Source organism: Armigeres subalbatus, chromosome 1 (genome assembly GCF_024139115.2).
Source record: "Armigeres subalbatus isolate Guangzhou_Male chromosome 1, GZ_Asu_2, whole genome shotgun sequence".
In the NCBI taxonomy this organism is placed as follows: domain Eukaryota; kingdom Metazoa; phylum Arthropoda; class Insecta; order Diptera; family Culicidae; genus Armigeres; species Armigeres subalbatus.
In genome coordinates this window covers 294,259-366,347 of record NC_085139.1, presented here as the reverse complement: position 1 = coordinate 366,347, position 72,089 = coordinate 294,259, and the positions used below count along the sequence as shown (strand labels likewise).

Here is a 72,089-nt window from a genome sequence, read left to right as displayed (position 1 = left end):
ACACGTTCGTCCGTCAAGATGCTCCCATCCTTATCCCTGCATATTTCGGCTCGCGGCACGAAGCCGTTGCGTAGGATGCGTTGAGCTTCTGATAGAACTTGCGTGTTTCTTGAGAATGGCACAGCTGTTCCATCTCCTCGCACTCCGCTTCTTCCAGGCGGCGTTTCTTCTCCTGAAAAAGGCGGGTCTGTTGTCTCCGCTTCCGTCTATAACGTTCCACGTTCTGCCGGGTACCTTTCTGCAGCGCGACCACCCGTGCTGCGTCCTTCTCCTTCAGAATAAGTCTGCACTCTTCGTCGAACTAATCGTTCCGTCGACTTCGTCCCATATACCCGACGTTGTTCTCCGCTGCGTCGTTAATGGCTGCTTTGACTGTATTCCAGCAGTCCTCAAGAGGGGCCCCATCGAGCTCACCCCCTTCCGGTAACGCTGCCTCGAGATACTGCGCGTATGCAGTGGCGACATCAGGTTGTTTCAGTCGCTCAACATTGTTGATGACGGATAGTTTTGGGCACAGTTTAACCATCACCAGATAAAGTGCTTGGTGGCCTTGTACCACTGATTCTGCCTCATAAGCAGGAGATTAAGGGTTTGATCCATGGCCCTTTCCAATTTCATATTAGATAATTTCGTTAATCATATAACTCAATCTCTTTGCAAATCAAATTCTCATTGCTAGTAAGTATGATTCTAAATATAGAATTGTTATAAAAAGCTGCCTGTTACTTAGTAGCAGTAAATAAAATGTAAAAATAGATTGGTATTCATTTGTACCCGCAAACGAATGCTATATACGGTCGCTATGCTCGTGCAGGCCTCATACAAGTAAGAATGTGTGAGGTTGATGTGCGGGTAGCGATGGTGTGGTAGACGTGTGCGTGGTATTAGAATCCAATAGCATTAAAATTCTAATTGTAAAAAAAATGAATCCCATTAGAATTCACTTTAATACTTTCTCATTACTCTAGTATTTCTAAATCTCATTCATATATTCCTATCGCATAGATCGCATCACTTACCAAAGTGAATCTAGATAATATATCCCTTCATACTAACACAATATCCTATCCTAAGACTATCGTGGAGATGCAGAGGTATACTCGGTCTCTAGTAGCAACGAGAGATGAACTAATAATCCTCCGGTAAGAGGTTAAGGACCGCGAGATGGGGTCTATTTTATTCCTTCAGGTACGCGAAGTACCAATTGTACGCTTTACCCAGCATTTGCCGTGCCAATCGGATCGTTGTCGAGATTCATTTACACCGGGTTACTGTCCGAAATTCTAGCTACGTGCCCAATGACTGCCAGGTTATTCGATTTCCAAGATGTGAACTATGGGTAGCTCTCCCAACAGCCAAAGTACACGAATCCTTCAACTACCTTGATTTCGTTAACACCAATACAAACTATTGGTAGGTGGCTAATATTGTCTTTTCTTGAGCCTCTTCCTATCACGTCCTTCGTCTTTGACAAATTGATGACTAGTCCGATCCGCTATCCTCTTCAGTTTTTTATCTTTCATTATCTGTTTCAGTTTCCTCACTTATCTGATATAAGTTTCTTACATCTTGTCAAAATTACGTGTCATAATATCAATGTCGTCGTCGAAACCAAATAGCTGAACCGACTTCTTGAAAATCGTACCACTTGTGTCAATCTCTTATTATTCGTAGTACCATGTTGAACAGCTGGTTCGAAAGGCCGTCACCGTGCCGTAACCCTCTTTGCGTGTTTCGAAGGGACTTGAGGATGCCCCTGAAACTCGTACTACGCACATCATCCGATCCATCGTCGCCTTGACCAAAAGTATCTGTTTATCCGGAAATCGGTGTTCGTGCATTAGTTGCCATAATTGGTTCCGATCGATTTTATGCGGCTTTGAAAATGGTAAATAGATAACCCGCGGAAACGTAGTCTTCGCGGCATTAATGCGACATCCGGCGCATGGCTAACACCTAGTTCGTGGAAGGCCATTTTCCCCTGGATCCCGGCTGGTACTACCCCATGAACTTTCTTGCATTTGGTGCTAGTTAATTGCAGTTCCTTGTAGTTCAGCACCCTTTTTGTAGATGTTACACACAACACCTTTTATCAACTCCTGCTGCAGAACCTTATTCTTAGCCAGTGCCTCACACTTACTTACTTACTTCGATGAACCTACGCCGAATGGAGTATCCTTCTCCACTGGACTCGATCCTGGACGCCAAACGCTTCCAGTCGCCCTGAACATTGAGCGCCCTCAGGTCCTCTTCAACTGCAAAAGGCCATCGTGTACGCGGCCTTCCACGAAGCCTACGGCCTCTTCCGGGCTCTCTACTAAATATTATCTTCGCTTGACGTTCTTCCGGCATACGAACAACGTGTCCAGCCCACCGTAGTCTGCCGTGTTGCATAAGCTTAACAATATTCAGTCCTTTATACACCTGGTGCAACTCGTGATTCATGCGACGCCACTAGATACCGCTCTCTTGTTTACCACCGAGTATTGTTCGCATCACCTTATGCTCAAACACTTCTAAAACTCCCCAATTAGTCCCTCACAACCTTGTTTAAATAGCTCTCCTGGTAGTTGGTCAACCCCAGGAGATTTACTCATTTTCAGCTGGCCAACACATAACATATAGGCATCTTCGCCGTGGAATGTGGTCCTTCAATGATTTTGAAACGCTAGTGAACCTAGCGATGGTAGTTAAGCTTTACTAAACAACGCTCATTAGACAGAGCAGCAGCGCATGCTTTGCTGTCTTTTTTATTCGCTTTGGGTATACGGGAGTGCCGTTCATCGATTGTTGTTACAGAAAAAGCTTACTTTGAAATTTGCAGTTTGTTCTATGATGCCTATCTGTTTTGTGTGGCCAATCAGTTGACTTGGGCTAGGTGGGGCACTTAACAGACTGGACACGACGACCCTCCGACGAGACAGGAGGTTTGAACAGGCCCAATAAGCCGTTTGACCAATTATTACGAACTACATAAGAGATAATACGATCTACTCGAAGTTACGTGTAATAATATCATTATCGTCGATGAAACCAAGCACAAGTAAAAATCAAATAGCTGAACGGACTCCGTGATAATCGTACCATTCGGATCGATCCCAGCTCTTCGTATTACTGCACTAATGTGCTGTTGAATAGCAGGCATGGAAGATATTGCCGTAGACTTCTACACGTTGCTAAGGGATTCGAGAACGTCCGAGAAACTTAACAGAGCACATCTCCCAATGCAAATTGGGTATAAAGTGTAAGAAATGAGCAATTCAATAGGGTAGAAGCAATATATTCCGTCACCCAAAACGAACATATATCTCGAAATTTTCTCCAAAGTGCAGGACATTATAAGGTTTCGGGATTATAAGATACAAGTAATCCTTTGCTAATAGTTCTGATTCAATTATGACGAAAAAATATTGCTATTTCATAAAAACATGCCGTTTTGGTATTTTGATTCAAATTTCGCCAAACGTTTTGAATTATGGCCACTCTCGTGATTTAATATCCGTCATCTCTTTGTTCAAGGGCACAACAAAGAAGGTAACAAACGGATTCAATCATTAACGCCCGGAAATGTTGTGCTTAAATATTTTGCGTTCTTGTTTTTTTTTGTATCTTTATTAAAGAGATTTTTAGCCCACGGCTGGCTCATCTCTTACCGTTCTTCTTTCGATATTCCAGCGTTGGCAAAAATTAATACAGGTTTAATACGCGCAACCTAAGTTTTAAAGTTTGATCAGTTTTTGGCATCGAGCCAACTATTTTCAGTAGCCCTTTTTCAGAAATAAAAGTTTTATAATCAGAATATTTTCAGTTATGTATGATTATCTACGTATGTATGATTCTTCTTTTTCTTCTTATTGGCATTTCATTCTCTACTGGGTCATTGCTGTCTCAAAGCTTAGTGTTTATTCAGCCCTCCCACAATTATTTACTGCGGGATTTCTATGCTACACACTTAAAATAAATTTCACTGTTCGGTAACTTTTTTGACGAAAAACTTCGGTAAACATTAAAAATTACAGTAAGTTCGGTTGAAAAGATTCATTCTACCGTATTTCGGTAAAATTTTACCGATCAAAAATTATTTGACAGAGTTCGGTATTTAAGCTTACAGTTCGTACTGTAAAATCTGGTTATTGCCGTACACGCTCGTTTCAAATCACTCAGAGACTGAGTGAAATTGTATTGCCGTCTCTTTTTTCGCACGGGAATCTTACTCATTTTTCGTAAAAAGTAAAACTACCCAAATTTTGACTTTTTACGAAAATTGAGTAAGATTTCCATGAGGAAAAAAGAGACGGTAATACAGTTTCTCTCAGTCTCTGAGTGAATTAAAACGGGTGTGTACATAGTAAAATAAATGCCGAACAAACTGTAAAACAAATTCTGCATTACAGTACTTCGGTAAACTAGATTGAGCTGTCAAACTATAAAGCTATACTTGCCTATAGACATTGTTTGAAGCTAACTGTTGAAGCAAGCCTTTTTTTCACGCAACGGTCACCATTTTTCATCGGATTCATCCAGGGGCGCATCCACGATCCAAGTCGTGGGTAGGACAAATAGAAAGAATTAGCATTAAGCGTTTCGAACAAATTCATGCGTGTTAGAAGCCTAGACTGTTGCATGAGAATAGCATTCCTACCAAAGAGGCACTATCCAACGCCACGGTAGGTTTTTCAACTGTTAGTGTGGCAGGTAAACAGTACACGGAAGAAATAAACTACCCAATAGTGAGTTTAATTCACCCAACCTCGAACATCCGTACGGGAAGCCAAAATTGAGTAAGTAGGGTCGAAGTAGTTTGCCTTTACTCCCATGTTAAAAAAGTACCCAACGGAAAATTTATTGACCCAAATTTAAGTTTAATTCACTCAATTTCGACCTCAGGTAATAAAACTCAACATTGGCTTCCCGTATTGAACTGGCGTCGTTGGATTGTTTGGCTCTTTTGTTTTTGACAACAAAAGAAAGAGTGGATGAAAGCGAAGAGAAAAAATAACTCAAAAGTAAGTTTAAAAGTACTCAATTTTGGTACTTTTTTTCTTCCGTGTAGGAATCGTTTTGGGAGAACAAGAAACACATGAAAAACTAAGACATACATAATTAGATAATTAATAAGGGATGAACCTGCGGCAGAACCCACGACTTCCTGCTTATAGGCAGAAGCGGTATAGCCACTAGAACACCGAGCTTGTCTCCGACAATTCTGGTGTTGAGAAATCGATGCGCGTTTAACCCATACTGCCGCTGAAAGGCTTAACCGTTCCAAATGTTAAATTGTTTTCAAAAATATTTAATCAGGACTTGAAAAGTTATCGCAGACAGAATACTCACATACCTTGAGAAATTTTCAACGATTTCCATTTTAAATATTGCTTTTCCGAAATTCGGTGGGAAGGCATGACATACATCTTGGAATTCTTATGATTATCGAATATTTTCACAAGCTTTCAGCACATGTCACGGATCACAGAAATTTGTATAAATCATCAATGGGTTGTTACGTTCATCAATTATTGGATTTTAAAAATAACTTTTTAACATGATTATTGACCTAGCGATTCAAAGCAAATTAATCAAGAAATCGCTTGATTGTCAAAAAAGCTTTTCGGGAGCTCAGAATCTTTTATGGTACAGATTTTAAGCAGATTTCGATTAATCTTTTGAGGTGTGTTTAAAAAAAATCGTGACCTTCTAATAATTCGTAAACACGTTCTTTATTTATCATAACTTTTGATAATTCTAATCAATCGTATTTACCGATTTCAACAATTTCTATTATACCTTTAGACCAAGGATGTTTTTGATCATTTATAAAATTTGGCTCGATATTTTAGCAGTTCATTCCGGAAGCTGAATTCTAAAATGTATTTATGGTGGACTTCTTGTGCGAAGGTTTTGTAACAACTTTGCCTAATAGATCTTTGTTTGAATGCCATTTATAACAAAGTTGCAGTAAGTTAGACTAGATAATTGAAATTTTTATTGTTTAATTGTAGTTGCAACAACTAGCGCTTTAACTTTTTTAGTGAAATTCAAACAACAATTTGTTTAGAAGAGTTGTAGAAAAAACGTCACACTAGCAGCTCACCACACAAACCAAAATTTAGTCTCTGAAGTGACTTATTGACATACTATATCAAGCCCAAATTACTAAATAAACAAAAACATCCTTGATCGCAGAAATCTCTATAATTCGACACCAACATTTCAAAAGGGCGAAACTGCTTTTGTAAACAAAAGCTTCTCACGTCGCTGGTGGCCTAATTTGAGCCCACCCACAACATCCAGCCACATTGATTGAAAGAAGAGGATTCGCTGATTCCATCAGTGGCGTTGGATTGCGTGGGTGGGCTCAAATTAGCCCGCCAGCTACGTGAGAAGCTCTTGTTTACCAAAGCAGTTTCGCCCTTTTGAAATGTTGATGCCGAATTATTGTTAGCGCTCTGAAATAACCATTCGCTAACACGCAGATTCTTGCCAGCCTTGACTTCATCCTACTCTAATCATGGGTAGGACAATGCTTTGGCTGTCCCACCCAAGAAAATCCATGCGTAGGATATATCCTACTTGTCCCACCCACTCCCGGCGCCACTGGATTCATCATAAAAAATATACCCAAGTGTTGACAGCAGAAATAATAACCGGTATTTTACGTACTTTATAAAAGTCAAAAAGCCGCTTGGTGCGGTTTGGTCGAACCCCGACCATATAATATCATTATCCCAGTCAACGCTATACCTATATTAGCCATGCCCATATATGATGCTCAAGTGGAGACGTAACGTTAACGTAATTTTTTATTCTTACATTTGTTTGGCAATATGTCCGGTATTTCTAAATTAGTACGATTCCATATTTACGAATTAATGTTGGTTAATTTCAAAGAATCCACTGTTTTATTTCATAACAACATAACAAAAATAGAGTTTTCATTATTATTATTATCTTTATTAACGAGATTTTCGACCCTAGGTCGGCGTATTTTTATTTGACTACGCTTAATCAAACATATCCGAAATAGCTTTTCTTCAAGGTATAAGTATGAAGTGTCTCATAAGATTTAAATATTAAGAATGAAAAACAATTCTTCGAGTCGAACTGCTTCTTAACTCTGCAATCAATACAAAGTTTTGCCACAAGCCCCTCCCATTACCATTGAGAGTGAAGCGAGAAACGCATTTTTTCTCTTCGCAACACACACTGATGCTAACACGAGGAGAGTTCGTCCTTTTTATCAATCCACGTAAAGTAATCATTGCTTTATAAAACCATTAATAATACCATAAATGTTTTCAATAAAGAGGAATAAAGAATAAGATAATTCCCATCTTCTATATAATAAAAATAAAATGGTCTGTGTTCGTATCCGCATAACTCGAAAACGGTAGATTTTCTTCATTCTTTCAGCAGATATTTTCGTTATCGTTTCCGATGGGTTTATATGATATTTCCTTATGCGGAAATCACGGGTTAGATGGAGTAATTCGTGAAAAACTAAAATTAAGAATCGGATGGAAATTTCGCATGGGACACAACACGCGTTTTCGCCTACTATGCAGAACAACGTCTGCCGGGTCGACTAGTTGAAAATACAAATAAGTAGGAAATCTTTCAACATTTTCAATGGGCAATTGAGGCTGCTAAGGGAGTGTCATCTATGGAAAAAAAATACTAAGTTTAATTACTTTGTAATGTTAGAAATATAGAATTTTATATGGAAAACAATATTTATTTGTGAAAAATTTGACACTATGCCCAGGGAGTCGAGAATGTTTTCCATCCGAAAACATTTTTGACCAGACCGAGAATCGAACGCGCCTTTTGAATCCCTACCTCTAAGAATGAACGAAGAAGATACAGAACGATGTTTTTGAAAACGAAATAAAGACTATGATCGGAACCTCGGTGCCAATAACAACAAGACCTTGAGTAAGACTCATCATAAGCTGTGGAATGTTACAGTTTTACAACTGTCGTCAAAACCATAATGTGTTCTTCATGACTTCCACAAAACCATCATATAACCAAAATCTTACTGGGAAAGGTCATGTCATGTTAATAGATCTATAATTCATGAATTTGGTAGCTGTCATTTTTGATTCAAGGGCGTAATATCAAAGTGGAAAATCAAAATAAACTTTATGTTTGATGAATAAATGAAAATACAATTGTTATAATCTGTGGAAGTGAGGGCAACAATTACCTACTGGAGTCGAAAAGATCGATGTTTATAGTGGATACATTAATCACTACCACTAGAAAATTTGTTGGGGGCCCTCCTTAGTCTAGCGATAAGATGCGCGTCTATGAAGCAAGACCACGCTGAGAGTGGCTGGGTTCGATTCCCGGTGTCGGTCTAGGCAATTTCCATCGCATGATAGTATTATCGTGTTAGCCTCATGATATATGAATGCAAAAATGGTAACTTGGCTTAGAAACCTCGCGGTTAATAACTGTGGAAATGCTGAATGAACACTAAGCAGCGAGGCGGCAATGTCCCAGTTGGGATGTAATGCCAATAAGAAGAATAAGAAGAACAAGAAACTATGTTGCAGTTTTGTTTTTTCGACGTCATTTGTACATCTAAGGTCCGAAGATCCAGCAGATCGAAGGTATTCTGATTCACTTTCATCGTTCATACTCACGCTGAAACTTCTGGTATAATTCAATTCTCTAATGTCGTTTTTTTTTTAGGGAAATAACGGTGCTACATGATTTACGATATCCAGACTAGAAAGAAAATAACAGATCGCTGTATGTTAAGTACTCATTCAGTTGTTTAGAGAGTACTGATTCAAAAAAAAAATAGTGTTAGCCTTCGCGTTGTTACGGTATACTTCGTAGATTGGACACTAGTGATACTCATGTTTCTTATGGAATCCTTATTCAGATGGCCATCGGACATCAAGGTGGGAAGTTACCCTTGATTCCAATCTAAGATAAAAATGGCATAATTCATTTTGATTTAATTAGTCTACATCTAAACAGGTAACACTGAATCAACAATTTGACGCCACAATACACGGTTCGAGGCCGCATCTCTCCATCCTCGGATACGCCCCACGCTCGCCAAGTCGTTTTGCACCTGGTCTGCCCATCTCGCTCGCTGCGCTCCATGCCGTCTCGTACCTGACGGATCGGAAGCGAACACCATATTTGCAGGGTTGCTGTCTGGCATTCTTGCAACATGCCCAGCCCATCGTACCCTTCCGGCTTTAGCTACCTTCTGGATACTGGGTTCGCCGTAGAGTTGGGCGAGCTCATGGTTCATTCTTCGCCGCCACACACCGTCTTCTTGCACACTGCCAAAGATGGTCCTAAGCACCCGTCTTTCGAATACTCCGAGTGCTTGCAAGTCCTCGTGCAGCATTGTCCGTGTTTCATGTCCGTAGAGGACAAGCGGTCTTATTAGCGTCTTGTACATGACACATTTGGTGAGGTGGCGAATCTTTTTTGATCGCAGTTTCTTCTGGAGCCCGTAGTAGGCCCGACTTCCACGAATGATGTACCTTCGTATTTCACGACTAACATGGTTATCAGCCGTTAGCAAGGATCCGAGGTAGACGAATTCCACACTGCTTCCCAGGCGGGCCTTGTCGCGCTCGGTTCCGCCCACAAGCATGTACTTTGTCTTTGACGCAATCACCACCAGTCCAACTTTTGTTGCTTCACGTTTCAGGCGGGTGTACAGTTCTGCCACCATTGTTCGGCCGACAATGTCCATGTCATTCGCGAAACAAATAAATTGACTGGATCTGTTACACCCGGCTCTCCGCATGACACCTTCTAGCGCAATGCTGAACAACAGGCACGAAAGTCCATCAACTTGTCTTAGTCCCCGGCGCGATTCGAACGAACTGGAGTGTTCGCCCGAAATCTTCACACAGTTTTGCACACCATCCATCGTTGCTTTGATCAGTCTGGTAAGCTTACCAGGGAAGCTGTTCTCATCCATAATTTTCCATAGCTCTACGCGGTCTATACTGTCGTATGCCGCCTTGAAATCAACGAACAGATGGTGTGTTGGTGCGTTACATAAGCATGAGGATTACTACTTCCAGCAACGCCCATCTTTACCGTAACTAGGGATAAGAAAGGAAATGTTGATGTAGAACTACCTTAACGAGAGGCCCCCAACTTGGCGACGCCCTCATATGTTCTACGGAGTTAGTGGTTGGGTAGGGTAAGGTTGGTCATGGAGGTTTGCCTCAAGCTGGCATTCGACCCATAGACTATTTTGTTTAACTGTTTCTATTTAAACTCTTGCCAGCCGGCTGTCGATGTAATGATTCAAATATTTTTTGAAAACGCACAAATAATATCTACCTATTGGACGATAATCTCTTTCAGCAACAGGGTGGTAAGTCTTGCGGTTTATGCCAGGGTGGTCAGTCTTGCAGTACTGCTGTTTCTCATTTTCAATTAGAGATATCATGGGATGTTTATCAATCTATATAGAAACACTTTCAACTCGCTTGGTGGGTTAAAGGAATATGAGTATTTTATCGACGAGTCATTATTTTTTTTGCATAGGGTGGATGTACCAATTGTCGCCATACATAAGAACAAATATTTTTTTTAAAAATAGGTAAAAGACATGTGGGTGGTCTTTATGTATCAAGCGCAAGGTTTTATTTCCTGCTCCTTAGAACAGCTGTGAAAAACGACAAAAAAAATTGTTATAATCCTCAAAATTGATTAATCCATAATAGGAACGAATGCACCAGTTGTGGCACTATTCTTAATATTGGTTCTTTATTTGACAAATCCCATTGTTTTCTTATGGGATTGATCAAATTGGGGCCACTAGTGCGACAACTGGTGCAAAGGACGTCAAAAATTAAGCAAAATCATTTTTTACAATTATGCTTTACTAGGTTTTCGAGGGGATCAAAGGTGTTATCGTATCATATAAACATGCAGTATCGATATGAACTTGGTTTGCGGTGATTTAATTGGACATTTGACATATTAAGCACTAGTGCGGCAACTGGTGCTATAGCCACAACTCCACAACTGGTACATCTATATATATTATATATATATCTAATAATTTATAGATTATAATTTGAAAACAAAGCACAACATCCTTTCATGACTGCTTTTCATGCGAATTAAATCAAAGGACCCACAATATTTTCATTTGGTCGCCTGAGATAGAGAATGCGCTTTGTTCTCTGTCTTATTATATTTTTTAACTTTATTTAAGTGTTTTTTTTAATCTACAGATTAAGATCAACACCGGTCTCTCTGTCTTATGACGATTACGACCTTTTGCAGTACTGGTCTTACCTATTGGAATTACTTTTTAAATGTTTCTATAGAGAATAAAATTCGAGGAAATAATAAATAGTTAAAGATGTTTGCAATGTATTTGAGAGTAACACTTAAAGACATTTTTAAAACGTTGAGCGGAATTAAATCGTAACCAGCAGCATCACAAGAAGCAGAAACAAACTCATTGAGTATTTCCTCATTTGTAACACACCTGAATGAGAAATTTGGTGTTGTTTCAACATCATCATTTTGATTAAAGGTAAGTGGCGTTTAGTGAGCCCAATCGTTCAATGTTCTTTCGAAGATGCTTAGCAGGAAGGTCAGCACTTAACTGGCAGGAGAAATATTCTTTACTCTATAATTAATGAGACAAGTGTTTTACTTCTATGTGAAGTTGAAGGATTTAAAATGATTTTGAAATGCTAATATCATCTTCCAAACTTAGAAGTACATGTTCATGATACAATTAGATTAGATAGATTTGATAGTTCCGTTAGGATACGGCAGGCATGAAGAATGTTCTTTATGCCTGCCGTATCCTAACGGAACTACGAAATTTCGACTTTCGCTTCTGATTCTCTCATGAACATGTACGTCTGAGTTTAGAAGATGATATTAGCATTTCCATATCATTAGAAATATTCTTGTTTCGTACGATTGACTTCTCGATTTGGTAAGTTAAGAAAGGTGAAGTTTCTCCATTTTATCGTGTTTCCAGCATTCATAACCCTCGGTCGGACGGCTTATCGAGAATGATGAAAAATAAATCATTGAAGCATTTTAGTTTTACTTTAATCTCTACTCAATTGAATACACCAACAAAATCTACGCATCGTTAATCTGACAAAAAAGAAGATTGATATTCACGTGTCCAGTAAACATCAGTACTAGGTTTCGGAAGTTAAAATTTGTAAGCAATGTAAATGAAATCGTGATTACTGATTCCACCTTACATGTAAATAAATCAATGATTGATGCAGAACCTGTGGCAAGTTGGATGAGTAAAGATTAGCATGAATGATAATGTGCTTAAATGGTCGATCAGTTTAAATGTTCAATTAAAATTTGGCATTATAAAATTTATGCTAAAATCGGCAATTTCGTAAATACACAGGATTTTGTTTTTACACGATTTTTTTTCGCTCGTATTTTTAATCGTGTGACTTCAATTTGCCACCGAACTCTTCGCAACATGTTTCAAAAAATCCAGAACAAATCAAAGAAAAATCACATGGTAATTAATATACGTTAAACATTTAGGATGAGTGGAAAATTGAGAAAATGTAAATGGTGTAAAAACAAAATCCAGTGTAATGCTAAAAATTGCAACTAGTTTCGCTACTGCGACGTCTGAGGGTTTAAATACGACTTCACAGACTAAGTTTGTCTATTTTTATTTTTACAAGTTGTCAATTTCATTTTCATTTTCATATTTAGTGATAACAGAGATTTGGGACAGGTTTCAACAACAGATTATTATTTAATCAGACTAAGGCCGAAGTGGCCTGTGCGGTATATAAGAGTCTTCTCCATTCGGCTCGGTCCATGGCTACACGTCGCCAACCACGCAGTCTACGGAGGGTCCGCAAGTCATCTTCCACCTGATCGATCCACCTTGCCCGCTGCGCACCTCGCCTTCTTGTGCCCGTCGGATCGTTGTCGAGAACCATTTTCACCGGGTTACTGTCCGACATTCTGGCTACGTGCCCGGCCCATCGCAGTCGTCCGATTTTCGCGGTGTGAACGATGGATGGTTCTCCCAACAGCTGATGCAATTCGTGGTTCATTCGCCTCCTCCACGTACCGTCCGCCATCTGCACCCCACCATAGATGGTACGCAGCACTTTCCTTTCGAAAACTCCAAGTGCGCGTTGGTCCTCCACGAGCATCGTCCAGGTCTCGTGTCCGTAGAGGACTACCGGTCTAATTAGCGTTTTGTAGATTGTCAGTTTGGTACGGCGGCGAACTCTGTTCGATCGGAGCGTCTTGCGGAGTCCAAAGTACGTACGATTTCCAGCCACTATGCGTCTCCGAATTTCTCTGCTGGTGTCATTTTCGGCATTTTTATTTTTACAAGTTGTCAATTTCATTTTCATTTTCATATTTAGTGATAACAGAGATTTGGGACAGGTTTCAACAACAGATTATTATTTAATCAGACTAAGGCCGAAGTGGCCTGTGCGGTATATAAGAGTATTCTCCATTCGGCTCGGTCCATGGCTACACGTCGCCAACCACGCAGTCTACGGAGGGTCCGCAAGTCATCTTCCACCTGATCGATCCACCTTGCCCGCTGCGCACCTCGCCTTCTTGTGCCCGTCGGATCGTTGTCGAGAACCATTTTCACCGGGTTACTGTCCGACATTCTGGCTACGTGCCCGGCCCATCGCAGTCGTCCGATTTTCGCGGTGTGAACGATGGATGGTTCTCCCAACAGCTGATGCAATTCGTGGTTCATTCGCCTCCTCCACGTACCGTCCGCCATCTGCACCCCACCATAGATGGTACGCAGCACTTTCCTTTCGAAAACTCCAAGTGCGCGTTGGTCCTCCACGAGCATCGTCCAGGTCTCGTGTCCGTAGAGGACTACCGGTCTAATTAGCGTTTTGTAGATTGTCAGTTTGGTACGGCGGCGAACTCTGTTCGATCGGAGCGTCTTGCGGAGTCCAAAGTACGTACGATTTCCAGCCACTATGCGTCTCCGAATTTCTCTGCTGGTGTCATTTTCGGCAGTCACCAGTGAGCCCAAGTACAAATTCTTCTACCACCTCGATTTCGTCACCACCGATGCAAACTCGCGGTGGGTGGCTCAAATTGTCTTCTCTTGAACCTCTTCCTATCATGTACTTCGTCTTCGACGTGTTGATGACTAGTCCGATCCGCTTAGCTTCCCTCTTCAGTCTGATGTAGGCTTCCTCCATCTTCTCAAAGTTACGTGCCATAATATCTATGTCGTCGGCGAAACCAAATAGCTGGACGGACTTATTGAAAATTGTACCACTCGTGTTAATCCCTGCTCTTCGTATTACCCTTCCAAAGCGATGTTGAATAGCAGACACGAAAGACCATCACCTTGCCGTAACCCTCTGCGGGTTTCGAAGGGACTCGAGAATGCCCCTGAAACTCTAACTACGCACATCACCCGATCCATCGTCGCTTTGATCAACCGTGTCAGTTTATCCGGAAATCCGTGTTCGTGCATTAGCTGCCGTAGCTGGTCCCGATCGATTGTATCATATCCGGCTTTGAAGTCGATGAATAGATGATGTGTGGGCACGTTGTATTCGCGACATTTCTGTTGTACTTGGCGAATGGCGAACAACTGGTCCGTGGTGGAGCGTTCGCCCATAAAACTTGCCTGGTACTGCCCCACGAACTCCCTTGAAATTGGTGCTAGTCGGCGGCATAAAATTTGGGAGAGTACCTTGTTGGCGGCGTTCAGCAATGTGATTGCGCGGTAGTTGCTGCAATCCAGCTTATCGCCCTTTTTGTAGATGGGACACACGACACCTTCCATCCACTCCTGCGGCAAAACTTCCTCCTCCCAAATCTTGGTAATGACCCAGTGCAGCGCTCTAGCCAGTGCCTCACCACCGTGTTTAAATAGCTCTCCTGGTAGTTGGTCAACCCCAGGGCTTTGTTGTTCTTCAGCCGGCCAATCTCCTCCTGGATTTCCTGGAGATCCGGAGCCGGTGAAATTATGTCCTGCGCGCGTTCTCCCAGGTCCATCACCATACCGCCATCTTCGTCTGCCACATCGCCATTCAGGTGTTCTTCATAGTACTGCCGCCTCCTTTGAATCATCTCACGCTTGTTCGTAAGAAGGTTCCCGTTTATGTCCTTACACATATCAGGCTGTGACACGTGGCCCTAACGTGAACGGTTTAACTTCTTATAGAACTTTCGTGTGTTATTAGCGCGGTACAGTTGCTCCGTCTCTTCACGGTCTCGATCTTCCTGCTGGCGCTTTTTCCTCCGGAAAATCGGAGTTTCGTCTGTTCCGCGCCTGTTTACATCGTGCCTCGTTCGCCCTCGTGCGGTGTTGCAGTAATCTCGCCCATGCTGCATTCTTCTCTTCCACTAACTGCTCACATTCGCCGTCATACTAGTCGTTTATCTGATCCGGGGCACCGTGCCGCGCAGCGGTTGCGGTGCTACCAATGGCGGATCGAATATCTCTCCAGCCATCTTCAAGAGACGCTGCGCCTAGCTGCTCTTCCGTTGGAAGTGCCACTTCCAGCTGCTGCGCGTATTCTTGGGCTAGTCTACCATCTTGTAGCCGCCCAATGTTAAGCCGCGGCGTCCGACTTCGACGCGTGTTGTACACCGTCGAGAGTTTTGAGCGCAGGCATACTGCAACGAGGTAGTGGTCGGATTCAATATTCGCACTGCGGTAAGTGCGGACGTTCGTGATGTCGGAGAAGAATTTACCGTCGATTAGAACGTGGTCGATTTGGTTTTCCGTTTCTTGGTTAGGTGATCTCCATGTGGCCTTGTGGATATTTTTGCGGGGAAAGAAGGTGCTTCGGACTACCATTCCGCGGGAGGCTGCGAAGTTTATGCATCGTTGGCCGTTGTCATTCGATACGGTGTGCAGACTATCCGGTCCGATGACCGGTCTATACATTTCCTCCCTTCCTACCTGTGCGTTCATGTCACCGATGACGATTTTGACGTCCCGCAGTGGGCATCCATCGTATGTCTGCTCCAGCTGTGCGTAGAACGCTTCTTTCTCGTCGTCGGGTCTCCCTTCGTGTGGGCAGTGCACGTTGATGATGCTATAGTTGAAGAAACGGCCTTTAATCCTCAGCTTGCACATCCTTGCGTTGATTGGCTGCCACCCAATCACGCGTTGGCGCATCTTACCCAGCACTATGAAGCCGGTTCCCAGCTCGTTGGTGGTGCCACAGCTTTGGTAGAAGGTAGCCGCTCGATGCCCGCTTTTCCACACTTTCTGTCCTGTCCAGCAAATCTCCTGCAGCGCCACGACGTCGAAGTTGCGGGGATGTAATTCATCGTAGATCATCCTGTCGCAACCTGCGAAACCTAGCGACTTGCAATTCCATGTTCCAAGCTTCCAATCGTGATCCTGTATTCGTCGCCTAGGTCTTTGCCGATTATATCGAGTCGTATTATCTCTTATATTGTTCGTAATGATAACAGATAAAATTTCTAATTTGGAATTTACTACGAAGAAGCGATAGTTTTCAATGTTGCTAGTTAAACTCCTTGCATTGTAGTGTGCTATTTTCATAAAGTTATAAGATCGTTTCTCGAGAATAGTTCTCATCTTCGAATAATCGAGTGAACAACGAGTTCAGTAATTTATATATTAATAATACTAAAAAAAATACATGTTTTTTGGTATAGTTTGATAATATTTTTATGAATTATTAAAATCAGCAGAATAAATATAATATACCAAAATAACCGAAAATTTATTTGTATTACACAACACTTATTGGAAATAGCATTTTGTTTTGTAACTATAAAAATAGGCATACGAATGACATTCTTTCCTATGAAAAACAATTATAAAACATTTCTTCTTTTCACGTACAGTACTACACAATTAGAATTTTTGTGTAAATTTACATTTATTTTGATGCACATATTTGGAGCATCGAACTACATCTAAAATTAAGTTCGATGTTAAATTTACATCACTTTAAAATTCAATTGAGATCGTTGAATTTTACACGTTTGGCTTGGAGGGCGCATTTAAAATTACATGAATGTAAAATCCAACGTCCGCTCCCACTGCCCACTTCCAAATACAATTAATCTTAAAAATGAATAAAGTTTCATTTCTCACTGTTTTATTTTACGCCTAAATGAAAACATAAATATTTACAATTACATCAAATATATCAATTAGTTCAATATGACCCGGTAAACTCAGGCAGGAATATCCAATTATCTATCCACGAAATGGTGTCAGACCGAAATTCAGAGCCGAAAGGTCAAACGAATAGACTGCAAAATAAATATTCAATTAGAAATTTTTAAAATAAATAATTGAGGGGGTTAGAAGCCGAGGGGTGTAAGTGCAATTTTGGTCAAATCTGAGTTGACTACAGCAATAGAAGCTTTGGTTCTCGAGCTTTGCGGCAATATGTTGATGTAGTTTGTACGATATATATAAAAAATGTGAAAATTCACAGAAAATCTATAATTTTTTGAACTTTCATACAATTTGTATGAAGCGAAAAAATATTGAAAAACTTTGCACTCATTTTTCTCAAAACTAACTTTTTGTCACTTACATCTCTTTGCGTTTGACCCCCTCAATTATTCTGAAATAAAATAATATTCAACAAAACTATTCTTACCATTCACGTAGTTACAATAAATTTGTTCACTAATTACCCGTTTTCTTGACGAGCTCTGCAACCATCTTGTTTTCACATTCATTTTGGCATTGTTTCAACCCGTTTAAATTTACACGATCTTGTAAAGTTAAAGTTTTATTGGTGGACAATTAAATGCATATCGATGTATTTATATATCAATTGAATAATGAATGATTATTCGTTTAATTTTATATCTGTTTCAATGCTCTTAATATGTGCATTGATTTCGATGTTAATTTCAATCAAACAACAAATTCAATTACTGTGTTTTTACGACTGGCCCTGTTTACATGTCGTTGAAATGTAAATATTTTTTGCTGTGTAATAACAAATAAAATTAGAAACTTTCAGCAAGAAATATCTCTCGAACAACATTCGAAAGCAATAAAGGTGGCCAATGGAAAACGCTCTATTCAACCTAAGCCGTTCTCGAGTGTTATATCGAGTATTCATAAGAGTGATGAACTTCAATCAAATGAAAAAAAAATACCCTAAAAACATAAAAAAAGAATATCCATAATGCCAAAACATCTCGATATTCTCAAAAGTGCTCAAAAATTGGTAACATGAAAGACAATTTGTCTTCGAATTCGAGATCCAATCGAAAGCCGTTATACCGAACATGCTCGATTCGATAGAATTATGTTTGAATCTAGATGCGCAATGTCACCCTTGTTTTGCTTTCAAATATTTATTTGAAATTGTTTTCTTATGTTTGAAATTGATGGAATTTAAAGCAATGCGCAAACATGCATATTGAATTTAAACGGAAGTTCGGATTGCAAAATAGTAGTTTGTGCAACTAAATTCTGCAGAGAACTATCAGATTCCATGGAATCTGTTATGCATGTTATCGTACCACATTGTATAGCTTTCCAAACCATTAGGTAATAGTTGAACTTGCATTTGAAAAATTGTGATGTCATGTTCATCAAACTATTTAATTTATGACGCGACGCAGAGAATACACTATTTGAATACTTACACAAGCTAATTCACCAAAATGTAGTCATGAAACTACTGTTCTGATATTGTTTGTGCTGTAATAGATTTTTTGCAATTCCTGATCATAATACCTGGTTTACAGTTCGCCTTTGAGTGATAAAACGGCTTACTTTTCCATACCAACAAAATGGGTGCTTTAATGAACATTATGCTCGTTGCAAAACTCGATTTTTCAGCACTCGTAGTATTTATCCAACTCGGGAAGCCTCGTTGGATAAACGTACAACTCGTGCTGAAAAAATCATCTTTTTGCAACTAGTTGCACAAACTACTATTATGCAACCCATTTCAGTTGCATAATGGTCATAAAAGCAAGTAGGCCGTTTTATCACTCAAAGACGATCTGTAAACCAGGTATTATGATCAGGAATTGCAAAAAAAAACTTTTTGCAGCGAAGTGTCAGCAACAGGTCCGCATGCGTCGATTGCTTTGATTGTACCTTTCATTTGTTTGCAATTATATATTTGAAATAATAAATGGTAATGAAGCGAATATGCATTATTATAAGCCTTATCATGAAAATATACAACTTTAAATTGCAGCAATCGCGTTTATAGGAAACAATTTCTTAGGAAAACTATTGGCATACGCTCAATGCTGTGACAAATAATGGTCATATTGTAGATGATAGATGATTACCAATCTAAACTAATAATGCACTATACAATAGTGTTATTACATTAACGATCCGTGAAATCGGTTCAGTCACTCTATGAAGACACCGATCTACTGTAGTCAGATTGTAGATGAATTTAAAAAAAAAAACAAAACAAAACAGACCTGGTTTATACCACCAGCAACATTTATGATTTGATCACTCTTGAAAGATAACTACCTCAAGACCAGGTTTCACTCAAATCGATGAGGTTCGGTTCTGGTTTCGTGTTTTCCAGCACATTCTAGCTTGAATCCGTCTGGGGTAGCAACTATTGTGAAAATATAAAAAAATGAAAATATTGATCTGACTAGCTCAACAACATTCAAATTTTTCTGTATGAAATATGATATTAAAAGTAATACCAGTACCTTTCTTCAAAACAGCAATACGTTTATCAAGTTCTGGCACCACTGCCCGAAAGCACCATTGAGAGCGTATTCATGCCGATGATATTTCTAGTCATACTCTACTGCTCCTACATACACCGATAAGTGAAAAAGAGATGGCGCAGCATGGGGGCGTGGCTTATGCAGGCATGGTTCTCCTTATGACTGTTTCACAGTATCTTCCAGACTCTCTCTCATAATCAATGAAATATGGGTGAGACAAGAATAAGTATAAATCATTTTCTTAAGAAAGACAAAATCAACACAATTCTCGTTTACCGTATTTTCTCAACTGCATAACAAAAGAGTTCGTCGATCGGTGTAGACGTGTGCGCGAAATCGGGGAATAGATGTGAAGCTTTGTCGGAGATCGGTTGAGGAATCAATATTTTACATCAAAAGTGGTCCATGAATATATATTTTGGAATGATGCAGCAAATTGGTGAAACAAGTGCTTGGAATATCACACAATGAAAATATCGGTGACAAGTGTTAATTGATTAGAAGATATTTGAGTGGTATAGTGCTGATGAAATATATGAAGCTTTATTTATGATATATGGAAAATGAGTTCTTTTCTGATGGGTTATCCACACCACTTTCAATCAATGGGTATCAATATTGAGCCAAAGTTTCCGCCAAGTGACGAATATAGTTTCCACAATGGATATAATAATGTTAATGGCATAACGCAGAACGGAAATGAATACTTACACCATCCGGCAAGTGAACTTACTCAACATAATTCTGGATCCAACAATGGTAATAACTACAATAGTTATTCGCATGGTATGAGTGGACATTATTACCACCATCACCATCATCACCACCATCACAATGGATACGCGTCTCCTGTGCAAATGCATCCGTCAGCCTCCATACCCACGACAGCAGCAGTTGTACAGCCTTCGACACCAACCAGCAGCTCAACACCAAATGAAAGTAATGGATACGTGTCAAATGCATACTATCCTTCATACTACAACGGTAGTGGACATCAACCTCTAATGGATGTTCCGCTGCAGTGCCCTGGAAGTGAAGTTAGCAATACAGCTTTAGGTTTACAAGAATTAGGTAATGTATTTACTAGATATCTAGCAAGTTAAGTTTGGTCTGGAAAATATAGTAAAATAATGTATTGGCTTTTTTATATACGTGTATCTGTCGAACGTATTTCGAAATTAGAGAACAATTGAATTTCATTTACCTATATTTTGAGATAAGATTTAAATTATTAAAGGGACCAATGGAACAGTATTCTATGACGAATAAAACCTGCGAGCGTCTTATGTCAATCATAGCATTTCCAGAGATAGGGCCGCGGCAGGTATTTTCGTCTGTTCGTCATAGTCTCGAAAACCGATAAAAGAGACGCTTTTTTGTAAAACTCATACGTACCAAATCGTAAGCTCAGTAGAAACGTTCTGTTATAGTGGAGTTCTAGCAAATGTACGTTGCTTTCGTTGGTTTTAGCCCCTACGACGATGGACGGAAATACCTGCCGTGTCCCTATTTACAAATCATGGTTTGGGCAACTGATAATGACCTTTTTGCTTACAATAATCCGATTTTGATAAAACTCTTCTAGTTTTCTGTCCTGGTTAAAACAATTCACTGCAACTAGGGCTTCCAATCCGGGAAACGTTTTCCCGGGAAATCAAATTTCTCGGGATCCCTGATTCCCGGGATGTATATATTAGTTTTCCGAATTTCCCGGAAAATTAACATATACCAAAATGTATCGTAATAATTTCCTTATTTTTCATATTTGATGAGAAGGTATGAATTACATGTTTGATTAACATCTCCTCACTATCGGCGTTGAACTTAATTGATAGATTAAAAACATTTAAATAACGAAGAAAAAACCCTGATTAATCCACCTAGCGGTGTTGATGCCTTTCTCGTGCAGAAAATACTAAAAAAAATATAGACATGAGTATTTTTTAGCGTGTTTTGATCATAAAAATAGTGGCCATAACTTCTGGTCCCATAGTTCGTTCTGGCCAAGTTTTAACAGCATACAATGAGACAGGATTCCTCGTCGAATGGAACCTGTTGCGAGTAATTTGGATAATGATGAGTTCCAAAAAGTGTGTCTACAAATTGTGTACACACACACATACATACACACATATAAACATCACCGCAGTTCGTCGAGCTAAGTCAATTGATATATCACACTATGGGTATGAGAAAGGCAAAAATCTCACTATTCCCCTTATAAAACTACTATTCAAAAACATATTTCGCTCTCAACCCATATTAATACGAAAACTTCATAACTGACCATGCTATAGAATTGTCTGTAATCCAAATTCGAATTAAAAGGAGGTGAAACAAAGAATAAATTTTCATTTATCATGCTTATGTTTAGTAGGTCTAAGCGGCGGTGGGCGTTGCGATAAATTATTATTAGTATCTGTGATTAAACTTCCCAACAGATTGAACAAAGTTATTTATTTGTGCAGCGCTACCAGTTTTCTAAAGGAAGGGAAGTGATGGCTTGGTAGATTTGTCATATTATTGTCAGATTATTCATTTATGACCTTTAATCCGTTTTGCTTCAAATACGAAATAGCCTCATATTCCGAAAACCGTTTTAACTTTGAGATATGTCTGAATGGTTTTATTTGAATATTTCATATTTTTTTCTAAATCATGATATGCTGATATTTTTTCTGGACATGCAATTGTATGCGTTTTTGATGCTGTTCGAAATTTCAAACAGCTTTTTTAATGTTTTAATATTTCTGCTTTAATTGATGGCTCTTAAGCCTTATTTAGGTTTTTAAACTTTTTTGGTGTTTTTTAATCTTAAAACTTACTTCTCCACCGAAGCCTACCGGCAATAATAGACCTTCCAAAACCATTTTCACTTGCACATAAAAGATGAATACGGAGCTTATGTATTTTGAATCAAACAGAAAACTTTCTCAGACTTTTCAACAGCTCTTTGAGAACCATGTAGCAATGTAATATAAATCCCCTGAAGTCGAATGTAACGCTATTGTTTTAGCCATATTTCACGACAACATGTAAGTTACGATTTTGATTTCATTTCGTATAATTGTTTTATGTCGAAATTAATATTTCTTTTTACGTTTCATGGAAAAAAATGGAAGCCCTACCCACGCCCGATTTCAACCAAATTGTGTACACATAAAACGGACAATTCAGCGTAACTTCTGAATTCCTGGTCCGATTCCAACCAAATTTGGTACACACATTCTCAATTCTGGTGAGAAGATTATATGGGGTAGCGGGAAGTTTGTTAGCTTCATTTAAAAAAGGATGTGGATGTGGATGTGGAGGGAGGGGTGCTGTTTAGAAATCGGACAATTCAGTGTAGCTTCCCCCTGGAACGATTTCAACCAAATTTGGGACACATGTTTTATGTTCTACGAAGAAAATTATATGGAATAGGAGTGTTGATTAAAGGGGAAAAAGTGCTCTTTAGCAACCGAGTAGTAGTTTAATAAGTGTTGGTAGAATCGAACTCAAATCTCTATCATCGAGGCTTCATAAACGAGATAGCTCGCTTGCGATTCTGTAGGGAGATCATCGTGCTTGAGTTTCTCGGACAGAATTGCATCGCTTCGCTCACACGCTGAAAACTTATTTCGCACTAAAAACTATGAAAACGTAATCGAGGCATATGTTTTGTGTACATATGGATTCATCAGCCATTGTTAGATGAGCTCGTTGGTCTAATGGCTACCGCGTCTGCCTTATAAGCAGGAGGTCGTGGGTTCAATTACACGTCCCTTTCCTATTTTGTGTTTCTATCTTAGTTCTTTCTGTGTTTCACGTTCTACCAAAACGATTCCTACTGTTATAACCTCCCACACATTCCAAAACCTCCCGCGACACCTATGAGAGGTCGTAGAGTTCTCTGCATCTTTCTTAAGTCCAACAAACCATCCTTCCCCTTCCTTAGCAATCGCGAGGACGTGGCCAGGACAGATCTCGATTATTGGAGAGGGCATTGCTTCCATCTAAGAGATAGTGATTAGTCCCAAATCAATATCTGTGGTAACGGATGAAAGTTATGCTACTCTCGTACAAAAGCCTTGGTTTGTACCACCTACGCATTTGTGCGAAATGCTCAATGCCAATGCTAATGATATGGATTCATCAGCCATTGCATTAACAAAAATTAATCAAACCATTCAACAACGAAGAACACGCAAAAATCATGCAATGATACAAGTCCCGATTTGAATCATGAGCGATTCTCTGGCCCATGAGTGTGATGCAATTTGACTCGCGCTTGATTTGAATTGCTCATGAGATTTGAGAATTTGAGATTTTACCTACACTGACACAAAGTGATTTAAAGGAATGGAGAAGGCTGAAGGCAGAAGACAGGTGAAAGAAGAAAAAGAAAATCGAATATATAAAGTAAGAAGAAATAAGGGAGATCAAAGATGTAGGAAGAAAGAAGAAAGATGGGCAGGAAGAAGGAGAGAAGTAGGAACAAAATAAAAAAGGCATAAGGAAGAAAGAAGAAAAAACGGAAAAAAGTAGGAGAAAGGAGAAAGATAGAAAACAGAAGAAAGAAGGAAAACAGCGGAGAAGAAAAAATGGGAGATAAAAACAGATGGGAGAAGAAGAAGGCCCGAGAGTTGCGTTTTTTAACCTAATGGTGTAGTATCAAGCCAAATGGCTAACACCAAGTTCTTCACATTGCTTTTGAAGAGTCATGAACCTTACTGGATAGACCAAACTTGATACACTACATTGAAAAAAAAAAACGAGAGAGAAGACATACTTTTTAAAATTCCATTCTCAGAGTGCTTTCCCTGCGCCGAACAAAGAAAACTTTAATAAAGCAAGATAAAAACTCTAATTAATTCACAGGATCAGGGCGAGGCCGAGTGTCCGAACCGTTGTAGATACTGTCTGAAGCAACCATGGCCTGTAAAAACCTGGGTCAGGTGGAAAGTGATTTCCCCATGGCGCCTCTTAACCCACGTACCTATCTCCGGTATCAACTTATGTGTCCATCTACCCTTAGTGGAACTGTCACACGCACGCTGCCATTTGACCATTGAGGCCAACCTGACAGTCCTACGGATGCCTCTCGTGCCGCGCATTTCGAAACACTCTATGTCTTCACCGATAACGATATCAATAGGCATCATACCGGTGATGACGCAAAGTGCATCGTACGACACGATACTATACGCGCTCGTAACTCTTAGGCACATGAGCCTATACGTACTTTCTAACTTCGTTCTGTTGCAGTTAATATGCAGGGCCAACCTGACAGTCCTACGGATGCCTCTCAAGCCGCGCATTTCGAAGCACTCTATGTCTTCACCGATAACGATGTCAATAGGCATCAAACCGGTGATGACGCAAAATGCATCGTACGACACGGTACGGTACGCGCTCGCAACTCTTATGCACATGAGCCTATACGTACTTTCTAACTTCGTTCTGTAGCAGTTAATACGCAGGGCCGTGCCCCAAACTGGCCCCCATACCTCAGTATGGACAGAGCGACACTAGCCAAAAGCTTGCGCTTGCTGGCATAAACCGCAGAGCTATTGGACATCATCCGGGACAATGCCACTATAGCTGTGGAGGCACGCTTACAGGCGTAATTGACGTGGCTACCAAAAGTGAGCTTATCGTCGATCATCACCCCCAAGAGTTTGATGGAGCGTTCAGAGGTAACCGTGCATTTCCCTGCCCTTATCATCGCTTGTTGCTCCGATTTTCAGTTGTTAACAACAACCACCTTAGTCTTGTGGTGAGCCAGTTCTTACTTCCTGAAACTCATCCACTTCTCCACAATTGCGATCGAGTGGGCTGCAGTCAACTCCACCTCTTCGATCGATTTGCAGTAGACCTCCAGCGTAATATCGTCAGCGAAGCCGACGATTACCACGCCCACCGGGAAATTTAACCTTAAAGACACCGTCGTACATGACGTTCCACAATATCGGACCCAGTATGGAACCTTGCGGAACCCCTTGTCCTTGGTAACATCAAAACCTGATATTTTTATGATATTTCGGTGCATTTTTTTGTTATTTTTGCTTGTTATTTTTACTCTTATTTCAAACAAGTTAATATCATGTTTTGTTATCAATATCACGGCTTCTACCCGGGTAATATCCCCAAATGTCCTCTCATCTGTAAATGAGGGATTGAAATATAGCCCTAGTACCTCCTTTTAGCGATTGATTTGCTTGCGCATATTTGCGCTTTTACGAGAACGCTGTAATCAAAGTTTTCTTGGAAATTGTGGTTTTTATTCTCTGGACTTCGTAATGATTAGAAAATGAACAACATTATTATAATAAATATAATTGATTTCTATTTTATGCATGTTGTATCTATTGGAAACAAACACTAAAAAAATACCCAAAAAAACTGAAAAAAAAAACTTTTTTGCTGTTCACATTTTTGAAGGGTTAATGATGGCCCTTAAATGGGAAAAAAAAGGTCTTAAATATATTTTTTTAAATACTTTATTAACGTGATTTTTTATCTTGAAAGTAAGTTCATCACGGTTAAATATTCCTTTACATAATTTATGTTGCATAGAAACAGTTCTCATTGAAAACATATTTTTGATCGCCCATTTGTATGAGAATTCCCTATAGTGCATCGCCCCACGTGTCTTGGTCCCCTAGTAACACAATTTCGATCGATTTTGTTGCAGCAACTCCAATGAGACTGGATTTGGTCGCATATAAGTCACAGTGACTGGTATACGACAAGTGTGCTACTCGGGTCATTACCCCAAGGATTCGCGTTGGAACTTTGACACAGGCCCTCGAAGCATGCTTTTTTGCTTGATCTAATCTCAGTCTTCAAAGCGGCTCTAGCAACCACGAACTCCACCCGTCGTTCAACACGTTCCTCTTCTATGCGTGCTCGCTGCATCCGCCTTCGTGCTCGTAGGCAGGCGCGGCGCAGGTTCACAATTGCTTGAGTCCACCAGTAAGCCGGTGGCCTCCCATTCCTAGGCATGGTGGCATCGCATGCACGCGAGAGTACTGTTACCAGTTGCTCGCCGCTCAGGCCGAGAGTATTTTGCTCGCGGCGGAGCGTTTCCTTAAATACCTCGTTGTCGAAGTACGATGTCTTCCACATAAGAGGGCTTGGCCTCGCCCCTTCTTCCGTCCGCTGAATGCCGGTCGTATAGTTGATACTGTTGCGAACCGCCAGGTGGTCGCTGTGAGTGTAGCCATCATCTAACCTCCAGTTCGAACTACTCGTTTGGCCAGGGCTCCAGAACGTAACGTCGATAATCTACTCGGCCTGACAGGTACCCGGTAAGGATCCGCTATGATGGCGATATCCGTCCCCCATTCAGCAAGTGTCTGACACAGCAGTTGCTGGGCTGCATCACAGTGGTTCAGGTTCAGGTTCAGCTGCGTTACCTGCACTGTGATTTTGCAGCACGCTTAAACGCCGGGCACTTCGAACCCCCCATGGGGTGCTTGCTGTTCACAATTTTGCTGGAACAAATCAAACAATTTGGAGGGTTCGTTCAGCATTGTGCCTTATGTCCCTCCAATCTGCAGCGTCGGCAGAGCTTGCTCCTGCCAGGACCTTTGCAGTCCCATTGCTTGTGCCCCGGTTCCAGGCACTTGAAGCAAACTTCGAGTTACTCGTATATGCCCACAGGGCACACCGACCATCCCACCTTGACGCTCCCTAACTTGACTACCTTGGAGGCATCCGCTGCAGATAGCCGAACCAATGCTACCTGCGTCCCTGCCGGACCTTTCCGTAGCCGAACGGCTGCGGTGGGCGTTTCCACTTCATACTGTCGCCGCAGTGCCGTGACGAGCTCCTCGACTTCGGTGATCTTGTCCAGGTCTTTAACCCTTAGATTCACCTCCGTCGTGAGTGCCCTCACCTTGACTGCCTTGCCTAGGACTTCCTCCGCCAACTTCTTGTAAGCGGCGCCCTTTTGCGAGACACCCCGCTTCAGCTCGAGGATCATCTCACCCATCCGGGTACGTCTTATTCGACGTACGTCGGCGCCGAGTTCACCGAGCTTGACGTCACTCCTCATCGCCTTAAAGACGTCCGAGTACTTAGCGTCGTCCGTCTTGATGACTAGGGCATCGCCCCTTAAGCGATTGGCGCCTACCCTAGACTTCTAGCTACCCTCATTCGCCTGGGCCTTCTTTTCGGTCCTTGACGTCTTCGGTTTCCTCTCGTTCTTTAACAGAGTCCAGGAGGCGTTACCCCCCTCTATTTCCCTGGTCTGGGGAGGCTGAGAGCTCTCAGCCTGCCGTAACCCCTTACCACCGTCTTTCCTGGGTGGACGGACCTTTCCAGGTCCTTCCTTCCCCGGCTTTGGAGGTACCTGGCCGGGGTTCAGCTGCCGACTATTGCTTCTGGCCTCCTAGGCGGAGACCTGGGCAACCCACCTTTTGCGAAGGGGTTGTCGCCTACACTACTACCACTAATTGAAGAATTGACTTTGTTTTCCATTTGGATCCCACGAGTTGCTCGGGAAAAGAGGTCCACCACACCAGAGCCCAGCATGACGCGGTAAGGGACAATTACTGTGAAGGGTGCCCAGTTACCCCACAGGTTTCGTTAAAGGCCTAGCTCATTATTTCACCCCCTGGCCATGCATCCTCTCGGCACGGGTCACTTAACGCCTTGGGATTAGGGGTTAGGGACGATGGTCCCCTTGATCGTACCCCCTTACTCTAGCTGATTTCAGAAGGACAACAGTGCCCAGGCTGCACTACCAGCTAAGGACAAAACCCTTAGCTGGCGGTCGATTGTCATCGGAAGACCCGTGTAAGCGTGAGATTGAAACTTGTGAGGACCAGAGCTGTGTAGGTCGCTTCTTCCCAGACGTCAACTCACCATTTCGTAGCCCGTTCATGTGTTTGTACGCCTGTATGTGTGTGAGTATGTGTGTGTGTGTTTTTATTTTTTTATTTTTTTTTATAGAGGGATGAAGGCAAATCTGCTTACAGACACTTGAAATTATCACTCAGGGAGTGAGGTTGGCGCGGAAGGCAGAAGGCCAGCCCGCCGAACCCAATAAACCCACCCAAGCAACAGAAGGTTACTTGAGTTACCTTCTCTTCTAATGCCCTGGTCCCTCCGGGACTTACTGGATGTCAATACTTTGGCTGATGTGTGTGTGTGTGTGTGTGTGTTTTTTTTTCCTAAGCAATGAAGGGGTAATCTTCTCAACAGACATCCTGGGTTGTCCAGGTAGTGCGGGGTTAGGGACCACCTCCAACAGCAAACTAGGGTGACAGGACTCCATCCCCGACTCGCTAAACCGTTTCCATTGCCGCCAAGCCCATCATCCCTTCGGAACAACCAGAAAGTAATGCTTCAAAGGGGGGCCAGTGCACAACGCATCTTCGAGGTTAGCTGCGTGTCCTTGCAGCATCGAACATCGTGACTCGCTTTTTTAGAAGAACACCATGGTATCGTGCCAGCGCATTGCCGGCTTTCCAGGTGGCCTTACCACGCCCTATGTCCTTGGAAGGTGGGAAGGGTCGACTTCGCGCCTGCTTCCCTTTGCACGACTGGTATCAAGAATGATGATGCCGCGTGCACCCCAAATTGACCTCTCTGCGATAGGGGTCTATTCGCTAGCACACAGAGGGACTTGCGGACGCGGTGCCTACGCCTGCCCCAGCCTTGACGAGGACCCCTTTCCGTCCTCGGGCTCGGAACCCGCCCGGTTGACCGACGCCGCGAAAGCGTTGTTCTTCGCGCGGCCACTTATTCGATAAAAGGATCTAGTTCGACTACAGGGCATAACCACCGGTATGACCCATGAAGCCGACTCCGACCACTTCTTATTTGCGCCTGAACTAGCCATCTTTGAGTCCACGCGCCACCTTCTGTGTAGCTCCGAGGCGATTTGGGCGATTGCCGATAAAGCGGCGTTCCAGCCAACTTCATCTTTACACAACCTCCGAACTAGGTTGTCCGGGGTAGTGTCCAGACCACATGTGGCAAGCATGTGCTCACGCATTGCGCGAAAACGTGGGCACACGAACAACACGTGTTCCGCCGTTTCCTCTAAACCTGCGCACACCAAACTCTCGGGCGAGGCCGAGCAAGCCAGCTGCGTTACCTGCACTGTGATTTTGCAGTACGCTTAACCGCCGGGCACTTCAAACCCCCCATGGAAAAACAGTTCAGATTATACCGGGCGATGCTAAAATATTAGACTTGAAATAATTAACAGAACTTGAATTAGTACATCTTTCTTGGAAATGTATAAAGTTGATTTTTTAAATGTGTATAAAGTTCATCACTGATGCAGCAACAAGGAAATGTAATCAAGTTTCATTGCATCTGATTTAGATTGGGTAGTTTGTATTCATGTTTGTATGTAGCCCAAGTTTTTATGTCAAGAGTTTTGAGAAGTGCACGCAGCTCTATTTTTAAAAAATATTTTTCGATTATTACTTATGAAAATGCTTTCAGCGATGATTATCACTAAGCAATTTAAAAAAAACCTGATACACTCATCTAGTGGTGATTATGCCTCGTGCATAAAAAAAATAGTATATCGACTATACACAGATAGAAAAAGTTGTTGAAATTTACACGAAAGTAATGCACATAAAGGGAATGCCAAAAAGAGCGTAATCTTAAACGATATTTTCGCTTGAATGTATGCAATTTGTATTGCATTATGTCACTATTTGGTCGACAAACTGGCATAATGCTATACAAATTGCATACATTTAGGGCGAAATTTATGGAAAAGATTCATGTATGCTCAGAATAATGTAATTTTCCGCGTCTGTATTTCTTACGCGCTGATTAGTTTTCATTATTTTTTTCTGTGTAGCTTCCGAGCCCATAGTGCGATCAAGTCGATTCTATAATAAAGAAAATAATGCAATAGGATTCAGCGTCGAATGCAACCTGCGAGCAAATTAGTTAAGGATAAGTGCCTATGAGTGACACTTTTTCACATGTATTATATTTTGACCATAAGTTCTGATCCCATAGTTTAATCCAACCAATTTTCAAATGGCAACAATGAAACAGGCTTCTGCGTCGAATGCAAGTTGTTACTGTTACGAAAAAATCGGTTCAAGATGAGCTCGTGAAAATTGAGTGACATTTTTTCCGCACACACACATACACACTAGGGTGGCTCAAATTAGTATGGGAAAAACTTTGTTCAATTTTTTTGATGGGCCGCCCTCTTATTCGGTTCTATTTGATGCCTGATGCTCTGGACAAAATTTCAGCCAATCGGTCAACGTTTGGCGGTGCTAAACTGTTGGAAGTTTATATGCAATGTATGAAGAACATCCAAAAACAGTGAATTGCAGTTGGACGGCGCAACTTACGATGAAGAACTATGACACTCATTCAGATCTTGAAGAATTTAATACAGAATGTTATGCAGAAAACCGCGAGAAGATTAGAGTTTGCCCGGCTAAGTTATTAGCATTTCTCTGAAGTGGGGTTTGAGCAAATTTCGTTTCTTTTACCTTTGAAAAGAAATAAATTCACCCCTACAACACTCCAGTAAAATGCTAATAACTTTGCGTAATAAACTCTAATCTTCTCGCGGTTTTCAGCATAACATTCTGTATTTTATTTTACAAGAACTGAATGAGTGTCATGGTTCTTGATCGTAAATTGTGCCGTCCAACTGCAAATCACTGTTTTTGGATGTTTCTGCATACATTTGTCCATATAAACTTCCAACGAGTTTAGCACTGCCCAAACGTTGACCGATTTGGCTGAAATTTTGTCCAGAGGCTCAGGACATCAAATAGAACCGAAAAAGAGGGCGGCCCATCAAACAATTTGAAAAAGTGTTTTTTAAGCTACCCTAATACACACGAACACACCCACAGACATCACCTCAATTCGTCGAGCTGAGTTGATTTGTATATAACATTATGGGTTTCCGGGCCTCCAATAAAAAGTTTTTTTTTTTGAGCGGACATACATATAGCCTCATGGTTTGCAGAAATCGCTCTCAATAGATAACGAACAACAATAAATGAAAAGCAAAAACTGTTCTGAATCATAACAAGCCATGATAACAAACTTATCAAACTTGTATGCAAGTGTATGAATACGATAGGTAGCCCTTGTTTTCTGGAACGTTCTGGAAAACGTGACTGGTGTTCTCGAATGTATGAATTAAATCAAGGTGCATTTTTGCTGGTTCACGAAATCGGGAACGCTTTTTTTGCGTGTATACCGTAATCAGGATCTCACTGCTATTAATCCTGATGTGCCGGTTGGCACTCGTGTTGGGCTTGTGCGCTTTGAGCGGCACACGGTCGCTTTTCAGTCAATATAAAGCCGTACATGGTGCAATACAAGATACTAAATTGGAGACGATATAGATACACGATATACATACATGTTGTATGGAGAAGCACCTATATCCCCTCCACTTCAACAGCCTACACGATACCATATACTTTCATGTGTTGACTGGGTTTGATAGGGCCCGCCAGCTTTTTGCAGAGGTTCAACAGAGCCCACTGTCAAACCCCACCATATCCTAGGCAGGCCCCCTAACTCGCAGTGGCCATGGGGAGGGGTCGTCAAGCCCTTGGACAGAGTCCCTGCTGCCCCCCAAAGAAAAGTAAATGAAGAAAATTTTCATTCAGTTTCTTCTATTCGACAAACGCACACGCTTTTTTATTTCGATCTCCGTTTTCCACGTGTCTGGTTTTCAGGTTATGGGCTCAGCCAGCACTAGCCTCACGAAAAGTGTGCGACCGTAATTTTTTTTTCCTGTAAGGCCTGCGATCGGAAAAGTTGTCGGCGGCAATCAGTGACGATGCTGTTAGGAGGAGAAGAAGAAAAGCTTCTAGCAAAGCGTCTCAAGTGTAAATCTGTCCTCGTTCGCAACATCGCAGACTCGCAGTTGGAGTATATAAAAGACAAGCGTACTCCAGCCGAAATTTGGAACACTCTCGAGACCCCTTTTGCCCGGAAAGGAATATCCGAGCAATTTTACTTAATGAAGAGGATGTAGGCAATGAAATTGAGTGAAGGAACGTCGATACAAGCACACTTGTTATTATTCGACCGGCTGGTCCGAGACCTGTATTTGGCCGGAATCAAGTTACACGAGAGCTTGGTAGTGTTCTACCTCTTTCAAACGATGCCGAAGTCTTATGACCAACTGGTTACGATGCTTGTGACCCTCTCAACGGAGCAATTTAGACTTGATTTTGTGAAAGCACGTCTGTTAAGCGAAAGCATTAAGCGAGAGAACCGTGAGAATGATGGTGGGAACGAAGTATCTACTGCGTTTGCAAGTAAGGGCCGAAAAGTTAATTCCAAGTGCCATACCTGCGGCAAACTGGGACACAAACACGTCGACTGTCCCCAGCAAAAGAATTCGGACACAACACGATACGGAAAGTCGACGAAGAAGCAATACAAGGAAAAGGCACATATCAGTGAATCGGAAGTGACATTCATCAGCAGCTGCGTATAGGCGATGAAAAATTTGATTCAGGTCAGGTTCTCCGAAGTCACCACAAGAGCAAAGTGGACATTGTCGCCCATATCGGGAAGCGACAAGTTAACTGTGTAGTGGACAATGTTTTGTATGTTCCTGGTCTGAACTACAATAATTGTAATAATAAATTATTTATTTTCAATCCGCCGATGTGGCGAGCGCGGTATGGAAGTGGTATTTACTAAGAACTCAGTCGTAATCAAACGGAACGATAAGGTGTTATGTACCGGGCGTCGCAAATAGAGATAATGTTAAATGTGGATGTGAAGAAAGTGGTGAATTCGGAGAGCCTGACGACAGTGCGATTGATGGACGAAGTAGAGCTGTGGCATAGAAGATATGGCCACATTGGTAAAAGTGGACTCTTTAAACTTATTAGTGAAGATATGGTAAAAGGAATTTCACTGAAAAATTCAAACGTGCAACCCAATCGGGTTGTACGCAAAAGTGACGTAGGACTACGTAACTATTCAAAATTGATGGTGTATGCCATGATTATTAGTGTCTTTTTATTAACATTGAGCAAACTGCTCAGAGCACAACTGAATTCCCAGTTTATCCAACTAGGTTTATGCAACTTTCCTTAGAATACGAATTCGTACAAATTGCCTACTGCTATTGCTAATACTAATACTTATGAGTAAGCACTAAGAGTAAGAGTTATGCTAAATTTGAAGAAATATACCCTAGTTGTTTATGTGCTGTGATGTGCATTTGCGGTTTGGATGCTTCACAGGGAAGAATTTAGTTTGTATTAAATTGGACTGGTTTTGGTGCCCTTCGAGGTCCCAATTTGACCATGCTTTGTTTCGAATATCCTTCGTGACGTCCTGGGGTGGTATTGGTATGTCATGCTTCTGCTGGTTTCGTGCTGATTTAGCTAGGTTATTAGCTAGATCATTTCCGCTGATGCCACAGTGTCCGGGAACCCAACAGAGAATGATGTCCTTGCCCTCGACGTTTCATTCCACGCTTGGTAGGAGATAAATTTGTTCCTTGCAGCAACTCCGTGTGCGTGGTGCTGATATTGTCTTGTGATGAGTTCCTTGAAATGTGTTAGTACAACGTTCTCATTTGTACCATCTTAAATTCTCTTCTTCAGTCGATCTTCGACACATGGGAGTTTTGCATTCCATGCTCGGTTGGATGTTCTTAAAGAACAGTGTATGTTCGGCCAGTTGTTTTGTGGAGAAAGCTTCTCGCTCTTGTTACTAGCGGATAATTTACAGCATAAGGGTCATTTCCTACTAATCGTACAGTTAGTTGTGCTACTGCCGAGTGAAAAGGTAGCCAGCATTAGCCATAATGGAGGTATTTGGACTGGATACGAAGGCACCGGAAGATGCCCGATCTACTTAGTTGTAGGTATGTCATAGTATTCGTTTTAGATCATCGATTTTGTTGCTGGTTAATCCCAAAACAAAGTTTCGTTACCAAGTTACCAGCGCTCATCCTGCTTTCAGCAGTGTTGAGTCATTTCGATACGAAAATTATTTTAAGCTTTTAGTGGAATGTATTTACTTGTCATAAGGCGAGTTTGTACAATTCCATTTAATTTCACTACTTTATTGTACCTTTGACGATCTTACTGTTGAGGTCGAAATACGGAGCTCAACAGTAAGATCGTCGTCAGTGTCTCGTACTTGACTCGACTAGTCGTTTTTGCCTTTCTCGTACAACAAAGCTGTACCGAAAGGCTATAATTTCACTCCGAAAACGAATTTTTTATAGAAGCTTCGGAGACCCATAGTGTTATATACCATTCGACTTAGCTCGACGAGCTGAGCGAATGTCTGTCTGTCCGTGTGTATGTGTGTGTGTGAGTGTGTGTGTGTGTGTATCACTACTCGGTGAATTAAGTTGGTTTTTTTTGTAAGGTGACTGAGGTTGTTTCCTATTATTTAGTAATTCTATGAACCCATTATTCTTTGGCCAATATTGGAGCAATAATTATGTGACTTCTTCAAATTATTATCGACTAAAGTTTCTTTCTTTCAATCATACATTCGACGTAACGTCATTCGACGAAATGTACAAAGAATATTCGTTCAACAATCTGCTTTCGACTTAATTTCAAATCAACCAAATGTTCAACGGGGTAAATATCGATTCGACGTAATGTCCTTTTGACCAAACGTCGTTCAACTAAATGCTGCTTTCTACCAAATGTCCTACGTCTCTAGTGGACTAAAAATTTGTTTTCGACTAAATGTCCAATCGACCCAATGTCCTTTCGACTAAATGTCATTCAGTAAAATATCTTTGGACAAAATGGTATAGATTCTTCTCACGTCTCTAACAATTGATTTTCAACTTAATGTCCATTCTTTCGACCATATGTCATACGACTGAATGTCATTCGAAGAAATGTCTTCCAATTCTAAGGTCGCTCCTCAAGACTCGTCGCAGAACTGCCCGTATGTAGTAACTATACACAAAAGTGATAGAATCTATTAAAATAAGAACGCTTTTGGAATTGAGGATTATATCTGTAGATTTTAAATAACAAATGTTGCTATGTTAATTCTTCTTTATTCAGTGAACCTGAATGCACGTACAACATTAATTTGCTGTTATCGATTTATTTCTTTTCAGGTTTGAAATTGGATAGACGGATAGAGGAAGCAGTACCTGCTGGACAGCAACTGCAAGAACTAGGAATGAGACTGAGATGTGACGATCTTGGATCTGATCAGGTAAACAATAATATTTGATATCAATGTAGTTCTCCGTTAGGTAATTAACTAACAAAACAACATGTTGTGTTTCAATTTTAGTAAGTGATCATAAAACTATTATTATCATGTTGTTGTTCGCCATCCATGTATGATAGAAACACCTAACAGACAAATAGAAGCAACCTGACGAATTTACCAAGTTAATAGTGAAAATTGAATCTATTTCTGGAAAATCAAATACATTTGGTGTGCAAGGAAGCTTACAAGGTGGAAGCTTTGTACCTATATATATTATATGACTGCATGCAAAGTGTTCGTACATGGCCTAAATAGCGGAAGTAACAGCATATTTTCGCCTGGAATTGACATATTCGCTTCATGAGTAAGAAAAATGCATCCTATTCAATGGACCCTAAATCCCCCAAAAACAAAAAAACAAATGTAGTTCAAACTGTTTTTTATGTTCTTTATTAAAGTGATTTGTTGAAAAAAGCAAGGCATTGATTGCTGGTCAGACAACGTTAAACTTCTAATTATGTTAACCCGATTTCTCCCAAAAATTGCTGTAGGGTATAGAGCTTGCTGACGTTTGATCATCTTTCTCTTGTACGCGCACAGAATGGATAGGATTTGTTTGCATCGGGAAACGCTTCGGAAGCGTTTCCCGATTAAAACAAATCCTATCTCCTCCGTTCGCGTGCAAGAGAAAGATGATTAACGTCAGCAAGCCTTATAAGGCTCAAACCTTAGCCTATTATGCTGTGGCTGAGCACATTTATCGATATATTCATACTTATTTACGATTAAAGGTTGCATGAAGAAGAAGAAGTCGAAGGATGATATTTGAAAAATAACCTTTACACACAAAAAAAAATCGTTGGTAAATGTAAGAGAATCATTGGTAATTTTAAGAAAATGCGTTAGTGATTTTCAGTAGAAAGTAAACAGTTGTTAAAAATACCAATTTAAGAATCTTATTTCAATTGGAAACAATTTCTTTTTAAATTGAATAGCGCGCTTGTCAAATTAAAATTTTTGCAGTTGTCTCGAAAACTTAATATGCTTTTAAATTAATAAGTTTATTGTTAAATCCAGAATCGGTTTCCCTGCTTCCTTTTGTTTTTCATTTGTCAAAATTTCGCATGTAATAAATTAATGAGCATTTTGTATACATTTTAAAATTGTTTATTTCCCGATTAATATACATATAGGCTTTGTTCCACGGATTCAGTATGTACCGAAATTTTTCCGATTTCAGGAAAGGTTAAGTGAATCGAATGCAATCGAAGTAGGATCGTATGGAGCTTCATGCATTCGTAGAACTCCTTGGGGACCAACAGAGGCGATTGCTGATATAAAATCACATGAATTTCTGCTTTGCGACAGCTTCTGGACCGTCCGATAGGGAAACGTTCGAGGCCAGAACATCCTTCCGTGTTAGTGCTCTTTGTCCCAGATAAACAACATTAGCATCCTTCCGACTCGTTGCCGTCCAGTCCGATCGATGTGCTGTACAAACCTGGTGCAGGTGGCTGAAGTACGAAAATAATAATCAATATTTAAAAAGGGTCGCTATCTCATTAACTCACCTGAAAATGCTCCTTCATGTTGCGCTCCATAATGGCGAAGAGATTGCTTTTCTCGCTTCGGCTCTACCTTTTGCTGGCCCAACGAAAAAATTACAACCGGGCATCATTGAAGTCCTCAAAAAAGGTCAAAATCGCGTCAATTTGAACCGTGCGGATTTTTCTTCCATCGAACTCTCTCAGCGTCCTTCGTGTAAAATCCAGAGATTTCCAATGATCTCTGCCACGCCAAGCGTTCATCCCTGTGTCGTCGACAGGATCCTAACCTGGAAACTCCTTTGTTTTTGTCACTATCTGATCGCACCAACGTTTCACCTTGTGGGTCTCATTCACCACCAGCAGCTTCGTCCACCAGGAAGTTGTTCCGTTGTACTCCGGTGAGTTGATATTCGCCAGAACCACCTGGTGCGTAACGTTGAAAATCCGGAGCTATACCGATTACGCGATAGTCACGATTGAAAAAACGATGAGATGCAGAAAACTTGTTTCTATAGCCTGTGCTGCCAAACTCAAATAAAACAGCAAGCTCATTTGAAAGTTTTTGAACTTTCATTTGCAAAATAATATCCTTCAATATTACAAGTTTTAGTCAAAAATTTCTTACTGAAATTAAATATTTTATTCTCAATTTAATTATTTTACAATTCAAAAGTACCAAATCTGCACGACTTTTATTTTGAAAGTACAAAATTTTTAAAAGCACAATTATTTTTTTCTCTGTGTATGAAACGTTAATCAACGATAACGGTAACGCTCTCCGTTAATTTAACGTTAACGGCTGCGTTATTTTACACGTTAATGAGCTGTTAGAACTCAAATTTCAATGAAGACTGCAACTTTTGCAGATTTTGTTCTCTTACTGGCATGAGTTTTTGTTTGTCAACATATGTAAAATTTTGACATGAGGCGATTTGATATACAACTGAATTTTACAAATAAATTTAAGATCATGTAAAATTTGCTTTCCAATAATAGAACATCATTATTCATCTACGTTCATTAGTCAGATGATGGAAATTTGTAACAAGATAACAATGTATTTTAAAAGGGACTAGGAGACCCGTCGAACTTTGTTTCGCCTAAAATTGATTTATTCTCTGATTAGTTCTCAAGTTATGCAGAAATTATATGGGAGCACCCCTTTCCAAAGAGGGGAGGGGTCTCGTACCATCTTAAGAAGCTTCCCCGGCCCCAAAAACCTCGGCATACACATGTTTGAGCTGATCGGTTCAATGGTTTTCGAGTCTATAAGATTCAGACAAACAGAAATTCATTTTTATGAATACAGATTTTATCAAATTATCGATATTATTAACTCATAAACCCAGATTTTGTATTTAATGTAAGATGTAGCCATCAAACTGTATTCATGACATAACGATATGCCCAGTGAAAGATCTTTTTCGCTTAGTATTTTCAATGAATGCAATAAACTGATACACTTTTCTTATATTCATGTATTTCGCAGAACTGTATTGTATTTTCATTTCTAGAAGTTGTCAAGTTTGGTATCCACGAATGCATCTAACACCAGCAGCCTACACCTATGTTTTAACTGCTCGCATATTGAGTGAGCTCCTGAAGGTGTACAAGTTGTCATTTCATAAGTTCCAACAGCAAGTTATTTTTCCATGATAAACCTTGATCTGACTTGAAAGGGAATATTAATAAGACTGTCATTGGCTTTTTTTTTGGTGAACTATGATTGAAAATGATAAAAATTATGACCCATGGATACCGCATTGGCTTTTTTTCCCCTGTTCGGGTGTGCCACTGCGACCAGTTATTAGATCTATTGTAGCGACCGCATTGGCTTAGAAACGTCCTGATTGTTTATTGGGCAGGAGCTAAAGAGAAAAGTAACGAGCAGATTATCGATGTCCGTTGACGTTGAATCAACGCATCCCGTTAACATTAACGTTACAATCCAAGTAGTTCAACGCAATGCCGTTGACGTTGAACCAAGAGAAAATTAACGACAACCGCGTTAATCGTTGATTAACGTTAACAACCCTGTTCCACACTGATATTCTTCCCTCCCCCCTTCATACGGGAGCTTGGAAGAAGGAAGGTAGTGCGATATGTGCCATTACAATTATTGCCCTCCGCTCGCATTCAAATCGACTTCTTTAAAACATTCTTCATGGGTGCCGTATACTAACGGAACTATAAAATTTATACTTTCGCCTCTAAATCTATCATGAACATGTACGTCTAAAAGAGCTTAATATATTTTTCTGATGTACGTCTAAGTTTGGAAGATGATATGACCATTTCCATATCAACATTAAACTGTTTTTGAACAAATTTGCACCGAATCTTTTGATTTCTTCAATACAGATCAATAGGTTTTGGCAAAACTCCAAAACTCAACATCCTGAGGCACTTCTAGTTTGAAAACTGCAAGCAGTACTTCATAATTGCTCTTCAAAGTGCAAAGTGCAGTTCCTCAAACAAACGAAAAATTCTTCATACACTTCCGAAAAAAAAAATCGAATTTTTTGCCAGAATACGTATTTTTGAACGAGGATTCAGAATATATGAAAATCTCATCTCAATAATAATGTGATTTTTATCCGTTCATCTAATGTGCGAAAATATGTAAGTCCATTCCAAAAACTACTTTATTGGGCAAAAGAAAAATCTCTACCTGCCTACTTCAGTGGTTGCTAAAAAACCGAGCCACAGCAATTTTTCACGCAGGTTTATTGCGTTTATCAGCTGCAGAAGTGCATGAATTTTATCGGAGTTTTATATATTATTGAAAAAATTGTAAAATGCATTCAAAATTCATTCATTAATAAATGTTATTAAATTAAATTTAGCCGTTTTCAGTATTTATGCCAAAGTTTTGGCTACTTGACAGATCTTTTGCTTGATTAGCTGCTGTTTTTGACAGTTCGATTGGCGGCACATACCTATCCACGTTTCTCTTATAAAGGCCTATAGTATTGTCAGATTTTCTGGATATGATACACTGCGCGGCGTTTGTAGTGTTCCCAAATGGGTACTTGCACAAAACTTTTTTTTTTTTTGTTTTTTTTTTTTGTATCTTTATTAAAGAGACTTTCAGCCCGAGGCTGGCTCGTCTCCGATTGCACAAAACTTCACGCGGCGAATGACTGTCAAAAGGTACGGCCGCGCCAAACGATACACCGCAATGCTATTCACCCATAAGAATCAAGTAAACGGGGTGCAGATTGCGCGGCGGTACCTTTCAGGAAAGGTTCGCCGCGTGCAATTTTGAGAAAATCAGGCAATATTAGGTATTCAGTCTGTTTGACCTACACACAAAATTCTATTTAACGAGCTGGGTTATCAAATTACCGATTTTTCAACAGATGAGCTCTCGGTAGCCACTTCAGTAAAATGTTTTTGAAACACTGAGGTTTCGGTTCTGCATCCCCGATGGCTGAATCAATAACAAATTTGCAAAACGACTTATCTGCTTTCGTAAACATAAATTCAAACATCGATTTGACGAATTTGATAGCACTCGATTTTTTAGCGATTCACAGGAGCAGTCTGAACAAATTGACGCTTGCATCCATTTCTCGCAAAAAAAAAAAAAAAAAATTTCGTCTTGAAAATCTATTTAGCTGCCCGGATAAAAATGTACTATTGGTTCAATAATGTAAACAATTGAATTACCATACAATATACGGTGTACAATAGGATACATTGTTTCTTGATGGTTGCGTACATAAGATTCATACATTTATTCATAGCGCCAAATATGCATTTTTTCCCTTTAAATTGCATTGTTGAACAGTAAAGCTGTCACTACTGAGAAATCAAAAATCGTATTGTTTTACTATACAAATACAATACAATCCATTGTATTTTTAACAGTTTTGTTTGGATATTTAAACAATATATTAACCATACACTCTATTGTGTGACGAAAAAAATGTGTGGAAAAATCTCAGATTTTGTATAGTAACGATACTTAACAACCCGTACACGGAGACGAGCCAGCCTCGGGCTGAAAGTCTCTTTAATAAAGACACAAAAAAAAAAAAAAAAAAAAACAACCCGTACATTCTATTGCGAAATCTTCATTTACATTTGAGTAAATGGTTCATAACAATGCATTCTAATGTATTTCTATGGTTTCATCTACAATATAATCTATTGCCAATTTAATGTTATTAATAGTAGTGTTACAATAAATTGTATTGTTATTCTACTGTATTTTTTATTCGGGTGTACTTTCCATGACTAAAAACAACAACGGAGTAGTTTCTTCACATGTTTCGAAAAAAGCGGAAAAATAATGACAATAATTGGCAAGGTTGCCAGTTTTTGACATTCTGCAAATGTCAATGTCAAAAGTGTGCCTCAGTGTGCCACATTGTAAATTGTTCATTGTTGATTCACTGTGTTCCAACACACGGTAAAAAACCCAGATTAATCCACCTAGCAGTGATGGAGCCTTTCTCGTGAGTTATAAAAATAGTATTTTGGCCATAACATTTGAGCCCATAGTCCGATATAACCAATTTTCAATAGGAAACAATGGGACAGGATTTCGCGTTGAATGCAACTTGTTGCGAGCAAATCGATAAAGGATAAGTGCCTGAAAAATGAGTGACATTTTTGCATAGTTTTGCGCACACACACACACATACATACATACACACATACACACACACACACGCACACACAGACATCACCTCAATTCGTCGAGCTGAGTCGATCGGTATATAACACTATGGGTCTCCGGGCCTCCTATAAAAAGCTCATTTTCGGAGCGAACATATAGCCTTTACGTATACTTTGTATACGAGAAAGGCAAAAAATGGCATATTGTACTCAGCGATCACCCCTTGGGAAAAACTATTAAGATCTTGTATTAGCTTCTAAATGATCGGGACGTAACCCGGGCAGAAGGCATGAACAGAATAACGAAACATGAAATGGACTTGATTGATATAAGAGATAAAAGAACAGCCAACAATATCAAAAATTTGCACCGAAATATCATTTCAATATCAAGATATGTTTTGGATAAGAACAAGCCAATAGCACATGATATTGATTACTTCTTACAAATAGCATAAGTTGATCTCCTCATGATGTTTTAGGGCAAAATTTAGATATTTTCGTCTGATCTTTTATCTCTTATATCAATCATGTCCATATCTCATTTTGCTATCTTATCAAGATTTGATATTATTGAGCTATTTTCGTCTGCTCGGGAATGAGAGCAGTATTAATTTTCTAAAACATTAAGGTATTTTAAGGACACTCCTCACGGAATCCAAGTTTCAAAGTGCAAACAGTAAACAAAACTTACTTTTAGAATACCCGGATAAAATTGTACTATTGGTTCAATAGTGTAAACAATTGAATTACCATACAATGTACGGTATACAATAGGATACATTGTTTCTTGATGGTTGCACAGATTGTATTAACACTGAGGATACAATACATCAACATATTTCTCTAATGTAACAATACTTACAATTGTTTTTTAAACGTTTTCGTACATAATATTCATATATTGATAACTTTTGAAACGTTTCTTTACATTGCATATACACTTTATAACAATATTTGCCTCATAGCGCCAAATATGCATTTTTCCCTTTAAATTGCATTGTTGAACAGTAAAGCTATCACAACTGAGAAATCAAAAATCGTATTGTTTTACTATACACTACCAAAAATCCACACATTTTTATTGGCAAAAATCCATAGATTTAAGTTATGATGTAAATAAGCGCACACATAACCATTCTTCACGCAAACCACTTTTAAAATATATATCGAAATAAACTTTATGTGTGGTCACGAATAAGCAATAATTTGATTTATGTGTGGATCCATATCGATTATATTAGAGTGGCGCTATTGCAAAAAATTATAATCGCGACACATATATCCTATATAGTTATTTTTAGCAGTGTACAAATACAATACAATCCATTGTGTTTTGAACAGTTTGGTTCGGATATTTCAACAATATATTAACCATACACTCTATTGTGTGACGAAAAAAATGTATGGAAGAATCTCAGATTTTGTATAGTTACGATATTTAACAACCCGTACATTCTATTGCGAAAACTTCATTTACATTTGAGTAAATGGTTCATAACAATGCATTCTAATGTATTTCTATGGTTTCATTTACAATATAATCTATTGCCAATTTAATGTTATTAATAGTACACTACTAAAAATCCACACATATTTATTGGCAAAAATCCATAGATTTTACTTATGATGTATATTGGCGCACACATAATCATTCTCCATGCGAACTACTAATAAAATATATATCCAAATAAACTTTATGTGTGGTCTCGAATTAGCAATTATTTAATTTATGTGTGGTTTTATATTGATTATATTAGGATGGAACTATTGCAAAAATTTATAACGGCGACACATATATGTTACAATAGTGTTACAATAAATTGTATTGTAATTCTACTATATTTTTTATTCGGGTATACTTTCCGGAATCGCCGAACGACCTGACGGACCCAGATTATTTGACCGTCTGGAAAACAGTGGCGGAATAAATATCCTACAGGGATTGGCAAAACATAATTTTATCTTAATATTTACACAATAGAGACAAGTGAATTGAGCAAGTTATAAGGTTTTTAGGTGTATTAATCAGCTGGAGGCATCTTTAATTCACTTCAACGAGAAAATGTTCAACTTCTGGAGCTTATTCTGCATATCAGAGCGCCGTTTTGTGAGGAGTGCAACGTCATCAGTCAATTCGAAGTCGTTTTGGTACTCCTTCTTCTCCGACATCATGAACGTCCGCACTTACCGCAGTGCGAATATTGAATCCGACCACTACCTCGTTGTAATATGCCTGCGCTCAAAACTCTCAACGATGTACAACACGCATCGAAGTTGAACGCCGCGGCCTAACATTGGGCGACTACAAGACAGTAAATAAAGTTAAAGATATTATCTTTATTTGCGAGGCTTTCAGCCCTAGGCTGGCTCACCTCGGGAAACAACGCTATGTAAAACAGAACGGCACATGGGGAGATCGTTGCTTGTCTTGGGACATGGGTTCCATACCACTAACCAAGCCGTCCACAACCAAAACGTAAGGCAAGAAGATTCACGTATCGATTGTTGTGCTGTTCAATAGATGGTCTCCATGCCTCCCTTCCACACTCTATCATTTAATATTTTTTCGCGCCCTAGCGAACGGCTTTCAATCCAATGATTTTCAATTATCTTTCGATTATCTACTCCCTCATACTTTGAGTAGAACTGACCGATAAAGCCGATAAACAAATCATTCAAACTATAGATCTTCTTCTTCTTCTTCTTATTGGCATTACATCCCCACACTGGGACAGAGCCGCCTCGCAGCTTAGTGTTCATTACGCACTTCCACAGTTATTAACTGCAAGGTTTCTAAGCCAGGTTACCATTTTTGCATTCGTATATCATGAGGCTAGCACGATGATACTTTTATGCCCAGGGAAGTCGAGACAATTTCCAATCCGAAAATTTCCTAGACCGGCACCGGGAATCGAACCCAGCCACCCTCAGCATGGTCTTGCTTTGTAGCCGCGCATCTTACCGCACGGCTAAGGAGGGCCCCGCTAACTATAGATAGTGGAATATATAGATGAGCGAAGATAAATCCCCTGTCTCCAAACGAACTGTCAAACGTGTCTCCAAACGAGCATGACGTCACGATTTCAATGGAAACGTTAAGGGCTGTGACGTCATATGCGCGTGTGCACGGGCAAAAAAATCGACTCAGCCATGCTTTCGCTCATCTATAGATTCTACTATCTATAATTCAAACCATATGCAAAAAATCTCCAGCACAGCCAAACTACGTGGAACAGTAATTTAAATGAGTGTTGTTTAAAAATTATTGATCTTTTTGCGCTTTGGAGTTATTTGGAATCATTTCACACAGTAAAAATTCCGACAAGGGAAATGGAGTTTGAAATGGAGGAAATGGATTGGAGTTTAGAGCATCCAAAAAGATGTAAAATTAAACGAACTCTCATTCATTTTTCAATTGCTGTAAAAATATGTCAATATGAATTTATTTTTCCATCAACAAAACTTTATTTCCAAACGAGCGTGTAAATTTAAACCTGCGCATTAGTTAAGTGTCAAAACACATGGTGGCAGCGTGCGTTGCGTTTAGTTACTCTGGAAAGTAGGGATTTTTTGTCACAAATAACCCTTTCAAGCTAAGGATAAACGATGTTGAATAACTACGTTGATGGTTAGCATTAGCATTAGCATTGAGCATTTTGCACTAATTCGTAGGTGGTATAAGTCAAGACTAGTGTACGAGAGTAGCATCACTTTCATCCGTTACCACAGATATTGATTTGGGACTAATCACTATCTCTTAGATGAAAGCAATGCGCCTTCCAATAGTCGAGATCTGTCCTGGCCACGTCCTTGCGAATGCTGAGGAAAGGGAAGGATGGTTAGTTAGACACCTAAAGCCTGTCCACGTTAAATTTCGGACACCCATCTGATAAAGCGATTTTTGAAAATTTTCACAAACCACTGAGACGAACAATTTACATGACAGCTGAATCTTTCTGCTTCATGTGCTGCTTTCGGCATGTTTTAAACACGCTCAAATTGATAAAATGACAACAAATCAAATTGACATTACCTAAGTGTCCGAAATTTAACGTGAACAGGCTTCACTTAAGAAAGATGCAGAGAACTCTACGACCTCTCATAGGTGCCACGGGAGGTTTTGGGATTGTGTGAAACATAGAAATACAAAGTAGGGAAGGGGTGAGCCTGGAATTGAACCCACGACCTCCTGCTTACAAGGCAGAAGCGGTAGCCACTAGGTCACCGGGCTCGTCTGTTGAACAACTACGTTAATGGTATGCATAAATTGCATGATTGTTCATTTTATAAAATTCATGACTTTCTTATATACTTAGTAGTTTAGTAGTTTTGCAGGCAGCGGGGACTATGTCCAAGGGCTTGACGATCCCTACCCAGGCCATCTGTGTGTTGTGGGGCTTGCCTAGGATATGGTGGGGTTTGACAGTGGGCCCTGTTAAATTCCTATAAAAAGCTGCATGTATCCGCAGGTAGGCCCCACCAAAGCGACCGTGTGTCGCTCAAAGCGCACAAGCCCAAGTCCTGGTGTTAGGAAGGTAGGAAGGGAGGAAATATATAGACTGGTCATCGGATCGGACAGTCTGCACACCGTATCGAATGACAACGGCCAACGATGCATAAACTTTGCAGCCTCCCGCGGAATGGTAGTCCGAACCACCTTCTTTCCCCGCAAAAATATCTACAAGGCCACATGGAGATCACCTAACCAAGAAACGGAAAACCAAATCGACCACGTTCTAATCGACGGTAAATTCTTCTCCGACATCACGAACGTCCGCACTTACTGCAGTGCGAATATTGAATCCGACCACTACCTCGTTGCAGTATGCCTGCGCTCAAAACTCTCGACGGTGTACAACACGCGTCGAACTCAGACGCTGCCGCTTAACATTGGGCGGCTACAAAATTGTAGACTGGCCCAAGAATACGTGCAGCAGCTGGAAGTGGCACTCCCAACGGAAGAGCAGCTAGGCACAGCGTCTCTTGAGGATGGCTGGAGAGATATTCGATCCACCATTGGTAGCACCGCAACCGCTGCACTTGGCACAGTGCCCCCGGATCAGAGAAACGACTGATATGACTGCTAATGTGAGCAGTTAGTAGAAAAGAAGAAGACAGCATGGGCGAGATTGCTGCAACACCGCGCGAGTGCGAACGAGGCACAATATAAACGGGCGCGGTATAAACAAAACTCGATTTTCCGGAGGAAAAGGCGCCAGCAGGAAGATCGAGACCGTGAAGAGACGGAGCAACTGTACCGCGCTAATAACACACGAAAGTTCTATGAGAAGATGAACCGTTCACGTAAGGGCCACGTGCCACAGCTTTATAGGTGTAAGGACATAAACGGGAACCTTCTTACGAACGAGCGTGAGGTTATCCAAAGGTGGCGGCAGCACTACGAAGAACACCTGAATGGCGATGTGGCAGACGAAGATGGCGGCTCCAGATCTCCAGGAAATCCAGGAGGAGATTGGCCGGCTGAAGAACAACAAAGCCCCTGGGGTTGACCAACTACCAGGAGAGCTATTTAAACACGGGGGTGAGGCACTGGCTGAAGCGGTGCACTGGGTCATTACCAAGATTTGGGAGGAGGAAGTTTTGCCGCAGGAGTGGATGGAAGGTGTTGTGTGTCCCATGTACAAAAAGGACTATAAGCTAGATTGTAGCAACTACCGTAGGAACTATAGATTGTCCGGTAGTGCTGGCAGAAACATTGATTTCTTGCATATGGTTTGAACAATTTATTTTCGAACGGTAATACATTTTTTTGTAGATCTTGCAGCTACGAACCTTTTTTGGCAAAGTCTTTCACCATTTTTCAGATTATATGCAAACTTGTTGAGTCAAGTAATTGACCATAAGTTAAAACGGCTAGAAGCAAACATGTAAAGAAATGCGTTTTCCCACATTAATCTCCATATAAATTTAAAACGCGTTGGTTAAAGCGAGGAAGCAACCAATCGAGCCCATATTTTGCACAGTTGATTGGGGTCTCAAAACCTTGATCTCACTTGATTGGATTCTGTTTTTTATACAACTACGCCCCAGTGTATTAGGCACACTCTACGAAATAAAATAAAGGAATACTGATTCACAGTGTGAATGGTACTTAAAATACGTAAGCTATAATGCTCAGCATTTTTAGTTTCAATTTTATATTGAAAATATCTTAGACTTGGCTTATCGAAACAATAATGCGCTGGTATCAATGCACCCAGCAGAAAACTGCCAGATTTTCATCAAACAAAATCTCCTACCTTTTATCACGTTGACTCTTAGAATTTAATAGGTCGTCTTACTCGGAAATAGCATCGGCTGAAATATATTAAATCTCGCATCACCCCATCTAACTTAATAGCTACTTGATTCTTGTTCACTTTGGTTGACTTCTGAGCGATGGCCCAAAATGGAAGCGATACACCAGCCAGAAACAACTTCGACGGCAGCTCTTCGCGTTTTTCAAGAACGAATTGTCCACAATATATCTTCAAAGCACCCTATTTTATACTTTTCGATGAAACGAACACTATTTTTCCTTAGAATAATAATCATACAATTCGCTTTTCAAAACTTAAACTTTGTATACTTGCAAAATCGGTACTACAATGGCGGTAAAATGGTAGAAAAAGTTAGTTTAAATGTTCAAAATATGTAAGAATTTAAAAAAAAAAAACAAAAAAAGCGTGCTGAAATCGAGTTAAAATTCATCACTTCAAATATATGCGCTTCTACCTTCTTCGAACCGGAGTATATTATTGAGCCACATCCAACTTTTGAGAGAAGGTATTTGAAGTAGGCTGTCTGCTATTGCTAACTGAAAAATGCGAGAAAATTATCTTCTGGCACTACATTCCAACTGGAACTTGGCCTGCTTTTCAACTTGATATTCAATTAGCATTTCCTCAGTTATTTATTGAAAGCTTCGCTATGCCCGCCATTGCATGATTATGTATATTGTGTCATGTGTAGCAAGTACAATGGATACACTATGCCCAGGGTATCGAAAAACTTTCCAACCCGAAAACATCCTAGACAGGACCGAGAATCGAACTCGGCATCTCCGCATTGTCAATCCTATGCCTTTGCTCGCAAGGCTACTGGAGACCCCAAGCAAAACACTTTCAAATATAATTGAGCTGCCTCATTGTATATAATAGGGTTACTGCTCCTGGGCTTCATATCTTAGCTTCGATATTCATCCCAAGTGAGCACGCATGTTAGCAAAAGAAGTGACGAAATTGGTGCCGTATTTCTTTGTTTTGCGATGAGATATCTAGACCAACATTTAAAAAGGGCGTAATAACCAAAATTTATTCCTTCTGATTCTTCGTCTACATATAAAGCTATTTTCAAATGTTGGTCTAGATATGTTTGGTGAGATGGAAAACAGGTCTGTGGGCCCTCCTTAGCCGTGCGGTAAGACGCGCTGCTACAATGCAAGATCATGCTGAGGGTGGCTGGGTTCGATTCCCGGTGCCGGTCTAAGCAATTTTCGGATTGGAAACATAACCTGGTCATAAAAGTATCATCGTGTTAGCCTCATGATATACGAATGCAAAAATGGTAACTTGGCTTAGAAAACTCGCAGTTAGTAACTGTCAGGGCCGGATTTAGCCGGAAGGGGGCCCCGGGGCCGACGGTATGTGGGGGCCCCAAAATGTACAAAAAAGGTTGGTTTTGGTACATAAGATTTGTGGGGGCCCGGGGCCACGGCCCCCCGGCCCCCCCATAAATTCGGCCCTGGTAACTGTGGAAGTACTTAATGAACACTACCCGGTAAAAATCGTTTACTCATTAATGGGTACTTTTTCTCTGCTATCTCTTTCTCTCTGCTGAAAAATTCACCCATTTTGGAAGAATAAGTGGATTTACTCATTTAAATGAGTAGATCCACTTATTCTCCCAAAATGGGTAAATTTTTCAGCAGAGAGACAGAGATAGCAAAGAAAAAGTACCCATTAATGAGTAAACGTGTTTCTCCGTGTAAGCCGCGAGGCTCTGTCCCAGTGTAGGTATGTAATGCCAATAAGAAGAAGAAGAGATGGAAAACGGAACAGTTCCGCTATAAAAAAAATTAAGTTTTCTACTTGAAAAACTGCTATAAAAGACTGTTAATGAAAAAATATTACTCGGTAATACTCTACTTTCTAATGTGCTTTTTTCATATTTGCAGGAAGAATACCTAGATGAAGAACAAATGATGATGGATAGGTCACCTGACGAAACAGAATCCAACGATGGAGAACTGGACGAACTGGATTCCGATAATGATCTTGGTGATGATATGATGAATACCACTAGTGATGGGGAACGAATTATTTACCCGTGGATGAAAAAAATTCACGTGGCTGGTGTTGGTGAGTACTATTTATAAAATTATAGAAAAGTCATGCCACAGCGTAGGTAGTCTGTTGGCTGCCACAAAACAGCTTATCATGATTTCGGATCAATAAACCACTGTCTAAATGTGACATCAATTGCCTAACCGTAGAATAACAAATGATCAACCCCCATGAAAATTTTAAAAGAAACCTGTCGTTAAGGAGGGAAGCGTAAATAAAACATAAAATAAATTACCTCTAATTTATCACTCTCAGTAAATAACAAAGTGAAGCGTCGCGGCTCTCGGAGCAAAATCAAATGAATGAGGATGTGCTTTGATGTTTTGTGCCAGTGAAAACATGGGGAACGAATGAGAGGTTCCATAAACACCTATTGTCATATCTTCTTTGTACCGCTCAGTTTGACCTTGGATAATAGATGCAATTAATTTTCAGGACCACAACACACAAATGTGGAAGAGTGACGGACTGCAGTGGTTTATGAAAAGGTCATCAAATTTTGAATTGTCCATGAAATCGTTCTACAGTCTATGTTATCTAAGGTGTCTAAAGTTACATTATTTTTTTGACGTTGTTTTGTTGTTGTTTTAACGATGAAATAATTATAAAATATAATTTTATTTTATTCGTCCTAAAATAACACATGATTCTAATGGTGGGCCTTCCATAGCTGAGGCTTGAATGAGAATCCCGTCGGAAATACTCTGTCACCGTATTTATCATGCTTCAAAATTTAGGTGGCAAGCCTAAATAAAAATAAGTAGGATTTTTCCAGAGGTAGAAAACAAAATGATGAAGCATCAATAAAACTTTTGTAGCTTCCACGCTAGAAACTGCGTATTTCGACCCTTTCATAAATAAATTGATATCCTTCCAAAAGGAGAGACGTTATCAAAATCATCTCAACTTGGAAAGAGCTGTCAAAACTTTCCTACAGTTAAGTTCTGGAGAAGAATATAAATGAACGGCAACTTGTCATTCCTCCGCTTTCATCATATTTAAAAGTTTCTTCGCAACGTAATCACAGCTTGTCGTAGCAGTTAAATATATTTGAGTTTAGTATTTGCCTGTCCATATTGATGGTTCGTCAAAATAATGTTCTATTCCACTAGCATTTCTTTTTGCGAGTGAAGTTTGAAGGTTGAATTTCTCCATTATCAAACCAAGACACAAGCTAACCAGCAGAAGCAAATCTATCTCTGTCGAATTTACAAAAAGGGACATAAGACTAGCAAATTTTCACTGACTCATCGTTGATAATAACGAAACATATAATATGGTAGTCCAAAAAACATGGAGACGCGCCGGCAGTGCTTGTGCGAGAAGCAAAACAAGAGATACGTTGATTGAGGTGATGATCATGCGATGATTGTATCTTCAACGAGATATTGCTGCTGCCACAGGAATTAATAAAACTGAATATGTATTACCGAGTGTGGGTAGAGGAAAGTGGTAAAGTGCTATCAAATTGATTGGTGTATATGAATATGTGTATAAATAGCGTGTGTGTATATGTGTAAGAATAAATGAATGATACACAAGCTTGATATTCAACCACACTAGTAGACATAGATGTGGACACGACTAAACTCAAGCACTTGCTGAATTGAGGGCATAGTTCCAGTTGTGGTTCAAATTTGGTTCAAAATTTGTAAGATAGGGGCTGTTGCTTAACAAGAAATTGGACCCTTTCTCCCCCCGTAGCATTCTGTAATTATGATTTAATTTCTTGACTGAAATTTGAAAAGAACGTGACAGATAAAATTTATTCAATCCAGTTTTTCGTCCTACACTCAACCCAGGAATGTTATTTTTTTTTATAATTCTGTGAAAGAATCTACCAAAGTCTGTATAAGAACTGTGAATATACAAAGTTGCTCGACTCTCATTCAAAAAATATAAGCTTCAATGCAGATTAGAATGGGGCGCAGTTATATAAAAAAAAACGCAAACTTCATCCAATCAAGTGAAATCAAAGTTTTTCTGAATAGTGGGGACCTCAATCAACTGTGCAAAAGATGGGCTCGATTGGTGGGGACGCAACTGGCTTTCCACATCGCATTTTAAATTTATATGGAAATTATTTTATTATTTAATGTACTTTTTTGCTTTTCTGCTCCAAACTGCTTCAATTTATCGTCAATCACGTTACTCATTACATTAGCATATAGTCTGAAAGATGCCGTAACACTTTTCTGAAGAAGGTATGTTGCTAGAAAGTCTACAAAAAATATTATAACGCTTCGAAGATTGATTGTTCGAACCATATGGAAGACATCAATGTTTCTGCCATTACTACCGGGCAACCTATGGCTGTTTGTGGGCGAAAACCTTCTTCCTTCTTGTCCAGATTTTCAAGTTGAAAAATGATTCTGAATAGCTCCAATTAGCATCCCAGCCCTATAAGATTAATATGTAATTTAATAATTATGTTCGGCAGTGTTGGCAGAATAATATTTTTTTTGAATATGGTTAGAACAAGCAATCTTCGAAGGTTTATAACTTTTTTCTGTAGACGTTCTAGCAACATACTTCTTCACCAAAGTTTTTCGGCATCCTTCGGGTTATACTTCAACACATATGGGGGTCGTACACTGATTACGTAAGCACTTATGAGGGGAGGGGGGTCTGCCATTTTCTTACTTTCCATATAAATAAAAAACGATTTGTATGGGAAAAATCTTACATGGGGGGAGGGGAGTTGAAAAACCCAGAGAAAAAATGCTCACGTAATTAGTGTACGGCCCCATGCCACTTGGTTTACAATGCGCTGAAACCTTTAGAAGTAAAAATGCAAAAATATACATTTTCCCATACCAATTTCCATACAAACATCAAACGCGATGGGGAAAGCGAGGAAGCAACCAATCGAGCCCCAATTCTGCACAGTTTTATGGAACCCTGAATGGAATCGATGAACCATTGATTTGAAAAAAATATATCATGGTTTAAGAGGTGAGCCAGCCTAGGGCTGAAAACATCTCAAATAAAGACAAAAAAATATCATGGTTCCCCACTCTAATGCAGGTATTGTATGAAAATCTGGTCTGTATAAGGTCTTATATAAGATTTATTTGATATGTATACTTAAGAATTTAGTTTTTTCTCCCCTTTGGTACCCCCCTTCGTGCAAGACAAAATATTTTGCACCAGTTTTTCGACCGCAATAACAATTTTCATGAGAAACAATGAAGCAAGGCTTTTCACTGAGCGCAATATGACAAATTTGTGAACAGCGATAATAAAAGTGTCCATCAACAATCAAGCACGCGAAATGTTGCGTTTTGTAGGGTGAGGGATGTATTTTGGACCACCTGTACCAGGGCTCATATTTTGGACCACCTATAGGTGGTTGTTGCATATAGTTGCATTTTGTAATTTTTCTCACATGTATCTAATAACAAGGTATATTTTGATGTTATCTCAAAACCCAATTATCTTGATTGTTAATACACGCACAACCCAGCACAGAGCTTAGTAGTTGCCAAGCTACTACACGGAAGTGTACGGGATTTTCGGACTCGACCAGTGACAAGTAATGCCGACTAAACCCACCTTGGGCTCCCCCATCATTTCCCTTAGGAACTGCCTCCCAGCATTACTTCAAGGGGACAGGCAGTACTTACTGTGCTCGCTTATTCACACTCACACAGGCACTTATCCCGTGTGAGGCCCTCTTGAGTGCTCTCTCTAACACTCCCTGACGCTCGCTCTAACACACCATATGAGTCTTACTTGGGTGCTCACCCCTGACATGTAACTCTAACTTGGGTGCTAACCTTTTACGCACCATGTGAGACTAACTTGGCCACCTGATTCACGTTCTAGCACACCAATTTGAGACTTATTTAGGTGCTCACTCTGATACACCCTGTTCCTCATGCTTGTCGACTGTCGATTGCTCGGCGCGCTAGATTCTTTGCAATTTGCAGGCAATCTGAGTGGTTGCAGTCGAAACTGCGTTATCTGAGGTGAACTAGCCTAGGGCTAAAAACCTCACTAATAAAGATTTAAAAAAAGAAACTGCATTCCACTAGATACCAGCCGGTGGGTCCACCTACCTTTCGAGGAGTTATCCCATACTTTCTCTTTCATTTGACATCGCAGTCACTGGTACGCTCACGGGCTCCTTTGGTACCACGTAGCTCGAAACACTCCTCGTATTCCCGGATGACCAGCCTGACTGGCATCATGCTCGCTATCACGCAGACTGCATAGTATGATATCTTGCGACATCATCCTAGATAAAGCAGCAACAGCAGTCGAAACTCCATGCACGCATAGGCGACATGGCTGTCGTAGGTCAGCTTGTCGTCTATTATGACCTCAAGAGGCTTCAAACTCCGCTTTGATGTGATCGCGACTGCACCGACAAGAATCACTGCATGTTATTCCGACTTGCCGTTGTCGACGATAACCACCTCCGCCTTTTGTTGAGCGAGCTCCATGCCTATAGCGCTCATCCAATCTGCCACCGTGCTGATCGCGTGTGCTGCAGTCAGTCCTACCTCAGGAATTAATTCCCCGTAGACCTGCAATGAGACCAGGGTCCGGTCCAGGATGTTTTCGGGTTGGAAACTTTCTCGACACCAGACACCTCGCCAATATATCCCGGGACCGCTCAAGGAGTGGAGAGCCCCTCTAGTCTTGGCAATTACAATCCTTAGACGTTACTCCACTCGGTGTTGAATCTGTAGATTAAAAAAACACATTAATAAAGATTAAAAAAAACGTTACTCCACGGATTCACGTTGACTCCCTCGCACAGGTTGTCGAAATATGCTTTTTTCTGCTCTTAATGGCCTTGTTGAGGACCAATTTCGCAGCACGGAACACTTCACGACGGTCCGCTCTTGCCTCCTGGGTCCGGGCACGCTGCATCATTCGTCTAGCCTTAAGGCTGCCTGATCGAAGAGCTTCAATCTCTGCATTCCCCCAATATACAGGACATCTGCCATTTCTCGGCAGGGGTTTCCTCTGCATCGTGGCGTCTCATGTGCGTGATAGGACAGCTAGCAGCGCTTCGCCGCTTAGACTGTCAGTGTTGGCTGCCAGCCCAAGGGTTGGGGTGAAAACTTCGCTGTTGAAGTGATTGGTCTTCCACCTAGGGCCTGACAGGGATCCCCCGCCCTCGGATGCTGCACACCATTGTTGATCTTAAAGCGAATTGCTAAAATGTTACAATGGGTGTAACCCAGATCTACCTTCCAGTCCATATCTATGGCCAGACCAGGACTGACAAACGTTACGTCAATACACGACTCGACCCTATTCCTACAGAATGTGCTAGCTAGGAACTATTAAATAACTTCGAGTAACGCTTGACCCTTGCGATTGGTTCAGCTGCTGCCCCACTCCACTACCCAAACGTTAAAGTTTCCCGCTGTTAAGAACGGTTTCCGAACCACTAGGTCGGACGATAGCCTGTCGATAATCTGGTTGAACTGCTCTAATGGCCACCTTAGTGGAGCATAAGCAGCTACTGTAGAATACACTGCGGATTCTGACTATCGCGACTTCGTCAGCGAAGGAATACATTCTATACTATTAGAGTTACATGTAGATTACATGTAAGAGCTGGTGTTCCCCAAGACAACATCACATTTTATTGCAATCTTGAATTATTTTCGCGAAAAGTTTGCCATCATTTGCAACATATGCACAGATTGCATTAAGTAAACGGCAAGTACTTGCATTGGGTCCTCGGTCACGAGAAAATAAGAACTGGTTATGTGTTTTTGTCTACATTGAATCTAATTTTACCTCTCATCAAGGAATGAAATGCTGTATACTTCGACAACCTCAGTCACCAAATCCGCCATAGGCGGGTGTTGAACCTGGACCCTCCACACTTAGCGCATCTCGACTGCCGCGCTAACCATCTGGACTATATACCAGATGAGGAAAAAAGCGACCAAAAGCTATCATAATCCACGTTTCATGCTATGTGGATGTGGGAATCATCATTATAATGGCAAGTGAAAGGGTAACAGGGATAGCAATGAGTGATATAAGTGGAATTAGCATCATGCAAACTTGTGTCCTTTTCCGTCATCAAGCTACGTGGAATAGGGAAGATTGTGTGAGTCAAAGTTATATTGTTGTACATGATCCATAGGGGAAGGTGGGTAGACTTGATCACCCCCTGTTTTATCGAGAACTAAAGTAGTTTTGTTCTAGCGTATTTTTTAGTATAGATCCTCTAGGCAAATGATCTTTATGTGGTGAGTTATTTTTTGGATTGACAACCTTATTTATTCTGCAGGGCAGCTTGTATGTTTTGACATTCCTAAAGATTTTTTTTATTGGCCATGCAAAATTTGAATAACTTTTCATAACAATGATCAAATGCTTTCGTTTTTTCACAGCACAAAGCCATAAATGTGCTTAACGATTTGTACTGATGAAAATGTCAACATTCCATCATAGTTTTAGGATATTTGGATTTGAAGTTATTGCCTCAATATGAGGACATTTGATCCCCCATTATTCACCCATACAAAAATTCGGAGAAAAAAAATCAAAAAAATATAAATCTGTTCTCAGGCTTCTAATTTTTTGTAGATTTGACAGATTTGATAAAGGGTTGGCAGGAAAACATATTTATTGCGTAGATATCATAGAAAGGGGATCAATTCACCCCAAATTTTAAAATTGCATGTGCTGTCGAATTCAATAACAAAAATCGTTCATTTATACGCACAGCAATTCGAAAATTGCGCGTATTTTAAAGGAAAAATATTTAAAAAATCTGAGGGCACCTTCTAATTTTATCATAGCAAGTTCTTGGAGAGGGATCAATTTCCCCGATATATTTAAAAAGTAGATTTTTGACAGCACTCTAAAAAATCGATTGTGCATCAATAACAACAATAATTTGAGTAAAGTAAAGTTAAATACTATATTTCTTAGAGAGTCTGTGTGAAAATCGCGTATGTTTACTTATTTTTGGCTGTGATACATCGGAAATCAGAAAAGGGGATCAAGTCTACCCAGTCTCCCCTATACTTGTTCTTGGAGGAGCCAACGAGATTATTTTAGATGTATTGATCGAAACCAAATAAACTGACTTAATGCAATGAGCTGGATTAACAAGTTTGACATTCTCTGATCAGTTTGCATACGAGATTTGATACAAAATGCTTAATGCAAAGAATGTCACACAATTGTTTTTGGTGTACTGTTGCGCATATTGTATAACATTTTCACTTCTGACTTACCTCTTTTACCACCAGGGTGCCAACAATCTTTGTTTGCAGATGACACGGGCCTTTCAGCCAAAAGGCGAAGCCTTCGTGTCATTTGTAGTAGATTGCAAAAAAGTTTGGATATTTTCTCCCACTAACTTGCAAAAATGGAAAATTTCCCCTAATGCTTCCAAAACTCAGCTTATAATTTTCCCACATAAGAAGAGAGCTTCTTATTTGTCAGACATAATGTCACTCTGAATGGGGTTCCAATTAATTGGTCTAGCGAAGCTAAATATTTAGGACTACTGCTAGATCAAAAAATATCTTTCAAAAATCAGATTGAAGGCATTCAAGCCAAATGTAACAAATATATTAAGTGTCTATATCCACTTATAAACATAAAATCAAAACTTCGTCTCAAAAACAAATTAGGCCGTTACAAATATTTAATTAACATTTTGTCCTACTGATCTCCGAAAGGTCAAGGGGGGGGGATAATAAAACATAAATATTAAAATGAAAAAAACTAAAAAAAAACTCCTCGGATTTGTTAAAGAATGTTTTGAAAATCATCAAAATCATCCGAATTTTATTTTGTTGCCCCCTCAAAATATTATTTTTTGGCAATAAAATCCGAGGGGGAGACAAAATAGTCTTTAAATATTCGTATCGGCCTTATTGATTTACAAACACATTTTAAGACCAACCATGTTGTATGCTGTACCAATATGGACTAGTTGCTGCTATACCAGAAAGAAGGCACTTCAGAGGATTCAAAATAAAATTTTGAAAATGATTCTGAAGTTGCTTCCGTGGTATAGTACCAATGAACTTCATAAAATTTCTAATATTGAGACATTGCAACAAATGTCCAATAAAATAATTTCCAATTTTAGACAGAAATCGTTGCCATCTTCTATTGCGACGATTAGCTCTTTGTACCCTTAGTATTAATTATATTAAGTTTAGTTTAAGTTTAAAACAATGTAATTCCTACATAGTTCAATTCAACCAGAGGAAAAATACTAACTGTCAGAGGCAATTGAAATGTATTAATAATAATTAAAAGTGTATCATAGCAAATAAGGATGATAGTGTTAAGAAAACACGGAACACTTAGTCTAATAATGAATGCATGTATTAGATAATTAGCAAATAAAATCAGTCAAAAAAATGTTGCAACGCAGCGTCCACATCTTAGGAGCAGCATGCACATCTGACGCACGAGCTGAAAGTCTGAGAATTAAGCTTACATTTATTGTAGTACTTAAAAAAAGTTTGTCTCCATGCATCAGTAGCTGTAATCTGAATGAAGTAACGATAAATGATACTCCAAGTGATGAAAACTCCATCCAAGTGATAGAAACTGCAAGTGATGAAAACACAAAACACTCCGAATGAACCAGCCGGACGCTGCCGTGCAGAAAGGGAACTGAATAAAAATGCTCAGTCATCGTTAATGCATTGCTAGCATCAATTGATAAATAGCAAGTCATATTCATCAATATCGTTTGACTAGTAGCAGTTTGCACGTTGTAATGGAAATAACTCAGCTGCATGTTGATGTAAGGCAATAAAAATAGATAAGTATGCCAAGGTAACCCACTCACAATCATGAACATACTCGAACAGTGTAGTGTATATAATTGATGATACCAAATTGAACTTTTTGTATAAACCCGTACTAAAACATGTAAATTAACAAGAGTTTCTAGTCTAGTCTATAGACACTGTAGATTCCATAGACGAGCTGAGGCTAAGGCGAGTGTAGCCAAACGAACTGTCAGTTAGTGTAGCCAAACGAGCATGACGTCACAATTGCAATCTAAGCAACAGAGCGTGTGACGTCAAATCCGCGTGGTACACTGTGAAAAAAACAGAAAAACACACTAAATCGAAATGACTCAACCGTGTCTCCGCTCGTCTATGGAACCTATAGTGTCTACAGTCTAGTCTAGTTTTTTTTTATTCTTTATTAAGGAGTCTAGTCTAGTTTACACATACACAGCCAGTTCGTGAAAGAATCCTGGAAAGTGATATATTCGACTACATCTATCACTTTTCTTGTCAGTATTTGTGTTTGAAGCACATCATAAATGTAGTTCAAACATAAAAGCGGCCAGGCCTACTGTGCAGCGTTGTTTTTAAAATACCTGTGAGAATCACTGCTTAACTTGATTTCACAATTAAGCCATAGAACGGGGACATCTCGTACCAACCGCTCGGTTTACATTATTAGGTGATGGTTTTTGAATAGTTGGGAGTGACTTAGCTAAGATGGTTAATGCTCACTCCTTGGGTCCACATCGTCTTGGGATGGGACACAGTTTTTAGTCTAGTGCCCTGGTTCATACACTGATGCACAAAATATTCATATGAATTTATACAGATTACTATAAAAACAAGACGAATATTTATGTCCATCGGTGTACATATAAGCCTAGGTTCAAGCGCCATTACTCGCCCTCTGAAATAAAAGAAATAGCCAACAAACGATTAAAAACGATTATGAAACGATTGAACAAGCAAATAAAACATAAGACGATAAAAATATACCAAATTTACTTACAAAAGCTCCGTATTTTTCGCGTCTGGAATCGTTATCTCGATTACCCCCGTCAAAACACAACATATTTAAAACATAATATCCGGAAACACAGGTTTGATAAAACAAACGTAAAATTTGAAAAATTAAATATTTTTATTTCTTAATTGAAGTGAATTTTTTGACTATTTTAAACTTCTTCATATATTTTATATTAATTGTTAAATTGTTAAAAAAAATTCCGTGTAAAAACATAAAAGTAACTTCCATTGATTAGGAGTTCAAGTCATTTATGCTTTCTGGGAAGAAAAAGTCGTCTCATTGCCATTGGAATTTCAATTATGTCTATATAATCTCATAATCCCTAGTAATCTCTCTAGTTGGCTTCAACTTTACTTAGGGGATACGCGGGCATGAAAGAAAAAGCTTGTTAGGAAATCTGGTGCAGAATTACCTCTTTTGAAAAACAAAAAACAAAATTGTAGCAATATCTGCGACTAAAATCTTATATATTTCATGTAGAGGTAGAAGACTGGTGCTGGAATCACAATTCAATAGAAAAGACGATCCAGCATATCATGTCTGGATGTTTCCATAATCTTTTAGATTTTGCTCCAATAGCTTAATTGGTATGAAGTACATTTGACCGTTTTCAGTAATATTTGCATGTCACGGTTCTAGAAAATATAGCATTAAGCTTTATTGTAATAGCGCCCTAACAACAGATGTCTTTATTAACGTCAATATGTATGGCATTTTGATCTACAACAAAGAGATGAAACGGATTACTTTCAACGAATAGTTACTTGTATTGAATATAATGATTAGGACAAAAATGTTTTTGTAATGAGTATCACGATTAATGAGATTGATAATTAATATGATGGAAGTTCAGAATATGCACAACCCGATTTTTTTTTTCAAATTTTTTTTATTCAACGTTAAAATGCGCAGCAATAAAGCAAGACAAATGTGACGGAAAAAAGAAAGTTAATAAAAATATGCATTATAAAACCAAACGAAAAAGGAACCCATATATGAATTACATAATAATTTATACATTGGTGCTCTTTTTACTTAGTCAACTCTGTTATTTCTGCTTCCAAAGTTTGTTATATAAGAATAGGTAATCTGTTCAATTGGTCTACAGGTTGAACATTAAACCTTATGGCAAATTTAGAAACTCACCTTTTGTATCTCAAAATGTTGAAGTTTTACCCAATTCTATTATATGTATAAAGAAAAATAAACGTCATAGCTACCAAACAGTTCCGTCACATCGTACACAACCAAACAGTTCCGTCACATCCTGTAGTCCGCATTCAAGGAATGATATGATGGAGAAGCGCTACAGCCAACGTTGCATCCACTTCTGGTTGATGACTCCCGGTAGTCAACATCACTTTCTTTACTTCACTCTTAAATCTTGAATAACATTTTCAGCAAGCCTCTGGTATTACGTTTTATATCACTTAAGTCTTCGGGGTAATAAATAATATCACTTTGAATAACTTTCGATTTTAATTTATCGTTATTATGAATGTATTTGAGTCAAGAGGATGAAAAAATTAACAGCGGAAAAAAACACGTCATCTTGCCAGCACTGGCTACTGCGATAAAAGATATTTTAGTTACTAGATAAATATTGTCGCTTCGGTTCCCTTTGTTCTGCTGTCCGAAACATGTGTGGTAGGGGAACAGACGGCTTTGGCAGGTTTTGTTCTATTATTGGCAGGGGGGTTTTTGTCGACCGAATTTTATGAAATTTGGCCACAATATTCTTTGATATGCAAAGCATGTTTGGGCCAAATTTGAGCATAATTCGTCATAAAAAACCCCCCTGCCAATAATAGAACAAAACCTGCCAAAGCCGTCATTACCCCTACATACCTGTCAAATCGTATGGATTTTCCTTCTTTGATATTTAGCTCCCCTATCCTCGCCAGCAAAAGATGTTCCGGACAGCGACGACAGCGACAATCTTTATCTAGTAACTAAAATATCTTTTACTGCGATCGATCGTAAATTAACAAGAGTTTCTTAAGGCAAAAACTGATGCTAATGAAACATGGTGAAATTATACACCCACAACAATTTGGTGTGACATTCTTTGTATTAAGCATTTTGTATCAAATCTCGCATGCAAACTGATCAGAGAATGTCATAGGGGAACTGTTCCGATTTCCATCTCACTCAACATATCTCGTCGCTTCTTTTTGCTAACACGCGTGCTCACTAGTGAAAAAAATCACAAAAATAAGAAACAAACTAAATTCTTTTTCATTGCTTTGTTTTTGATGGGATGGAAATAGGAGCTATAGGATGAAGTGCCGAACCGTTCCCCTACTTGTCATGCCAGCTCATTGCATTAAGTTGGTTTATTTGGTTTCGATCAATACAAGTATATGAATCGTGTACAGCAATGTAACTTTAACCCACACAATCTTCCCGATCCAATTTGGCTTGATGACGGACAAGGACACAAATATGCATGGCTCTTATTCCACTCAAGATTTTTTTATATACAGGTTATCCGACTTCGTCAGTAGATGGGAATAACCAGCGCGGGGGGGAAACATACATTTTCAGTGCAAAACGTAGACAAACGAGCATAAATTCCATACAAAAATCCAAGATGGCTGAGTTGGGGATATTGACAAGTCGGATAAACTGTACATAAAAAAATCTTGATTCCACTCGTATCACTCATTGCTATCCCTGTTACCCTTTCACTTGACACATCCACATAGCATGAAACGTGGATTATGATTGCATTTGGTCACGTCTTTCCATATCTGGTAAATAGTCCAGATGGTTAGTGCGTCAGTCTAGATGTGCTAAGTGTGGAGAGTCCTAGTGCAATTCCCATCTTCGGCCGAATTCTTTTGTAAGGTAGCCATGGTTTTGTAGTATACAGCATTTCATTCCTCGATAGGGGAGCAGAGTTTGTTATGTGGATGTGAGAATTATCAATTAATCTCAAGTAGGGTTGACGGGGACAGCAATGCGTGATACAAGTGGAATTGGCACCATGCTAAAACTAATTTGTGTCCCTTTCCGTCATCAAGCTAAATGGAATCGAGAGGATTGTGTGGGTCAAAGTTATATTGCTGTACACGATACATAGGGGAACTGTTCCGTTTTCCATCTCACTGAACATATATTCATCTCATAGCAAAACAGAGAAATACAGCACCAATCTTGTTGCTTCCTTTTGCTAACATACCTTTTCATTGCTTTGTTTTTGATGGGATGGAAATGGGAGCTATGAGATGAAGTACCGAACCGTTCCCCTATACTTGTTCCAAGAGGAGCCTGGACCGACTTAATGCAATGAGCTAGCATAACAAGTATGACATTCTCTGATCGGTTTCCATGCGAGATTTGATACAAAATGCTTAATGTACTGGATGTCATAAACAATTGTTTTGGGTGTAGCTTGGCCATGAGCCTTGCGGCCTCCCACAAACCTCCTGGTTGAGCATGAGCATTATGACCGCACAATTCGTAGATGCTACTCCGTGATTGACTGAACTTGCGAAATTGTACAGAGAACACAATGAATGGGGCTTGGGATTAGCTACCCATTCTCAATGTACATGTTTCGGGAGCTCAAATATTTAAAGTCAATAACGGCGCCGACCACGTCCTTGAGGTTATACAGGAATGGAACGATTGTTAGTCCGACTCTTGTTACTACTAGAGACCGAGTATATCTCTGCATCTCCACGACTGTCTTGGGATAGGATATCGTTTTAGTTACAAAGGATAATTTATCTGGATTCACTTTGGTAAGCTATGCGATTTATGGGATGGGAAATGACACTAATACGAGTTAAAATTTAAAACATGCACGCCCGGTGGCATATGAAAACTGAGGAAACTCGCGTTTTGGACGACCGCACGGAGCGCTGCGCTCTCTACTCATTTGCTCGATGGCTACAGCAAACTATTGAAGAACGCGCTTTTTTCGGACGCGCGCGACATGCGCATGAGCCACCGAACAAAAGATAGATATTTTATTTCTTTCCTGACGACTTAAACACGCACTGCTCTTACTTGTTCGATGGCTACTCTTATTACCGGCCGCGCAATGCAGAACACAATAGTTCGGCCGATCGCGCGATCGTTCTGCTGTCCGAAACAAGAGAAATCTCGCACTGAACTCGCCTCCCACAAACCTCCTGGTTGTTCGACAAATAGGGTCGGTGTACTAATCGTCGCTATACTTAGGAATTACTATTTTTTTAAATAAATAAAAGACCTTTGGATAATTTTGATATGTCAAACGGACGGTTTCCCAGTCTGCTCCTTAGAACAAATGTGAAAACCGCATTAAAATTCGTGCCAGTCCCCGAAATTGCGTAATCCATAATAGGAACGTATGTACCAGTTGTGGCATTATTCTTAATTTTGGTTCCTATTATCCTTCAATGTCTCTATCTCTAATAACCTTCACAATCTTCATCAGGTGATTTATTACCGATATATACAACTTTTGAATCACCAGTTAGCCCTGCGAGCACACGCGTAGGTTTTCAAATTCGGAGATGGCGAGTGTAGTGTATCATTGTAGAGGAAAGTGGGGAAAGATGGTCATCCTAAGCGGTAACCCTTGTAGAATAGTCACAGGCTTTCAAATTCTGTTGATTTGTCCATGACGTTTCAGTATCTTATAAACCGATTTTAAAAAGGTGTTTTTATTATGCTTATATTTACCATATGGGGCGATATGACCACCCCCTCGGGGCAAGACGAGCAGGATTAAAAAATTAAATAAAAGTTTGCTAAATTTGTTTAGAACAGGGGACACATTTCTTGCACTGCTATGGATTATGTTTAAATGATGTTTCGCTTGAAAATGTCGTATTCCATGTTGATTTGTTGACCACTGGCACTACGACAATATCAGAATTTGTCTGAAGCTAATTTTTACCATTAAAACCATATCCGTTGGTCTAAATCATCTCTGATTCAGGCAGAGACTAGTTTGATCATTTTTGAAATGCGTTTAAGGGTTAGGCGACTCTTAATCCTGTAGGTGACCTTGTTCCTAATACAGTTGGCAATACAGTTGTGCTGGAAAATGAGTAATTTAGGCTTCAATCCTTAAATTATGTAACCACAAAATTATAAGAAAATTCGAATTTAAACTACACTTACTTACTTTTACTTATGGATCCTGGTGGTGCAAAGGGCCGACTTGAAAGATCTCCATCCTGAGCGTTGCCCGGCTATCGCTTTAACCTGTTGCCAGGTTAGATTTCGGTCGACTTCTTTTATTTCTTTATTGAGGCTTCGCCGCCATGAGCCTCTGGGTCTGCCTCTGCTGGGATGTCCCGCTGGGTTCCAGTCTAATGCTTGTTTACAGATTTCGCTTCCGCCCCTACGTAGAGTGTGGCCGACCCAGCCCCACTTCCGATCCCGAATTTCTGTTGCTATCGGCCTCTGGTGACAACGACGATGGAGCTCGTTGTTTGAGATCTAGTTGTGAGGCCACCAGGCCCGAATTATATACCGCAGGCATCTGTTAATGAACACCTGCAGCCGTTGAGTCTTCTCCACTGATACACACCATGTTTCGCTAGCGTATAACAGCACAGATTTCACGTTAGAGTTGAAAATTCGTATTTTGGTGCGTTCACTTATCTGTCTGTTTTTCCAGATATTTCTTAAACTCGCAGGCAGCCCTTGCTTTCTTGATCCGTGCGCCTATGTCGATCTTGGTACCGCCGTCTGACGCCATTTGGCTACCAAGATATTGGAAGCTTTCAACATTATCCACTGGTTGCCCGGCTACTGTGAAACTGGGAGGAGTCACCGTGTTTACATCCAACGATTTGGTTTTGTTGACGTTGACGACTAAACCTGCCGAGAAGGAGCGCTCGGCAAGGTCGTTGAGCTTACTCTGCATATCAGAGCGCCGTTGCGCGAGGAGTGCAACGTCATCAGCCAATTCGAAGTCGTTTAGGTGCTCCATGGTTATAGGCTGCCATAACAGCCCGCGGTTTGGTTCACGGTCAATCGCATCTACCAGAATCTCATCGATTACGATGAGGAACAGTAACGGTGATAGAATACATCCTTGCCTGACACCAGCTACGACCCGGATAGGGTCGGACAGGACCCCATTGTGCAGCACTCTACACGAAAAGGCCTGGTACTGTGCTTCGATGAGGCCGATGATTTTTTCAGGAACCCCCTTGCGTCTCAGGGCGCCCCACATATTCTCGTGATTGAGACGGTCGAAAGCTTTTTCGTAGTCAATGCATACCAAGTAAAGGGACTCTTGGAATTCGTTGACCTGCACCAGAATTATGCGGAGCGTGACAATGTGGTCGACACAGGATCTTCCGGCACGGAATCCGGCCTGCTGCCGCCGGAGAGTCGCATCGATCTTCTCCTGAATCCGGGCTAGGATAATTTTTCACAGAACTTTGAGAACAGTACACAGCAACATAATGCCTCGCCAGTTATCGCATACAGTCAGGTCACCCTTTTTGGGCACCTTCACTAAGATACCTTGCATCCAGTCGACCGGGAAAGTTGCGGTGTCCCAGATATTACGAAATAAACGATGCAGTAGTTGAGCGGACGTCATGGGGTCAGCTTTGAGCATCTCGGCTGATATGCGGTCGACCCCTGGGGCTTTATTCGATTTCATGCTTTGGATGGCTGTTTGAATCTCTAGCAGTGATGGAGCTTCGGTATTGACGCATGTTATACGTCGAATCCTAGGCAGATCATGCCGAGGTGGTGATGGCCTGGCTGGCACTTGAAAAAGTTGTTCGAAGTGGTCGAACCAGCGTTTCAGCTGGTCAGTTGGGTCGGTCAATAACTGATCATTCGCGTCGTTGCATTCATCTTCGCCCCGCTTAAGCGTCGTGAGATATCGTAGAGGAGGCGAATGTTCTAGCGATTTGCTGTCGCGGATCAGGTTACTCATAATAAAGAATTTATCCCATGTCAATGTTCCTCTAGGATCACACTAGCTTGTATAAAATGATAAGAAAGTTACAATCATGTGGTGAAATTGAATGGCATTGTACGAACTCGTGTTATGACATATAAGTTTTATCAAGTGCAACGACTAACAGAAGCACTATGAGCTTGGCTTAGTACGACAAGGTCCGTTCTTACGCACCCTTGATATCAGAAATTTCGTTTCGCAACGACACTTTCATTACAATGTTTCTGACGGAATAGTAATGTGCTAAACTAATTTACGAAAGTTTAATAAAAATATAATCATAAAAATAAAATTCACTGCAGAACTGTGTTTTTCAAGAAAACCCATTTTTCAAATGCAAGAAGCGCTCCCAACATTTTCACGAAAAAATACTATAAAAGATTGTTTCCAGACGACGAGATAAGGCAGTTGTGTCAGATGCTTTTCATGTCAATCAAGCAGAGCTTTATTTGTCACTCCAGAGAAAAAACACATTGCACTCAGTGCGCAGTATTTGATTGCCTACCTACCTATTTCTATTTCTTTAGGACCTATGATAGACGAATTCGCTCGTCAAATCTTATATCACGTCAAGTGAATCGCACAAAAAGTGCTAATATCAATTCTCTTGAGTATGCAGACAGCAACATCATTTATATTCATCTTCCTTTCTTTCTTTCAGCAAATGGCTCATACCAACCAGGCATGGAACCGAAACGCCAACGTACAGCCTATACCAGACATCAAATTTTAGAACTAGAGAAGGAGTTCCATTACAACCGCTATCTCACGCGCCGACGGAGGATAGAAATAGCCCACACATTGGTACTGTCAGAGCGACAGATTAAAATATGGTTTCAAAATCGTCGGATGAAGTGGAAAAAAGATAACAAACTACCCAATACGAAAAACGTAAGAAAGAAAAGCGGCGATCAAGGTAAAAACAACGCCGCATCCAACGCGACATGCGGTCCAGGGAAAAAGGGTCGCAAAACAAGCTCGTCAAGTTTATCAAACGCGAAGAAGCAAATGAGTCTTCAAAGTGAAGTAAGTATGTCTGTATGCATCGATGGCAAATAAAATACCTCACAATGATTTCCAATCAAACAGTGTCTTCGTACTGAGAGCCTTGAAAGCATGACGGACATTCATAACTCATTGAATGGAAGTAATCTGGGCTCAGTTCCTTACATTTCTGCATCGGACGTAACCGGTGTGCTGCCTGCGAATTCCAACAACAATAATATCAACCAAGAGTCGTCGTCTCATGGTCAACAACATCAACAGCCAGCAGCACCACCTATAATGAATAGCTCGGCTACTTCTAATAATGTAAATAGCACTGTGGCCCATTCCGTTAGTATTAAGCACGACTACGATCTCACTACCCTTTAGAAGACTTTGCACTCTAGTTTATGGCTTTTATCCACCGAAAGTAGACGAAGAAAACTCAAAAGTGTAATTTAACTTTATTGATTTAATTAAATTCTAAATCCAAAATTATTGTTCGTTAGAACATTTGTAAAATATTGACATTACGACTTTGGGTCATATTGTCACTACCATGAGTCAATCCATTGAAAATGTATCGTCATATGAAAATGACTTACATAAGTGGGTAAACCATGCTTGTGGAGCCAGTGTGTATGATGAAGTTGCATTTGATTTGAAAATAACAAATGGCATATAAGTTCAAATGAGTTTGGTTGTAACAAATAAATAACTAATAAATGGTCATAGTAAAACCAACATAATAAAGACACATATTTTTAATTGAATTTAATATTTATTGATCTATCAGATGCCATTTCAATGTAAGTATAATTAATAATGAATTCGGATGAAACAGTGATTTAGAGTTAAGATGCAAACAATGTAAACACCTGTACAAAACGTAGAATATAATATTTGTAAGTTAATATTTTGTATCCCACAATGTCACCAACACAGATTTTTGTGCCATTGTATTCATTTGTATTTTCATACAACTGATTTTATTTGCCATGTTTGACATATTATACGCTAGAACCGAAAAAACAGATTGTGTGTAAAATAAAAAATACAACGTAGATGTAAGCATATTAAAATAAAAATACAAGATTTTTATTAGATTTGTTCTCTCAATGCCGTATAAATTATCACTATTCATTGAGGTTGTCGTTCATAGTTTGTGTACTCTTTTTTTTTCTATAACACGAAATTCGTCTTTTTTTTATTTTGTTTATTTTATTCCAATACCATTATATTTATTACCTATCTACATTCTCTCTATTTCACTCGATTTCACGCGAATCAATGATCATTTATTGTACATACCTATGTAAGTAAAATATAGTCCCGTCAGTCTTCATGAAAAATTTGTGTTTCCCGTTTCCCGTATTTGTAGTGGTGTTAGCAAACGGATACAACAGCGTTCGACATTGGCGACAATTCTGTCGGCTTTGAAGTAAGATCATAAAACAGATGCAAAGTCACTTTCTCAGAAAAGGATTAGCTTCTGAATTTTACTCATAAACAAATAAAGGGTAATGCACAGCAGGAGATGGTCAGTTTTATGTATGGTTAAGATCTGTACGGCACTCCTCATAAATGGATTATCTTTTGAGCCTTTGCTACCTCTCAAGTATCTTCGGCTCGGCAACATCAAATGCAAACAAAAATGGTCAGGTAAGTCTTGTCAGTAATAGCTTCTATGATAGATAATCCTTTCAAATGAGCCGTTCAGTATGAAAATTATAGAAAACGTTTTGAAATTTCGGCGCTTTGGGGTGGTGTTGAGTTTTCCTTAAATTGCATTTTTTTGCCTTTCTCGTATACTAAGTATACGAAAAGACTCCAAAACCAAGCTTTTTATAGAAAAAAAATAGTGTTATATACCAATCGACTCAGCTCGACAAATTGAGGTGATGTCTGTTTGTGTTTATGTATATATGTGTTTTTTTCTTCCAAAGGGAAGATCCATTAATTACGTAAAGCAAAAAATGGGCATTTTCAACCCCCTCCCCCCTATGTCACACTTTCTGTATGAAACGTCTGAAAATTTTGTATGGATCGTCACACTTTGGCCAACCACCTCCCCCCCTCAAAGCGTTACGTAATTTGTGGACGCTCCCTAAGCAATGGAGGGGGAATCTGCTCAACAGACATCCTGGGTTGTCCAGGAAGTGCGGGGTTAGGGACCACCTCCAACAGCAAACGAGGGAGGCAGGACTACATCCCCAACCCGCTAAACCGTTTCCATTGCCGCCAAGCCCATCGTCCCTTCGGTACAACCAGAAAGTAATGCTTCAAAGGGGGGCCAGTGATCGGCTCACAACAGCGTCTGTTCTCCATGTGAGGGGCGGCTGATCATCGTCCGAGTGCCAACGAGGGACTCTAAGTGAAATTGTGCACCATGGTCCACCGGGAATAAGGAGGAATGATCTTCCGGAAATTTAGGGGGTTTGGTTTCAAGCCCTGCAAGCCAGCCTTTAAAAAACATAAGCAACGAACAATCAACAAAAGAGTATGGACCGGTACCATCGGCGAAGACCACTGCAGGTTGAGGATCAAAGGCCGGTTCGTCAACTTCAGCATAATCAACGTCCATAGCCCACACTCCGGAACAGTGTTGGTAAACTCAGTCAAAAATCTCGTTTGCGATTATAAAGGAATCCATCACGTATGAATTTTTCATGCTAAAACGGATCATCTCACTCATTTCTCAAAAAATCATTTCGTTCCTAAAAGTGTTTAAAATCAATTTGGGGGCAATTTAATGTTTACACACGCATGAGTATCCTTTGTTCTCTGTGTTAATTTACGGAGGAGAACCAAAGAAAACTTACGATGATTCAAATGGATGATTCAACTCAAAATAAAATGCTGAGTTGGGTGCGTTTCAACTCACGATTGATTTGAATCGTTCATGAGTTTTGAGATTTTGAGTTTATACCAACACTGCTCCGGAGGCACTGATGATGACAAGGATGCATTCTACGCGCAGCTGGAACGTTAGTACGACAGCTGCCCAAGCTACGACGTCAAAATCATCATAGGAGATTTGAACGCTCAGGTTGGCCAAGAGGAGGAGTTTAGACCGACTATTGGAAAGTTCAGCTCTCACCGGCTGACGAACGAAAACGGTGTACGACTAATTGATTTCGCTGCCTCCAAGAATATGGCCATTCGCAGCACCTACTTCCAACACGACCTCCCGTATCGGTACACCTGGAGATCACCACTGCAGACAAAATCACAAATCGACCACGTTCTGATTGATGGACGGCACTTCTCCGACATTATTGACGTCAGGAAAATGCGCCCAAAACTATCCGACATCAACAATGTTCGGTACCGACGACGACTACCCGAGTAGACGAAAATAGCTCAATAATATCAAATGTTGATAAGATAGAATAATGAGATATGGACATGATTGATATAAGAGATAAAAGATCAGACGACAATATCAATATTCTGCACTATTTTTTTTATTTATTCGTGTATTTATTTGGTAGGCACTTTGTGTTCTTGACCGCTACTGTGCCGTGATCTACTGTGGTACTCTGCTGTACAGAGTCCACACAGAATCTATTTTTAGATGTCCATAATTCGTTATTGTTGTCGTTGCCAGTCCATATCATCGTGAGTCCATTGTGTTCATTTGTCCATGTAGTGAATCCAGTGATCGTTGCTTTGTTCGGTTGCCATTAATCGAAGTACGTTGGAGGAATGCCTCCGAGAAGAACAGATTTGTCAGTCGTCATTAGACAGCCGTGTCGGTGAGGCGCGTTCCCCAAAAACGCCACCGAACGGACTGCGCTTCTGGCGACTGGCAAGTGTTTAGTGAAGGGGCTGGGAATCGAACCCATGACCATTCGCTTATGAGGCGAACGTGTAGCCAACTACGCTACGGGACCCCCCTTTTTCTGCACTAAAATATCATTATGAGATCAAGTTATGCTATTTGTAATAAGTGATCAATTTCATGTGCCATTAGTTTGTTCTTATACATAGCATATCTTGATATTTAAATGATGTTTC

The 72,089-nt window shown here is 40.1% G+C and overlaps 1 protein-coding gene across 1 annotated transcript; it reads left to right on the top strand.

Annotated features, from left to right (window-relative positions):
• Window positions 1-19,962: 19,962 nt before the first annotated feature.
• Window positions 19,963-69,173, top strand: LOC134219441 (homeotic protein deformed). Its single transcript, XM_062698173.1, has 5 exons — window positions 19,963-20,757; window positions 35,759-35,859; window positions 50,212-50,395; window positions 67,747-68,111; window positions 68,175-69,173. The coding sequence occupies exons 1-5, from the start codon at window positions 20,250-20,252 to the stop codon at window positions 68,457-68,459; spliced, it is 1,443 nt and encodes a 480-aa protein (XP_062554157.1). The 5' UTR covers window positions 19,963-20,249; the 3' UTR covers window positions 68,460-69,173.
• Window positions 69,174-72,089: the final 2,916 nt, after the last annotated feature.

What these genes read in the sequence shown, in the direction of transcription:
- LOC134219441 (XM_062698173.1), top strand. Translation starts at nt 20,250, where the DNA reads ATGAGTTCTTTTCTGATGGGTTATCCACACCACTTTCAATCAATGGGT. An exon ending in AATTCACGTGGCTGGTGTTG is followed by an intron (nt 50,396 to 67,746) that starts GTGAGTACTATT and finishes TCTTTCTTTCAG; the next exon opens with CAAATGGCTCATACCAACCA. An exon ending in AAATGAGTCTTCAAAGTGAA is followed by an intron (nt 68,112 to 68,174) that starts GTAAGTATGTCT and finishes CCAATCAAACAG; the next exon opens with TGTCTTCGTACTGAGAGCCT.